The 60,948-nt window shown below is 42.5% G+C and overlaps 1 protein-coding gene across 1 annotated transcript; it reads right to left on the reverse strand.

Annotated features, from left to right (window-relative positions):
* LOC110432044 lies at nucleotides 47,866-48,363 on the reverse strand (the record flags this gene model as incomplete). The annotated part of the gene is made up of 1 exon (XM_021452013.1): nucleotides 47,866-48,363. A coding segment is annotated over one exon (498 nt), but the record flags the coding sequence as incomplete, so codon positions are not given.

Genomic DNA, 60,948 nt, shown 5'->3' on the forward strand with positions numbered 1-60,948 from the left:
AGGTTTGTATGAGAAAAGGGTAGTTTACATGTACTTATTTTTTCATCAATTAAATAGACGGTAACTTATTAAGACTAGTCTAAAGGCCTGTAGTCATAACAAAGTTATTTTTTATAAGTATATTAAATTCATATTCACATGGTCTAAAGGCCAGCGGATTTCAATAGATTCGACACACATTACTAGTCTACTTAATATCCAAATCAAGTCTATACATGCATACTACTTGTTGAGGTATAATTGAATCGGCTATTTAGTTGATACAGGATCCATGAAGCACAAACAAGATCTATTTATCCTATTATAATTAGATTTTGATCTAGTTAAACTTAACTCAATATACTTGATAGTGAGATTCGAAAATACAACCGATAACAAGTAACACTAAGCTAGGTGTATTCTAATTCCAAATGGATTATGATCTAATAAATATCTCGAATGCACAACATGTAATAATCGAGATCGACAAATTAGTTGGTGTAGGCTTGATCGATTATTTCAATAACAATCAATATTTATTAAAATTCATCAAGACAGCTTAAATTTAACAAAAGTTAAAGCTTATTCTAATCTGTCTAATTATTGTAATGAATGGATCATCAAATACGAACAATATTGATAACTTAATGAATCTACCAAATTGCCAATTTGATAGAGTTGATAACTAGCTTAAATCGATTACTTGCAAGAGATGGAAACAATATAGCCTTACAAATAAAATCTAAACCGATGAATAGCTCAAATCAAGCTTAACATGAGATCAAATGATGCAGCCGTGATAACTAGATATAAACCGTGGCAATACTTACGGACAAACCGAACGTCAAAATCAACCGATGCAGCTCAATTTGTCTATGGTCTTGCCGAGATCTACTTCTACTCCTACTCCTATGATTTGTGGCCAGAGCCGAAAAGGTTTTATATTTGATTGAATGTGTGTTTACAATAATCGGGTCTTTGGTATTTATAACTGTTGATAGTCGATAACATCAACTTTTATTAGAGCTTTAGACCCAAAGAAAAACATGAATACACACTAGTATATGGTATAAACTGACAATTTCCAAGAATTTTGCATATTCTGTATTTTCTAGGGTGAATTTCAGAAAAGCTGAAAAGAGGAATTCTAGTGCAAAATAAACACGAAACTTATCTGCCACGGCAACATCGCGAACGGGACGTGGGAAGACTCTAGAAGACACCCGAAGAGCTGGGGGGCCAGAGGCCGCTAGGTGGGGCCGACCGGCCCCACCCTAGCGCTGGCCGGCGCCCTCCTGCTAGGGTTTCAGCTCCCCTTCTGGAATGTTCCTCCACCGCCTACGAGGAGTCATCTCGGCCCTTGGTTAAGTCGGTTTGATCCTACAGCGCACGGGCATCCCACCGGACTATAAATACAGAGGCAGACCCCCTAGAGATACCAATCAACTCATTCATCAAGGCCTCAAGCCATCAAGCATCAAGCGCCTTCAAGTTCATCAAGAGCCTTCTACTTTATAGTTCTAGTTAGTTAGATTAGAAGTAAACGAGATCTAGTTCTTTATCGGGATCTAGAGCCTCTGACGTTGGTCTAGAGCGCAAGAGTTCAATAAAAGATCTAGTTCTTACTTTATAGTATTCAATTGTATATTTGGCAGACTTTGTTCTTAATAGCTTCATATGTTCTTAATTACAATAGTCATTGTCTACTTTGATTATATGTCTAGGATAGTTGGTTTGATCTTATTGAATTCATGTAATTGCTCGTATAGTGTTTACCTAATCAATCGTTGGGTAGATGGTAGACAATATGTAGACGTGATGTCTAGATATCTTGTTTATCTGCGAGTGCACCCTGATGTGCCAGGACGTGTGGTAGTCCGCATAGGTGACAGCTACGTTGGTTCCTCTGTAGTCCATCCTCTGTACGTAGGTCTAGCATGAGCGCGGTTGCGAAGGAGGTGACCCTTATGTCTTAATACCCACATTAGTTGGTGCCTCTTTACATGTAAAAATGATATAGGGTTAGCTTAACAATGATTTCTAGATATAATTGCACTAACTAGAGTTATTCATTGATGTAATTATAGAATTACCTTAGATTCAACTCCCTAGTTTATCCATTGGCTAACTATGATTATGACTAGTAGATGCTCTGATGATTATCCTTAATTATGATACTTGATGATTTGCTATCATTATTATTTACCCATATTTATCTTATGACCTCTGCCTGTTATGAGTAGATTAGACGACATTGGTAATATCATTTATTCATCCTATTTAGTTTCTTATCAATATAATAGATTATAGTTTAATACTTAGCCTTCCTAGTGGTATAAATATAAATCGACAACCTGGATACTTCCCTAGGTAAAATGCTACAAAGGTATAATTATTTGTCCGCTTGCAGAACCCATATAGTTTATAATTATATTCATATATTTTATTCTCTGCCTAGTCGCAAAAAAACATGTGAATCTATATTAAATTCCTAGCAATATAATTAGGGTGGTAACCTACTTCATGCTTAGGAATGTTAGAGTGGCTAGTTGCTAATTGACAAGTTAATTATATACCATGCATTTCTGGTGTTGTTGCTAGAGGTAGGGTTTATCTCTATTTTTAGTAATGATGGTAGTAAATATCAACACTAACCTGGAAACCTAAACATAAGTCTTAACAAAGTATGACTTCTAGAAATAAAAGGTAACTTGGACTCCAAACTTTCCTTTCTCGATGAAGTCTGATACGTTCTCTTCCTTTGCTTGTTGGAGCTCGACACGTCCCGATCGACTGTCGCCATCTAACCTTTGTCTAGCCAATCTAAAAAATCACCTATCTTTCCTTCAATAGAGCGACCCCATAAGCAGTCCCTACTCGTAACAATTTGGTGTCAACAGCATAAAACTACTGCTTCGCTCTCCACAACAGTGAGAATTGTAAGAGGCAAAGTAGTATGGCATCTCTGGGAACATCTTTTATAGTGAAAGTGCTACAAATCTCTAAGAAATATTAGAGATGAGCACTAGCATCTTCATGTGCCTTTCCACAAAACTAGCTAGCTTGAACCATGTTGATGAGTGTAGGGTTAAGCTGATATCGCTGATCAAGGTCCATAGCAGGTCTAGTCTAGATGTTGTCCATAGTTGGAGCTGAGAACTCATGGAGTGACTTGTTCTCTATGGCTTCAAAATCTGGTGTCAAGTTGCAAATTATTCTTTGGTGATCTTTTGATTCAGATGGAGCTTTAAACTAAGATGATGATGATGCTTGAAATTTCTTGAGCTTACACTGGTCCTTCTGAATAATGCTTTTTGATTATCAACGAAATTATCTAGATGATCAATCCTATTCATACATTAACCTGCATATAATATAAAAATAGACAAAAAACAGGTATAAAGCTTTATTAGTAGAGAAAATGTTCGTTTCTCGATCACATTAGTGGATGCAAGTGATGGCTCATTATCCTTTTAAATAGCTTAATCAATCTTCCCCAGCAATAGTGCCAAAAATGCTTGTTGACACCTCTAACACCACTTAAGTTAAGCTGTCATCCCTAGTGTTGATATTAGTTACGCACATGAAAGAATCTAAAGAAATAATCCGCAAGCACATGGTTATCGGTGAGCACTTCACCCGGGAGATAAGTCCATAGTATCGTATTTATTTTTTTACAACCAGAAGAAAGCGTGCAAAATACTAACATTTACCTTACCTACTACCCATGGGTTACAAGACAAGATAGTGAGATATAAGCAATATAGAGAGAACTCTTTCTTCAGTCTTCTTATAACCTATGGCAAGTGTGTAGATATTGTTCTATGGGGAGTAACTAGAGAAAAGAGACACCTCACAGAGTGCTTAACCCTAGTACCATATACCCCATGGATTACAAAGACGCGAGAGGATTGTCACTGTTGACACTTGCTAACACCACTTGAATACTAGGTTCTCATCCCCAGCATGGCACTAGAGTGTACTATGGTATTTATACGCACACAGATAATCCGCAAGCGCACGGATACCGTTGAAGCTTTTACCCGGTTAAAGGTTTTATCGTATCCACAAGGAAATGGGAGAACTGATCTACGCTCTAACTTAACCAAGATAAATAAATAGGTGTAAATAGGAAAGATGGTAGAATCGAATAAGAACAATATTAAAGGTAAGATAACAGTGAGTGATAATATGGGAATAGAGAGTAGAGCAATTCTAGTATATGGGCGATGGTAGCAGAATAGAGAGGATAACTATGGTTTCTCTACTTTAGAGGGGTATGTCTATGTCTGGGACGAACCACGTGATAAGATTACACCACAAAGGATGCTTATCCATAGGCCGATAAACCCTACCCGTCCTACTAACGAGAGGTGGACTATAGAGGACCAACGTAACTGTCACCTACGCGGCCTACCACATGATCTAGCTAGACAGGGGATATCCACAAGTAATCTAGGTCTAAGCACCACGCTTACACCTATACTACAACTCTAACCAATAGGGTCCTATATATTAGAAGTACTCAAAAGAGTTGTGAACCAGAACATACATGATTAGTAATTGCATAATGAATTAGAAGTAGATGACCAGAGTCATCCCATGAGCAAGCTTGATTAGAGCTTGATCATGATGAAGTACAACCAGAGGAAGAACCGACAGGCTGGCCTCTCCTCTAATCCTCCTTCGCTCTCCATCTCGCTACTATCTAGATCTACTCTAGTTTAGAGAAGAGAGGAGAGCTCTCATCTCTAAACCCTACCTTTTGCTCTGTCTATGAATAATGAATAATGATCAAGGGGGTGCCTCCTCTAGGGGCCAGGGGGTCTGCGTATATAGTCCCCTCAAGTGAACCTGGGCCGTCGGATCAAACCGACATTGATTGAACGGTTATTCTTGATCCTTTAGGTCAGTGGAGCATAATCCCCGAAGAGAGTCCTGATTGGACTCTGTAGCTGGGCGGGCGCCCAAGGGCGGTGGGCGGGCGCCCTGCCCTCGAGCCCGCTCGGCCTCCCGTTCGTTCCCGTGGCTTCTGGAGTCTTCTAGATGATAGAAAATTGCGCGGCACGTTAATATCTCGATGTAAACCCGACGTGTGGGCCTTCTCTCCATATTTCCTGATAACCCCCTGCAGAAATAAACAAACACCAAAACTCGTGGAATTCTGTCAGATAAAACCCTAAGTTTAGATGTTGGTTGTATTTGGATCCTTTTCTTTGTTTATTTGCTGATTATATTTGGTACTTAAGGACCATCAACAACTCTCCCAAGCTTACCTCTTGCTCGTCCCTGAGCAAGGATGGACTCAAGAGTTTCTACAGTGGTTTTATGCCTTAAAGGTACACATGCGTTTAAACAAGATCTCATCTCTAGGTTAGGGTAAATTGTTAAGATTTAAAACTTACTCATATTGCCTTTCACGATGGGGCTTGCAACCGTCACTTTGTCTTGAGCAGTTAAAAGATAGAACGGTCAAGTCAAGCACCATGTCTCTTGTTCTTTGATCAACTATAGCTCTGGAGTTTTTGCTGATTTTCAAACAAAACTCAGAGATTCCTTGTATGACACTCTCTAGTCTCTCTTTTGGGGTATTTCTGGATCCTTACCAAGGCAGTGATGATATACGCCTTCTCTCAAAGTATGTAGTATTTGTAGTATGAGACATAGTGATATTGCCTTCTCTCTCACCCTACTCTAATAAGGTTTGATATCTGGAGCTCATAGGTGGGAGACAGCTAATACATACTTACAAGACATTTATTGCATAGTCAAACCATGGATCCAGAGAAACAAGTCAATAAGTCAAATCAAGATGTGCATGTGTGGCAAATGAATGGTGTATGGTGATGATGGTGATAATGGTGAAAACATTGGTGAAAGTCTAATTCTACTTTTGCTCTTTTGAGTGGATACATACCTTTCTTGCACTTTGAAGCTTTTTGAGGAGAATGAGATGCTCTATATTTTCTTTTTCTTTTCTCTCAGGTGGGTATCTTGTACCCCTAATTCTACTGTCGGACACTTGTCCATTTTTACCTCTCGTCTCACTTTTTCTTTTTCTTCGAGGTTCCGGGCACTTGCCCCTTTTTATTTCCTCGTATTTTTTTTCCTCTTTTTTTAGAGCACTCACCCTCCTAGAATAATGTAGCAAGTGGTAGTAACCAAAATATCAAGAGCATTTATTTCACGGGAATAACAGGGATAGGATAATGTTTTTGGCTATTCTCTCCTGGCTAGGAGTAGAATATTTTTAGGTGAATCTGGAGATGGAAAGGAGTGGATGTATGTGGATGCGTACTTCCAGAGTAGAAGTAGCATGTATGAGTGAACGTGCAAGTGAATCTTGATTTTAACAGCATGACAAGCTCCTAAGGGTCTACACAGCTTGACCACACTCAATGCTCATAAATAGTAAAAAGTAAATGTATGGTTCATAGTCTAATAAGCATGTATATATGGCTGTGGTTGGATTTTAAACTCTCATCATACAGGAACTCATCATGCACCATTTTAAAGATTTTCAAAGATAAAATTCTCCAGAATTCTAGCATCTCTAGGAATAGATAAACAGCAGCTCAACCTTCCCATATCATATCCGTTAACGGCTTAGACTTTAGATCAAGTACTCTTCCCACAAGTTTATTTTTAGAGCAAATCTTAATTCATAACAGTAATGCCTAAACTTGAGAGAGATTTCAATTTTGAGAACTAGTCATGGCAGATCAACTATTCATCATTTCCATGTGAGTGCTTATCACGAGGGTTCATAGCAAACTTTATTTATTTATTTATTTAGCAAACTAAGCATAGATATATATATATATATAAGCATAAAATCTTTATTTAGGTTTTCATGATTATGCATCTTTTTATTATTTGAGTAAAGTATAAACATGAGTAGAAACACTTAGCTGGATAAATGGGGGTGCTCTCCCCCAAGCTAGATTTTGACGTAATTTCTTCTGATATAGCTAGCAGGTGGCGGAGGTGTATTTGAATGTCGGCAGCACCCTGACAGCGATTAGAATGTCCTCCGTCTGCTAGTCTTCTTTGATCCTTGAATTCTGTGGAGCTCAAATAGACAACAGAGCTTTGTAGAACTGGTTAAGTGTTAGCATAAAATCTCTTTGCCTTTATCATGTTGAGCTTCCTCTAATAAATATTACTCTCTTTTGTAGGATCATAAATTTATTTTTATATTTTCATTTCTATAGGACAAGAATATATTTATTTTATTTTTACGCCACCACAGTGAATGTACTTATGGGTTTCATGCCATGAGCATACTCACATGGGGCTTAGTATTTTTTAACATTTTTATTTTCTTTTCAAGATAGCATGATTAACTAATAAGCTATTTAAGGAAAGTAAATAATTAAAGGGAAAAGGGAATGCAGAAAGGATAAATATGGATAACTACCGATTTTACCTTTCGGCGAGGATTCAATGTTTTAAGTCTTCTGAACAAGACTTCTCACCGTGTTCATTCTTCAGGTACGTCATTTGATTCAGGTGTGGACCTTGATGTCTGCACCTCTTAATACGGTGTCACCCATATTCTTCGTTTGCCGAGTAGTTCGAAGTGCGGTGTTGGCAGTATCTTGCTCAATGTGTTTGTGCTCGTAGTGTACCTGCTCATAGAGACAAGGCAGAGATCAAGTGCATGGGCCCTGTTGGTGGAAAACACCAACAGAACCAAAAGTGTATTTGTTCTTCTCTAACCTTAAGCATGGTGAGCAAGACAAAGTTGATGAATGATAAGTTCATGAGTGTAGCATTTAAAACATTTGCCGGATCAGATCGCTTAACCTAATCGAAAGATAATCTATCTATATATATGTCTTTTTCTTTATATCTTCCCAAAGATTAAATTTGCAACATTTTAGCTCATATGACTAGGAGTGTGGGGATCAAAGATTAAGGGGCTAAACATGATGAATCAGTGGGGTTGGTTAATTTGGAGTTATAAATCATACATGTTTGTCTCTTTATTTATGTGAACGCCAGAACCAAGGAGAAGCTTATAAAAGTGATAGTCAGATATCTTAAGATGTTACCTTACTTGAAGAGTGATGGTACAGTCTCACCTTGTGGAAGCTTTCCTTTCTTAGCGGTTGTGCATCGTGTTTGTAGCACCATCCATGGATCATCTCTTATGAGCTACGTCTTCCTTGTGTAAATTGTTAAACTTCATGTGTCTCTCTCTTTGTCTCTGATGTAAGTTTATCTCAGGACTTCCCAAGTCGATATTGAAAGTTTTCATGTAGGGGTTAGTCTGACAAAATATACCAATATCTACTCAAGCAGTTTTTAGTTCAGTAACCAAACTAGACTCCATGTCTAATCAGATTAAGGAAGGCTATTTAACCTAAGCACCATGCTCAATTTAAATGCCAATGGAAGTATGTCGAGTACTTGCAAACCAACACTTGCTAGTAAATAGACAAAGGTAGCATGACAGCATTTATAGAGATCTACTCAAATGGAGATGAAGTAGTGTGATTAGTATTTAACAAATTGAGCATGTCTCAAAGGTAGGGACAACCAACATAGCAACATGGCAAAGGATGTTTTTATGTAAAGTACTCCCCCAAGCTTGAATTTTGCAAAATTCAAGTTTGGATGAATTTAATTCAGTGTTGCATGATGATTGGTTGGACATACCTTGTGCTTATCATTCATTCGATCTTCTTGCTCCAATCCTAGAAAGGTTAGTGACAAGAATACCCAAAGGAATATTTTTACAATTATCCTTATATGCTCAATACACAAGGTAATGTTGCAAATAATTAAAAGCTCATGTTATGATCTGATCAGTGCTTATTTTAGGACACTAAGCTTGTCCTTGGGAAACCATCAATTCATGTCAGTGAAGTGGTTTCCCTTCCAACGCTGACCTATATCAAGATCAACTCAACAAGATCTGCAATATTTATTATAGACATATGCATCAACAACCGCCCTTTTAAAGTTTTTATAAATAGAAAGGAAGAGGGGGTTGGAGATCTCAAATGTGGTGATGTTGGAGAGACTAATAGATTGGGAAGATGTTGCATATGAGCATGGAGTAAATGAAGTGGCTATGAAATAAATTCCATACTCATCAATGTTATCTTCGTCTCCAATCTGATGTTCGGAGTTTCTCGTGGATTGGTCTCATTTATGTCTTCTTCTATAGTTGGATGAATCAAATTTTCAAAGGGAGTCAAGAACTCACCATTTGAGATTGAGCCAAAATCAGAATCCATTAAGGCTTCTTCCTTATCCATCCATTCTACACATTCTAGCCATTTGGAACTTGTGATCAGGAAAGGGGAGCTGATAGAATCTTCTATATAGCTTAGCTCTCCTTCTATGGCATTACTTGACATGCCATCCTTATGGTCTTCATGACTCCTATAGTTTGATCGTCTTGGTGAATTGCTAGGATCATCATGAGACTTAAAAGTAGAGGGATAAGAGGGGTCTCTAAGGTCAAGGATGGATTTAGAACTTGTGAACATGGAAGGGGAGCAGATAGAGTCTTCTATATGGTTTAGCTCTCCTTCACTTGATATTTCATCCTCCACTTCTTCATAATAGGAACCAGGACATTCTCTAAGAGAAACATTATTGCAAGGATTTGAATTATCCTTGCTTGAAGGTCTCTTATGGAACCAGAAGTCTAAACCATCAGTATTTGAAAGATTTAAGGTCGGAATTCCTTCCTCCCTTGGAGAATTTTGGGATATTGATGGTTTAGGATCGATAGCTAAAGTTTCGGATTGAAGTGGTTGTGATCTAGCTATCGAAACTTCTTCTTCTTGTCTAGGAACTAGTTCTTTCTCTTTCTCAGGGATATAAAAGCTAGGAGACTTTCCGCTCATTAAATCAATCAAATTCCAAGCTTCACTAGCGGATAGGTGGTGGAAAGATCCTCCAGAGGACGCATGAAGGGTTTGCTTATTTTTCCTACTAAGGCCCTCAAAAAAGTGAATTAGAAGAACTTCTTCTGGAATAGAAAGCTTTGGGCCAGTGAGAGTAAGGTTAATAAAGCAGTCCCATGATTTGCAAAGAGATTCTTCTTCCAGTTGTCTAAAAGAAAGAATCTCGCGCCGAAGTTCCACCACTTTGGAGATTGGAAAATATTTAGAAAGAAAACTACTATATAACTCCTTCCAATCTCCATGAACACTCCCTACTTTCAGTTTGTACCAATGTCTAGCTTTTTCTGTTAAAGAGAACGGAAAGAGCTTCCATTTAAGGGTCTCATTGGACATGCCTTCTATGCGAAGGAGGTCACAGACTCGATAAAACTCTCTTAGGTGTGTGTATGGGTTTTCCTCACCTTCTCCTGAGAAATGTTGTTTTTGAACAAATTCTATGTATTCAGGGTCTATCTCAAAACTAGATGCTATGATAGGCTTTGAAGATTTTGGTGGTTCGAGATGTGTGCCCATAGGTCTATGAAATTCATAGATAGACATGTTTGAATTCATAATAGACCAGAGATCAAGGATTAGATAAGAAGAAAGAGTAGCAGAGATAAGGCCAAGGATAAAAGGAAAAATATTTTTTTTATTTTTTTAGAAAATGATTAAGCTAGTTCGTAGTCAACTCAGCAACCGTCTCCCCGGCAACAGCGCCAAAAATGCTTGTTGACACTTGCTAACACCACTTGAATACTAGGTTGTCATCCCCAGCATGGCACTAGAGTGTACTATGGTATTTATACGCACACAGATAATCCGCAAGCGCACGGATACCGTTGAAGCTTTTACCCGGTTAAAGGTTTTATCGTATCCACAGGGAAATTGGAGAACTGATCTACGCTCTAACTTAACCAAGATAAGTAAATAGGTGTAAATAGGAAAGATGGTAGAATCAAATAAGAACAATATTAAAGGTAAGATAACAGTGAGTGATAATATGGGAATAGAGAGTAGAGCAATTCTAGTATATGGGCGATGGTAGCAGAATAGAGAGGACAACTATGGTTTCTCTACTTTAGAGGGGTATGTCTATGTCTAGGACGAACCACGTGATAAGATTACACCACAAAGGATGCTTCTCCATAGGCCGATAAACCCTACCCGTCCTGCTAACGAGAGGTGGACTACAGAGGACCAACGTAACTGTCACCTACGCGGCCTACCACACGATCCAGCTAGACAGGGGATATCCACAAGTAATCTAGGTCTAAGCACCACGCTTACACCTATACTACAACTCTAACCAATAGGGTCCTATAGATTAGAAGTACTCAAAAGAGTTGGGACCCAAAACATACATGATTAGTAATTGCATAATGAATTAGAAGTAGATGACCAGAGTCATCCCATGAGCAAGCTTGATTAGAGCTTGATCATGACGAAGTACAACCGGAGGAAGAACCGACAGGCCGGCCTCTCCTCTAATCCTCCTTCGCTCTCCATCTCGCTACTATCTAGATCTACTCTAGTTTAGAGAATAGAGGAGAGCTCTCATCTCTAAACCCTAGCTTTTGCTCTGTCTATGAATAATGAATAATGATCAAGGGGGTGCCTCCTCCAGGGGCCAGGGGGTCTGCTTATATAGTCCCCTCAAGTGAACCTGGGCCGTCGGATCAAACCGACATTGATTGAACGGTTATTCTTGATCCTTTAGGTCGGTGGAGCATAATCCCCGAAGAGAGTCCTGATTGGACTCTATAGCTAGGCGGGCGCCCAAGGGCGGTGGGCGGGCGCCCTGCCCCCGAGCCCGCTCGGCCTCCCGTTCATTCCCATGGCTTCTGGAGTCTTCTAGATGATAGAAAATTGCGCAGCACGTTAATATCTCTATGTAAACCTGACGTGTGGGCCTTCTCTCCATATTTCCTGATAACCCCCTGCAGAAATAGACAAACACCAAAACTCGTGGAATTCTGTCAGATAAAACCCTAAGTTTAGATGTTGGTTGTATTTGGATCCTTTTCTTTATTTATTTGCTGATTATATTTGGTACTTAAGGACCGTCAACAGTCACTTCCCCTCCCAAAGCTACCACAAATCCGGCCAAACACGGACTATCTACGAGTATTCCTAGCCCAGCACCATGCTTATGCTATGAATAATTACTCTATTCCCTACACGAAGCGAATAAAGTAAACTCGTAAACCAAAGAACAATAAGAACAATAACTTACTAGTTTTAGAAGTCGAATTGCTGAATGATTCTAGAACCAAGCCTCGGGTTAGGAGACTTGATCCCAAAGATACGAAGAAGAAAGCACCGACAGGCTGGGTTCCTCAACTCCTATCTTCACCCTATACTCTCTCAATCTCTCTTGTTGCTATCACCCTATAGAGACAGATCCATTCAAGGTACCCCTCTCTGTCTAATTCTCTCAAGAAAATATGAATTAAGGTTTCAAAATTAGATACAAGGGGGTAGGTCAGGGTCTTATTTATAGCTCCCTTGGAATCACCACAACCCTTGGATCAAACCAACTTAAACGTGCGCTTAAGATTAATCCTCAAAGTCGGTGGAGGCAGGATCTGCGAGTTCACCCTAATTGGTGGAGAGCCTCGGGCGGCTGCACCATTTGGTAGGGGCGCCCGCCCCTGGGTAGCTTCTAAGTGGGCCCAGGTTTCAGTTGGTGGCTCGTGGAGTCTTCTAGATTGTTTCTGAGTTGACGTTCAGGTCTTCTCTCTATGTAAATCTAACAAGTGGTCCTTCTTTTGTTATTATTCCAGTAACCCTCTGCGGAAATAGACAGTCACCAAAACTATGGAATTCTATTAGTGATAACCCTATATCTACTGAGTGCTTGCAAATAGGTCCTTTTCATGTTTAGTTGACGGTTAAAATTAGGAGTTATCTACCGTCAACAAACTCCCCCACACTTATCTTTTACTCATCCTAGAGAAAAAAGGATAAATCATTTTAATCATAACCTCAAAGCAAGACTGTACTAGATTTATTCCAAGTCATACTGTGGGATTCAAAGTGTCTACCATAAAACATTGGGAAGTTGAGGATGGAACAGTACAAAATAGGGTTCTCTTTTCCTTTACCACTGTCACTTGGAGTTTTATAATATTTTTGCAAATAAAACTTAGCTTACTGTTGGTATTTCTTAGCGATGCAGCCAATTATCCGCAAGCACACGGAAGTACTGTTGTAGCACTTCACCTGGTGGTATTCAGGGTATCGAGATTTCACAGGGAACGGAGGTGTTTTGAGACTTAAACTAAGTGTACCCTAGAGTAAAGTAAGAGGGATGACTTAGGTAGTGAGGTTCTCCTAATGGTAGAAGTTTTGTGCAAGGCAACGTGCTTTTCTAATCTTACTTCGGGCACCGGAGCGTACCTAGTCTGCCAGGTAATACCGGCGTGTAGCTCTACGCCGTATCCGGACGTGGGGGAAACTAAGGACAAACAGGGTTGTCACCACCTGCTGTCGAACCATCAACCGTGGGATACAAGACAAACGAGGGTAACCTCTAACCTAGACACCACGTCTACATTATTAGCTACTACTCTAGCGTTGCGCAGGTCCTCCCGCCAGCTAGGAAGAGTCCCTCTACTAGAGTATCTACCGAGAGATAGACAACGAACCCACAAGATTATAAGAACACGATAACGATTACTCAATAACTTCTTAGAATAAAAGAAGAATACAACCTTTTCTTACCCCAATATGGTATTCCAGGTTGTAGAGGTACAGCTCGGGAAGCGGGCAGCACTTCAGCCCTTCCGCCCAGTGCAACTAGGGGAACGGACCGGGTGCTTGCTACTTCTCTTACTCTACACTCTAACTCACTTTCCTATTCTATTCCTAACTAGAGGCTAAGGATATGAGTAGAAGCTCCGCCTCTCTACTACTACTCTTGTATCTCTCTTTATTCTTGTGGACGTGAAGCTTGAATGGATTGAATGATGATGAATGAGAGGCCCTCCCCCCTCCTTATATAGGTGTGGAAGGTTGGTTTGGGAGGGGGTAAACTGCAAAATGCAGCCGGGAACCGCGCTAGGGCTTCGCATGCACCGCCTCTGCAAAAGGCGGTGGGGAGCTGGGCCAGGCCGGGGGCGGCCGCCCCCTGGCTGGCTTCGTTGGCCCAGGCCCAAAGCCCAGACGATGCTCCTCGGCCTTCTGAGTTTGAATCCAATTGCATTTCGATGCACTTCTGTATTTGAATTAAATGTGCCTTCAATTCTTTGATTTTGGCGGCTCAAATCCTAGTGTCCTACATACACATATGTTCACCAAAACTGTGGAATTTGGTTAGCATAAAAAGCCCTATTTCTAATGTTTGGTGATATTTTATAGAGTTTGTATGCATGTTGGCGGTATGAAAAGTGTATTTTAAGAAACACCAACAAACTCCCCCACACTTAGCCCTTTGCTCGTCCTCGAGTAAAGCTTATGTTTTTGGGCTAAGATGGTTCCACTTCTCCTGATAATGAACCTGCATACAAACTATTACAAGCCTCACCTGAACTTATGAGCATTCAGAGTGTCTACCAAAACATCTTGAGTAATTGAAAAATGGAACAGTTAGGATTCAAATCTTCTTACTCAACTTTGCTCAAAACTTGGGTTTTTACCTTTTTGAATAAAAATAGTCTTGCTCTTCAGATGATACTCTCAAATCACTCGAGAATGTTTCTGGTTCCTTACCAAGGTAAAAGTACCTCTTGATTTGTCCTACCTCTATAAGCTGTATTTGGAGTTTTGGGTATGGACCAAGGAGAATGCATACTTACCTTGTATGTATTGTCGAGTCAAATCTCGGATCCAAGAAGAGAAGTGTCATACCCTTAGATCAAGATGTGCAAGTGTGTGGTATATGGTATAAACAACTCCATTGGTTGATATGATCTCATCAAGTATTTCTAGACATGGCTATCTAACTCTTTTATTTTCTTGTGAGCCTTCATGTGCTCATCTTTTTTTTTGTATACTTAGGACCTTCTTGTGTCCTATATTTTTTTCAGGTGGGTATTTTTATACCCCTAATTCTACGGCGGGCACTTGCCCATTTTTTTTTATATATATATTTTTGCATAGCCCATGTCTTTATCTAAGATGCACTAGAGAGATCATTCTTTAAAACATGGAGTGTTTGTATGGTGGACATGTAAGGCATGTTTTTGCGCACTCCCAGTGTAGAAGCGACATATATATGTATCTGGAGTGTACGTGATCTTGATCTTGAGAGCATGATAAATCTCTTAACAAGGGTTAACAAGACTTGACACAACTCAAAACAAATAAGCAGCTATTTGTAGATTTTTTATCAAGAGTAATATATTTGGCCTTGGTAGGTAATTATCTATCATTGAAGAGCAGACTTTTTGCAATTTTAATTTTATCAAATAAATCCCCAAGTTCATTGCATAAGTGAGCAAGTTTCAAATCATCCTACTATATCGCAAATCTCAATTACTTAGAAGCAATGGGGTCCTTATAAAAAGTTGCTCATAAATGGTAGGCTTTTGCCGAGGAATAAAGAGTATGCATGTTTAATTTCAAAGGCAGAAAGGAAATGGAGTATTCATTTATTTTTTTATCTTTTTATTTTATTAGCATTATTTCTATCATATAAATCAAATTTAAATTGTCATAGGAGGAATAAAAATAATTCTGAAATTTTTTCTATGTAAGATTACCTTGATGGCGATTCCTCCCCCACACTTGTTTTTGTACCTGTTCTTTGATTTTTCTCAAGTAGACAAAAATAATACAAAAACAAGTGGAGACAAAATAATTCGAACAAAGGACTTCTTTATTATTCAATATAAGCCGAGACATTGATTACAAAGTAAATGAAGGAAATCTGAATAAAAAGGAAAATAAATTACTCGGCTAAGCAAAATTAAACTAGATGCGGTTTGTGTCCAGAACATGCTCTATACCCGTAGCCCGAGCCACCTTGACAAGCCGGTTGGTTAGACCGAATTGTACAGCGGCTAAGTCGTCCTTAAGCTCTATATATTTCGGGCGGGTGTTAGCTAGTTTGCCTTTAAGCTCTTCCACTACACCACGTAGTGACCGCACAGAAGTCCTAAGCGCGGCGATAGTGCGCGCGCTTTCCCGCTTCGACTCATTATCTGAATCGCTAAGAAATCCGTGTGGCTGCCCCCTGAGGATGGGATTTTCGCGCTTGTGTTCTGGGACGCGAGGGGCAGCAGAAGGCAGATTAGAGTCACTTGGCAGCCGGTTTGATCGCGCCCCTATAGCGGGGTTTGCGCGTTTGATACGCAAGGGGGCGGACGATGTGGTCGCAGCTGTCTTAGGCGCGGGCGCAGGTGCGGGTGGCGCGAGCGGCGGCTTACGCATGAGGCCCTTCCCGCATCCTCCACCGGGTTTTCTAATTCCCACCACGGTGTAGGCAGGTCGGAGCGCGCAGTGGATCCCGAAGACAAGAACCTAGAGTCTAAACTGCCCGAAGGCATTACAACATATGGATCTACAGGCGCCTTCTTCTTGTTCGCCGTCGTCGGCGGTGCATCGTCGCGCGCTGTCTTCCTCGGTGCCGCCATCTTGTGCGCCGCCACCTTTGTGCGAGCCGTGGAACGCAGGCTCATTCCTTCGCTCGTGATGCTTGATGGGGGCATGATGGCAAGAGGGTACGTCAGCATCTCTCCTTCTTCCATACCGAACGCCTCCCTCATGTTCGCCTCGGAGAATTCTCCTTCGGCGTCGAAGGATCCTCCCGACTCCACAAATAGCGCTAGCGCGTGGCTGCCCATTCCCTAAGCGCTACTCTTGATAGAGGTGGTTTGTGAAGATGTAAACTTGGAAAGCACTAATGGCTATGGCTTAGAGAGGGGTTAGGGGGTGTTTAAATAGGAAGAAGGCCCTCCCTGGCGAGATCACGAGCGGCAAATTGGAATTTGCATGCAGATAAGGATAGGGATGACGAAGAGATAGACGCTGGAAAAGATCGGGCCGCAGACGTGTCAGGCCAGGGGCGGCCGACACCTAGGGGCGGCTGACCCCTGGGCACGTCCGTTGGCCCTAAATTTTAGCGTGCGCGCTCGTCCCACTTTTCCAATTTTGAATCTGCATGCGTTTTGCTACGCTTCCTAGATATTTTTTCGAGAAACAAGGGTTTTATTGAAAGGTAAAAGCTAAAAACTAAAGATCCTTTTTAGAAATCATATTTTTATTTTTGGTAATTCAAAACTAAGCAGAATTAATTGAAATATTGTATTTATATTATTATTATTATTATTATATTTTTTTTACAATTTAAACCCAATTAATCAAATGTATTGTTTCAATTTCCTTTTCAAAATTGGGTTCCAGGAAAACTTTTAAGCGTTGACCATTTACCTTAGTGATATTACCTTCGTCATCTGCTATGGTGATTGCGCCATGCTCGGAGGTCTCGTTGATGGTGTATGGTCCTTTCCACTTACTCCAAAGTTTTCCTACACCGAAAAGTCGTACCTTGGAGTTGAAGAGTAGAACGAAGTCGCCTTTTCTAAACTCCTTGGGTTTGATTCAGTGATCGTGCCATTTCTTTGTTCTTTCCTTGTATATCTTGGCACTGTGGTAAGCTTTTTCTCGCCATTCTTCAAGCTCAGCTATCTATTTCTATCGGTTCCTACCAGCTAGCTTGAAGTCCATATTCCAGTTCTTGATCGCCCAGTAAGCTCGGTGTTGGGTATTTTAAATGCAAACAGAAAAAATCCGCAAGCGCACGGATACCGATGTAGCTTTCACCCGAGAGTATTCCAGAGTATCGATTTTCCACAGGGAACATGAGTGTACTAATTAAGATTCAAGATCGCCCAAGGATAACTATATAATTATTTTTGGTGGGAAGAGAGGAAGTTTCCTGAGAATTCTCTAGTTGATCTAAGAATCAAGAATTACTTCAAGATTATCTATATCGGGACATCAGAGCACTAACCACAGAAAGAGATGAGAAGGGGGCTAGGAAGGTCTGACTACGGTCCTACAAACACCGATCCGAACGTGGTGGAATACGTCGACCGTTAGGGCTGTCACTACCCTAAGGCTACCACAACAATCCGCAGGATTGGGTGCAATTCCAGGTAATCGCAAGACTAAACACCACGTCTAATCTATTAATTACTACTCTAGCGTTATAAAGACTAGAGCACTTGATGCAAGCGGGAATCAAATAAATAACTTGAATATAAATAAAAGTAATTAAAGAACTCAGGAATTATGAATTGAAGAACCTGGAGAACGATGAAGAACGAACCAGATGCTGCAAAAGTATAATGTTGAGGAAGATCCGACAGATCCAGCTCCTCCTCCGCTCTCCTCTTCTCTCTCCCTATTTTCTAGATTACAACTAGAACTAACTAGAACTAGAACTAGAGGAACTAGAACTAGAACTAGATGAACTAGAACTAGATCTAGATGAACTAGAGGTAGAACTAGAAGAACTAGAGGGATCCTCTCTACTTGGATGAAGAATTGAAACCCTAGCTTTGATTCTGTAGAAGAGGTATGATCTCCAGGGGCCAGGGGGGTCTGGTTTTATAGTCCCTTCAAGTGAATCTGGGCCGTCGGATCAAACCGACATTGATCGCACGGTTTTCCTTGATCCTTTAGGTCGGTGGAGCGTTGTCCGCGAAACGTGTCCTGATTGGGCACTGTAGCTGGGCGGGCGCCCAGGAGAGTTGGGCGGGCGCCCTGCCTCCGAGCCCGATTTCCTTCCCGTTCGTTCCCGTGGCTTCTGGAGTCTTCTAGATAATAGAAAATTGTGCGACACGTTAATATCTCTATGTAAACCCGACGTGTGGGCCTTTCTTCCGTATTTCCTGATAACCCCCTGCAGAAATAGACAAACACCAAAACTCATGGAATTCTGTCAAATAAAACCCTAAGTCTAGGTGTTGGTTGCATTTGGATCCTTTTCTATGATTAGTTGATGGTTAAATGTAAGCATTAAGGACCGTCAACAAGCTCCCCCAAGCTTAACCTTTGCTCGTCCCTGAGCAAAGATGAACTCAAGAGTTTCTGCAGTGGTTTCATAACTTAAAGATACACATGCGTTTAAACAAGATCTCATCTCTGGTTAGAGTAAACTGTTAAGACTTAAAACTTACTCATTTACCTTTCACCATGGGACTTGTAACCGTCACTTCTGTCTTGAATAATTAAAAGATAGAACGGTCTAGTCAAGCACCATGTCTCTTATTCTTGATCAGCTATAGCTCTGGAGTTTTTGCAGATTTTCAAATAAAACTCAGAGATTCCTTGTATGACTCTCTCTAGTCTCTCTTTTGTGGTATTTCTGGATCCTTACCAAGGCATTAATGGTGTATGCCTTCTCTCAAAGTATGTGGTATTTTTGGTATAAGGCATAGTGGCATTGCCTTCTCTCTCACCCTACTCTAATAAGGCTTTTGATATCTGGAGCTCATAGGAGGGAGACAGCTAATACATACTTACAAGACATTTATTGCATAGTCAAACCATGGATCCAGAAGAACAAGTCAATAAGTCAAATCAAGATGTGCATGTGTGGCGAATGAATGGTGATAATGGTGAAAGTCTAATTCTACTTATGCCCTTTTGAGGGGATACATACCTTTCTTGCTCTTTTGAAACTTTTTGAGGAGAATGAGATGCTCTATATTTTCTTTTTCTTTTCTCTCAGGTGGGTATCTTGTACCCCTAATTCTACTGTCGGACACTTGTCCATTTTTACCTCTTGTCTCACTTTTTCTTTTCTTTCGAGGTTCCGGGCACTTGCCCCTTTTTATTTCCTCGTATCTCTTTTTTTTCTTTTTTTTTCTTCTTTTTTTAGAGAGCACTCATCTCATGAAATAATATAGCAAGTGGTAGTAACAAGATAACTTGAGCATTTATTTCACAGGGGAAAACAGAAATGTTTTTGGCTATTCTCTCCCGGATTAGGAGTAGAATATTTTTGGGTGGTTCTGGAGATGGAAATGGATATATGTGGATGGTACTTCCGGAGTAGAAGTAGCATGTGTGAGTGAACATGCAAGTGAATCTTGATTTAACCACATGACAAGCTCCTAAGGGTCTACACAGCTTGACCACACTCAATGCTCATAAGCAGTAAAAAGTAAATGAGTGGCTCAAAGTCTAGCAAGCATGTATATATATGGCTGTGGTAGGAATTTAAACTCTCATCATACAGGAACTCATCATGTGTTATTTTAAAGATTTTCAAAGATAAAATTCTCCAGAATTCTAGCATCTCTAGGAACAGATAAACAGCAGCTCAACCTTCCCATATCATATCCGTTAACGACTTAGACTTTAGATCAAGTACTCTTCCCACAAGTTCAGGTTTAGAGCAAATCTTAATTAATACAGTCATGCCTAAACTTGAGAGAGAGATTTCAATTTTGAGAACTAGTCATGGTAGAGCAACTATTCATCATTTCCATATGAGAGCTTATCACAAGGGTTCATAGCAAATTTTATTTATTTATTTATTTAGCAAACTAAGCAAAGATATATATATAAGCACAAAATCTTTATTTGGGTTTTTATGATTATGCATCTTTTTATTATTTGAGTAAAATATAAATGTGAGTAGAAACACTTAGCTGGATAAATGGGGGTGCTTTCCCCCAAGCTGGATTTTGACGAAGTTTCTTCTGATGTAGCTAGCAGGTGGCGGAGGTGTATTTGAATGTCAGCAGCACCATGACAGCGATTAGGATGTCCTTTGTCTGCTAGTCTTCTTTGATCCTTGAATTCTGTGGAGCTCAAATAGACAACAAAGCTTTATGGAACTAGTTAAGTGTTAGCATAAATATCTAGCCTTTATCATGTTGAGCCTCCTTAATAAATGTTACTCTCTTTAGTAGGATCATAAATTTATTTTTTTATAATTTTATTTTTATAGGATAGGAATATATTTATTTCATTTTTTTTATGCCACCACAGTGAATGTACTTATGGGTTTTATGCCATGAGCATACTCACATGGGGCTTACTATTTTAAACATTTTTATTTTATTTTCAAGATGATATGAACCTGATTAACTAAGCAAACTATTTGAAATAATTGAAAGGAAAAAGATAACTACCAAGTTTACCTCTTGGCAAGGCGTTCAGTGTTTTTAAGTCCTCCGAACGGGACTCTCCGTTTCCTCAGTCGTCCTGGGATTCGCTGGATGGCGTAGTCGGTGGTTCCGGCGGCGCTTCTTCTTCATGTATAACTATCTTCTCTCTACACACCTGACTCGGTGCTACGGTCTCCTCAGGACAGTTCTGTTCAAGCTGTATGTCTTCAGACCTTACTACTTCTCCTTCGTAGTCTGCCCATCCGTCCTTTATAATTTGCCTCCTCTGGTTGCGGTTGCATTGTCTTCTTCTTGTCCTGACCTGCTTAGAATCTTCAACTATATAGTTAGGGTCAGTAAAATAGCAGCGTACCTTCTCAGAGGTGAAGTGCATGTGGATTTCTTGGGTTCCAATGTAGATGATTGCTTTAACGGTGCTGAGGAACGGTCTCCTAAGGATGATGGAGGATCATACTTGTCTTCTCCCATGTCAATAACCTTAAAATCATCTGGAGCTGAATGTATGTTGGTTGTAGGGACATGGTTCCATGTAGGAGCTGATAAGTGACTGCGACCATTATGTTGACGTCAGATCCGGTGTCGTAGAGTGTCTTCTGAAAAATAATATCCGTTGATTGTGCACTTGATGCTTGGAACACCAGGGTCATCCTTCTTGATCAAGAAAGGCGACTTGAGTTGACGTTCTTGACCTCCTTGAGCTGCAGTGACCATCTTAGCTGACTCAGTCCACAATTGCTTGTTCCTGTTCCTCCTGTTGGTCCTTTCCTTGGTTCATGTCAGGATTGCTCTGAGATTTGTGTAGTTTTGTTCTTGAAGGAAAATGTCTCCTTCGTCCCCTTGATGTAGAAACTGATCTTGGCAGCACTAGCGTGGATGACTGCTCGCGAGGTGTTCAGGAATGACCTCCCTAGAATGATGGGTGCCCTCTCATCAGTACCAGTCTCTATCACCACGAAGTCTACTGGGGCATACAAGGTACCAACTCGGACGCAGAGGTTCTTCAATATTCCTTTTGGGAAACTTAGTGTCTGATCTGCAGGCATGCCGATGGAGATCAGGATGACGGTGCGTCCTGGATTGCCTCTCTTGACCGGCAGAAGGTCAGTAATTACTTCCACAATGAGGTTACTCCAGTAGTTACGTCCTCAAGCATCTCAGGGTAGTGATTGCCTGAGTGTCCAGTATCTCCAGTGTGTTTGTGCTCGTAGATCTAGGTTTTTCACTTGGTGGAGTCTGGGAGTTGAAAAACTCCTTCATATGTTGCTCGAAGTGTACCTGCTCATAGAGACAAGGCAGAGATCAAGTGCATGGGCCCTGTTGGTGGAAAACACCAACAGAACCAAAAGTGTATTTGTTCTTCTCTAACCTCAAGCATAGTGAGCAAGACAAAGTTGATGAATAATAAAATCATGAGTGTAGTATTTAACATTTGTCAGATTAGATTGCTCAACCTTATGGAAAGATAATCTATCTATATATATGTTTTGTTTATATCTTTCAAAGATTGAGTGTGCAACATTTTAGCTAATATGATTAGGAGTGTGGAATCACAAAGGTGGAAGGACTAAACATGTTGAATCGATTGGGTTGGTTAATCTAGAGTTGTAAATCATACATGTTTGTCTCTTTTATTCATGTGAACGCCAGAACCAAGGAGAAACTTATAAAAGTGATAGTCAAGTACTTTAAGATGTTACCTTACTTGAAGAGTGATGGTACAGTATCACCTTGTGGAAGCTTTCCTCTCTCAGCGGTTGTGCATTGTGTTTGTGGCACCCTCCATGGATCATCTTTTGTGAGCTATGCCTTCCTTGTGTAAATTGTTAAACTTCATGTGTGTCTCTCTTTGTCTCCAATGTGAGTTTATCTCAGGACTTCCCAGGTCGATATTGAAAGTTTTCCTGCAGGGGTTAGTCCAACAAAATATACCAATGTCTACACAAGCAGTTTTTAGTTCAATAACCAAACTGGACTCCATGTCTAATTAGATTAAGGAAGGCTGTTTAACCTAAGCACCATGCTTAATTTAAAAACCAATAGAAGTATGTACAGTACTTCCAAACTAACACTTACTAGGATAAACAAAGGTAGCGTGATGGCTTTTATAGAGATCTACTCAAGTGGAGATGAAGTAGTGTGATTACTATTTAACAAATTGAGCATGTCTCAAAGGTAGGGACAACCAACATAGCAACATGGCAAATGATGTTTTTATATAAAGTACTCCCCCAAGCTTGAATTTTGCAAAATTCAAGTTTGGATAAATTTAATTCAATGTTGTATGATGATTGGTTGTACATACCTTGTGCTTGTCATTCATCCGATCTTCTTGCTCCAATCCTAGAAAGGTTAGTGACAAGAATACCCGAAGGAATTTTTTTACAATTATCCTTATATGCTCAAAACACAAGGTAATATTGCAAATAATTAAAAGCTCATGATCTGATCAGTGCTTGTTTTAGGACACTAAGCTTCTCCTTGGGAAACCATCAATTTATGTCGGCGAAGTGGTTTCCCCTCCAACACTGACCTATATCAAGTCAACTCAACGAGATCTGCAAAATTTATTATAGACATATGCATCGACAACCGCCCTTTTAAAGTTTTTATAAATAGAAAGGAAGAGGGGGTTGGAGATCTCAAAAGTGGTGATGTTGGAGAGACCAATGGATTGTGAAGATGTTGCATATGAGCATGGAGTAAATGAAGTGGCTATGAAATAAATTCCATGCTCATTAATGCTTAGAGTGAAATCCATGTGGTGCGGTGAAAATGGTAAGGTGAGTGTGGTAAAAAGGGAAAAGAAAAAGGATACACGGACGACTTGGTTCGAAACTAGCACAACTACCGTTCCCCGGCAACGGCGCCAGAAAGCTTGTTGCGTATTTTAAACGCAAACAGAAAAAATCCGCAAGCGCACGGATACCGATGTAGCTTTCACCCGGGAGTATTCCAGAGTATCGATTTTCCACAGGGAACGTGAGTGTACTAATTAAGATTCAAGATCGCCCAAGGATAACTATATAATTATTTTTGGTGGGAAGAGAGGAAGTTTCTTGAGAGTTCTCTAGTTGATCTAAGAATCAAGAATTACTTCAAGATTATCTATATCGGGACATCAGAGCACTAACCACAGAAAGAGATGAGAAGGGGGCTAGGAAGGTCTGACTACGGTCCTACAAACACCGATCCGAACGTGGTGGAATACGTCGACCGTTAGGGCTGTCACTACCCTAAGGCTACCACAACAATCCGCAGGATTGGGTGCAATTCCAGGTAATCGCAAGACTAAACACCACGTCTAATCTATTAATTACTACTCTAGCGTTATAAAGACTAGAGCACTTGATGCAAGCAGGAATCCAATAAATAACTTGAATGTAAATAAAAGTAATTAAAGAACTCAGGAATTATGAATTGAAGAACCTGGAGAACGATGAAGAACGAACCAGATGCTGCAAAAGTATAATGTTGAGGAAGATCCGACAGATCCGGCTCCTCCTCCGCTCTCCTCTTCTCTCTCCCTATTTTCTAGATTACAACTAGAACTAACTAGAACTAGAACTAGAGGAACTAGAACTAGAACTAGATGAACTAGAACTAGATCTAGATGAACTAGAGGTAGAACTAGAAGAACTAGAGGGATCCTCTCTACTTGGATGAAGAATTGAAACCCTAACTTTGATTCTGTAGAAGAGGTATGATCTCCAGGGGCCAGGGGGGTCTGGTTTTATAGTCCCTTCAAGTGAATCTGGGCCATCGGATCAAACCGACATTGATCGCATGGTTTTCCTTGATCCTTTAGGTCGGTGGAGCGTTGTCCGCGAAACGTGTCCTGATTGGGCACTGTAGCTGGGCGGGCGCCCAGGAGAGTTGGGCGGGCGCCCTGCCTCCGAGCCCGATTTCCTTCCCGTTCGTTCCCGTGCCTTCTGGAGTCTTCTAGATGATAGAAAATTGCGCGACACGTTAATATCTCTATGTAAACCCGACGTGTGGGCCTTTCTTCCGTATTTCCTGATAACCCCCTGCAGAAATAGACAAACACCAAAACTCATGGAATTCTGTCAGATAAAACCCTAAGTCTAGGTGTTGGTTGCATTTGGATCCTTTTCTATGATTAGTTGATGGTTAAATGTAAGCATTAAGGACCGTCAACACTCGGTGCTCGAGCTCAACCGGGAGATGGCATGCTTGCCATATACCATCTGGAATGGTGACATGCCTATGGGGGTTTTATAGGTCGTCCGATATGCCCAGAGGGCATCTGGTAACTTGCTCTTCCAACCCTTCCCCATTTCGTTGACTGTTTTCTGCACGATGTTCTTGATTTGCTTGTTTGAGGTTTCCGCTTGACCGCTTGTTTGAGGGTGGTACGGGTTAGCTATGTTGTGCTTTGCTCCAAGCTCACGCAGTAAGTTTCTGAATGTTCTGTCAATGAAGTGTGATCCTCCATCACTCACAACCATCCTGGGTGTTCCGAACCGAGGAAAGATCACTTCATGAAACATCTTCCGTGCGTGCTTTGCATCAGCAGCTCGGCATGGTAGAGCTTCTACCCACTTGGACACATAGTCCACAGCAACCAGGATATACTCGCAATCTTGGGACTTCTGGAATGGACCCATGAAGTCAATGCCCCATACATCAAATACTTCGACCGGTAGGCTGTAATGGAGGGGCATTTCATTGCGAGCAGTGATGTTGCCTTGAAACTAACACTTCCGGCATCTTCAGATGAAGTCCTTCGTGTCCTCATACATCGTCGGCCAGAAGAATCCGCACTGCCAGATTTTGGCTTGAGTGCGGAAGGCTCCATAGTGGCCTCCGTATGGCACAGAGTGGCATTGTTCGATGATTTTCTCTCCTTCGGTTGCTGGTACACACCTCCTCAAAAGCCCGTCGGAACAGACCCGATACAAGTATGGGTCGTCCCAAAGGTGTCGGCGGCTCTCAACTTGCAACTTATTCCTGCTTTCGCCTGGTGGTATGTAACCCGTGACCATGTAGTTGATGATGGTGGCGTACCACGGGTTCAGGTCAGTCACTCTTAACAGCATGTCGTCGTGCATGAAGTCATTAATGGGTAGTTCCTGCATGTTAGTGACTTGCATACGCGAAAGATGGTCTGCCACAATATTTTCTATACCCTTTTTATCTTTTATTTCTAAATCAAATTCTTGTAACAGCAAGATCCATCTTATGAGGCGAGGTTTTGCATCTCTCTTAGTGAGCAGGTATTTTAGAGCAGCATGATCAGTATAAACAATTATTTTTGCTCCCACTAAGTAAGATCTGAATTTATCAATAGCGAAAACTACGGCAAGGAGCTCTTTTTCTGTGGTAGCATAAGTTAACTCAGATCCTATCATAGTTTTGCTAGCATAAGCAATTGCATGATGCTGTTTATCTTTTGTTTGACCTAAGACTGCCCCGACAGCAAAGTCACTAGCATCACACATTATCTCAAACGGTAGCGACCAATCCGGGGGTTGGATGATTGATGCTGAGATGAGTGCCTTCTTTAAAGTATGAAATGCAGTGAGACACTCATCGGTGAACTCAAAGGGTGTTTTTTTGGCTAAAAGATTTGTAAGAGGCCTTGCAATTTGTGAAAAGTTTTTTATAAACCTTCTATAGAAACCAGCGTGGCCTAAGAAACTTCGGATCCCTTTTACGTTCACTGGAGGAGGTAGACCCTCTATTACTTCAATTTTGGCCTTGTCTACCTCGATTCCCCTCTCGGAAACTAGGTGTCCGAGAACGATGCCTTCTCTGACCATGAAATGGCACTTTTCCCAATTAAGTACCAGGTCTTTATCACGGCATCTTTGCAACACTTTGTCTAAGTTTTCTAGACAATGATCAAAAGTTTTTCCATAGACTGAAAAATCATCCATGAAAACTTCCATAATTTCCTCAATCATGTCAGAAAAGATAGACATCATGCACCTTTGAAAGGAGGCGGGTGCATTGCATAGTCCGAAGGACATGCGTCTATAAGCAAACGTTCCATATGGGCATGTGAACGTGGTTTTGCTTTGATCATCGGGGTGGATAGGGATCTGATGATAACCCGAATACCCGTCAAGAAAACAAAAGAAAGAATGTTTCGCCAGCCGCTCTAACATTTCATCAATGAAGGGTAGTGGGAAATGATCTTTCTTTGTTGCCTTGTTAAGTTTTCGATAATCGATACACATTCGCCACCCTGTCTGTGGTCGTTGGGGGATTTTATCGTTTTTAACGACCGTCATGCCTCCCTTCTTTGGAACCACTTGGACGGGACTGACCCAGTCACTGTGTGGTACGGGATAAATAATCCCGGTGTGAAAAAGTTTGAGAACTTCCTTTTTCACGACTTCACACATCGCGTTGTTCAGCCTACGTTGGGGTTCACGAGAAGGTGTAAGCTCAGGGTCCGTAGGTATGCGATGTGTGCAGAGTGTTGGGCTTATTACCTTGAGGTCTCGCAAGGAATACCCAAAGGCTGTGCTATGTTTTTCTAAGATGGCAATGAGTTTGTTCGACTCCTCATCAGATAGCTTATCACTAATAATTACAGGAGTTTCTTTGTTGCTGTTTAGAAAGGCATAACGCAGCCCAGCGGGCAAGGGTTTAAGCTCAACTAGAGGTTTTGGTGGCGTTTCATCCTCGGGGAGTTCTATGGTTTCTCCTAGCTCGTCCTCTTCTCGAATGAAGCTTTCGGCGTCTTTATCTAAGGACGATTCGGGTGTTTCAAAAGGTGAAACGGCCATCACCTCCTTGGGCAAAGGTAGGTCGGGTCGAGAGTCGGTCACTGAGTTTTTAGCTCGAGTGATTGGAATGGAAAAAGTGTCTCTTCCCAATTTTACGTTCATTGCCCCTGTAGCTGGCAGTTCATGGGTTAAAAGCTCTATAGGGTGGCCTATAAGGATGGCAAAACTTTTAATGTCAAAGACATAAAAGTCAAGACTCGTTCTGATGTTATCAAGTCGTACATGGGTTTGGTGGAGAATCCCACAACTTTTCAATTCCGTACGCGGGGCTACCATGAGACTTTTCTCTGTCAGGGCCAGTGGTTCAAACCCTAGATGGGTGAGCATAAAAGATTTTGACATTAAATTGGCCCCGACAAGTGGATTATACAATGCTTCTTGCCAGCTACGCCAAATTTTGCACTGAATGGACGAAGATGGAGTATTAATCTGAAGTGGATCAGAAGATAACTCCGTTTCTTTGGTCCATTCCTGACTCATGATAGCTGAGAGTTCATTAATTGAATGTTTTATAAAATCCTCATCTAGCTGATCATTAGCAGTGGCAACTTGCGGCTTTCTTTGACATGAGTACTTCGAGGTGTTTCCGAAATCTTTAAAAAGATCATCCTCAAAGAACGGGAGATCTGAAGGTTGAAAATCTTCCTTCGGGGGTCCCGATATGGCAGGAGATGTCTCTATAGGTGTATTGTTAGTGGAGGCTATTGAGACTTCCTCTATTTCAGGTTCGCGCTCTACGCGGAGGGGTTCTAGCGGAGGAGTGTTCTCTAGAATGAGGTCTAGTGAGGCTTCTCCTTCTGTTGTGGTCTTGTGGTTAAACGACCCTCCGGCAGCTATGTCTAATTGTAGGGCAGACTCCTTGTGTAGCCCTAGCCAGAAATGTTGTAACAACACGTGGCTAGGGATTGACAAGTCTAGGCCAGAACGGGTAAGAACTAAAAATCTATCCCAGGCTGCACCTATGGTTTCCTTCTCTTGTTGTTGGAAGCTGAGAATCTCTTGTCGTAGGGCAATGACACGAGATATAGGGAAGAACGTGAGACAGAATCTGTTCCTCAATTCTTCCCAATCTCCTTTCACCTTTCCTACGTTATGGGCGTACCATTGTTTCGCCTTCTCTTCAAGAGAAAAGGGAAAAAATTTCCACCTAAGGGTTTCTTGCGACATGCCCGAAATTGTCAGGCATGCACAGAGTTGCTCAAACTCCCTTAAATGATGATATGGATTTTCATAATCTAGGCCTGAGAAGGTTTGTTCCCGAACCATGGCTATAAAGCCAGGACGGAGCTCATAACTTGAAGCTGTGATTGGCTTTGACGATTGTGGTGGTTCTACGAGCTCGCCCTTAGGATCAGAGAGTTGGTAAAGTGTGTTTGGCTCCATAGTATTTTTTATAATTTTTATATATATTTTTTTAGATAAAAATGGGAGATGATACACGGGCAACTAGGTTCGACTCAAAACCGACCACCGTTCCCCGGCAACGGCGCTAGAAATGCTTGTTGGTATTTCTTAGCGATGCAGCCAATTATCCGCAAGCGCACGGAAGTACCGTTGTAGCACTTCACCTGGTGGTATTCAGGGTATCGAGATTTCACAGGGAACGGAGGTGTTTTGAGACTTAAACTAAGTGTATCCTAGAGTAAAGTGAGAGGGATGACTTAGGTAGTGAGGTTCTCCTAATGGTAGAAGTTTTGTGCAAGGCAACGTGCTTTTCTAATCTTACTTCGGGCACCGGAGCATACCTGGTCTGCCAGGTAATACCGGCGTGTAGCTCTACACCGTATCCGGACGTGGGGGAAACTAAGGACAAACAGGGCTGTCACTACCTGCTGCCGACCCCTCAACCGTGGGATACGAGGCAAACGAGGGTAACCTCTAACCTAGACACCACGTCTACGTTGTTAGATACTACTCTAGCGTTGCGAAGGTCCTCCCGCCAGCCAGCAAGAGTCCCTCTACTAGAGTATCTACCGAGAGATAGACAATGAACCCGCAAGATTACAAGAACACGATAACGATTACTCAATAACTTCTTAGAACAAAAGAAGAATACAACCTTTTCTTACCCCAATATGGTATTCTAGGTTGTAGAGGTACAGCTCGGGAAGCAGGCAGCACTTCGGCCCTTCCGCCCAGTGCAACTAGGGGAACGGACCGGGTGCTTGCTACTTCTCTTACTATACACTCTAACTCACTCTCCTATTCTATTCCTAACTAGAGGCTAAGGATATGAGTGGAAGCTCCGCCTCTCTACTACTACTCTTGTATCTCTCTTGATTCTTGTGGACTTGAAGCTTGAATGGATTGAATGATGAAGAATGAGAGGCCCTCTCCCCCTCCTTATATAGGTGTGGAAGGTCGATTTGGGAGGGGGTAAACTGCAAAATGCAGCCGGGAACCGCGCTAGGGCTTCGCATGCACCGCCTCTGCAAAAGGCAGTGGGGAGCTGGGCCAGGCCGGGGTTAGCCGACCCTAGGGGGCGGCCGCCCCCTGGCTGGCTCCGTTGGCCCAGGCCCAAAGCCCAGACGATGCTTGTTGACGGTCCTTAATGCTCACATTTAACCATCAACTAATCATAGAAAAGGATCCAAATGCAACCAACACCTAGACTTAGGGTTTTATCTGACAGAATTCCACAAGTTTTGGTGTTTGTCTATTTCTGCAGGGGGTTATCAGGAAATATGGAAGAAAGGCCCACACGTCGGGTTTACATAGAGATATTAACGTGCCGCGCAATTTTCTATCATCTAGAAGACTCCAGAAGCCACGGGACCGAAGCGGAAGCCGAGAGGCCTCAGGGACAGGGCGCCCGCCCTAGTCCTGAGGGCGCCCGCCCTCCCCCCTGGACCAATCAGGGTGAAGTTCGGGGATTATGCTCCACCGACCTAATACTTCAAGGAAAACCACACAATCAATGTCGGTTTGATCCGACGGCCCAGATTCACTTGAAGGGACTATAAAACCAGACCCCCTGGCCCCTGGAGATCATACCTCTTCTACAGAATCAAAGTTAGGGTTTCAATTCTTCATCCAAGTAGAGAGGATCCCTCTAGTTCTTCTAGTTCTACCTCTAGTTCATCTAGATCTAGTTCTAGTTCATCTAGTTCTAGTTCTAGTTCCTCTAGTTCTAGTTCTAGTTAGTTCTAGTTGTAATCTAGAAAATAGGGAGAGAGAAGAGGAGAGCGGAGGAGGAGCCGGATCTGTCGGATCTTCCTCAACATTATACTTTTGCAGCATCTGGTTCGTTCTTCATCGTTCTCCAGGTTCTTCAATTCATAATCCTGAGTTCTTTAATTACTTTTATTTACATTCAAGTTATTTATTGGATTCCCGCTTGCATCAAGTGCTCTAGTCTTTATAACGCTAGAGTAGTAATTAATAGATTAGAAGTGGTGTTTAGTCTTGCGAGTACCTGGAATTGCACCCAATCCCACGGATTGTTGTGGTAGCCCTAGGGTAGTGACAGCCCTAACGGTCGACGTATTCCACCACGTTCGGATCGGTGTTTTTAGGACCGTAGTCAGACCTTCCTAGCCCCCTTCTCATCTCTTTCTGTGGTTAGTGCTCTGATGTCCCGATATAGATAATCTTGAAGTAATTCTTGATTCTTAGATCAACTAGAGAACTCTCAGGAAACTTCCTCTCTTCCCACCAAAAATAATTATATAGTTATCCTTGGGCGATCTTGGATCTTAATTAGTACACTCACGTTCTCTGTGGAAAATCGATACTCTGGAATACTCCCGGGTGAAGGCTACATCGGTATCCGTGCGCTTGTGGATTTTTTCTGTTTGCGTTTAAAATACCCAACAAGCTTTCTGGCGCCGTTGCCGGGGAACGGTAGCTGTTCTAGTTTCGAACCAAGCGTCCGTGTATCCTTTTTATTTTCCTTTTTTACCACACTCACCATATCATTTTCACCATTCCACATGGATTTCACTCTAAGCATTAATGAGCATGGAATTTATTTCATAGCCACTTCATTTACTCCATGCTCATATGCAACATCTTCACATTCCATTGGTCTCTCCAACATCACCACATTCGAGATCTCCAACCCCCTCATCCTTTCTATTTATAAAAACTTTAAAAGGGCGGTTGTCGATGCATATGTCTATAATAAATTTTGCAGATTTCGTTGAGTTGATCTTGATATAGGTTGGTGTTGGAGGGGAAACCACTTCACCAACATAAATTGATGGTTTCCCAAGGACAAGCTTAGTGTCCTGAAACAAGCACTGATCAGATTGTAACATGAGCTTTTAATTATTTGCAACATTACCTTGTGTATAGAGCATATAAGGATAATTGTAAAAATATTCCTTCGGGTATTCTTGTCACTAACCTTTCTAGAATTGGAGCAAGAAGATCGGAAGAATGACAAGCACAAGGTATGTACTGATGAGGACATCAACCCTAGTGGGTTCACATCATGTACAACCAATCATCATACAACATTGAATTAAATTCATCCAAACTTGAATTTTGCAAAATTCAAGCTTGGGGAGTACTTTATATAAAAACATCATTTGTCATGTTGCTATGTTGGTTGTCCCTACCTTTGAGACATGCTCAATTTGTTAAAAAGTAATCACACTACTTCATCTCCACTTGAGTAGATCTCTATAAAAGCCATCACGCTACCTTTGTTTATCCTAGTAAGTGTTAGTTTGGAAGTACTGTACATACTTCTATTGGTTTTTAAATTAAGCATGGTGCTTAGGTTAAACAGCCTTCCTTAATCTAATTAGACATGGAGTCTAGTTTGGTTATTGAACTAAAAACTGCTTGTGTAGACATTGGTATATTTTGTTGGACTAACCCCTGCAGGAAAACTTTCAATATCGACCTGGGAAGTCCTGAGATAAACTCACATTGGAGACAAAGAGAGAGACACATGAAGTTTAACAATTTACACAAGGAAGGCATAGCTCACAAGAGATGATCCATGGAGGGTGCCACAAACACAATGCACAACCGCTAAGAGAGGAAAGCTTCCACAAGGTGATATTATACCATCACTCTTCAAGTAAGGTAACATCTTAAGGTACTTGACTATCACTTTTATAAGCTTCTCTTTGGTTCTGGCATTCACATGAATAAAAGAGACAAACATGTATGATTTACAAATCTAGATTAACCAACCCAGTCGATTCAATATGTTTAGTCATTCCACCTTTGTGATCCCACACTCCTAATCATATGAGCTAAAATGTTGCACACTCAATCTTTGGAAGATATATTTTATAAAAAAAAAACAAAACAAAACAACCTAAATATAGATAGATTATCTTTCCATAAGGTTGAGCAATCTAATCCGACAAATGTTAAATACTACACTCATGATTTTATTATCCATCAACTTTGTCTTGTTCACTATGCTTAAGGATAGAGAAGAGCAAATACACTTTTGGTTCTGTTGGTGTTTTCCACCAACAGGGCCCATGCACTTGATCTCTGTCTTGTCTCTATGAGCAGGTACACTTCGAGCAAGATATGAGGGACTTTTACAACTCCCAGACTCCACCAAGTGAAGAACCCAGATTTACGAGCCCAACACACTGGAAATACTGGACACTCAGGCAATCACTACCCTAGGATGCTTGAGGACGTAACTACGAGAGTAACCTCATTGTGGAAGTAATTACTGACCTTCTGCTGGTTAAGAGAGGCGATCCAGGACGCACCGTCATCCCGATCTCCATCGGCATGGTGGACTTCCCAGAAGCACTCTGCGACTTTGGCTCCAGCGTCAACATTATGCTCAGGGTACTCTATGAAAAATTCTTTACACATCCTTTCCTAGAAACAACCATGTGTTTGCAGCTTGCAGATCAGACACTAAGTTTCCCAAAGGGAATATTGAAGAACCTCTGTGTCCGAGTTGGTACCTTGTACGCCCCAGCAGACTTCATGGTGATAGAGACTGGTACTGATGAGAGGGCACCCATCATTCTAGGGAGGCTATTCCTGAACACCTCAGGAGCAGTCATCCACGCTAGTGCTGCCAAGATCAGTTTCTACATCAAGGGGACGAAGGAGACGTTTTCCTTCAAGAACAAGACTACACAAATCCCAGAGCAATCCCGACATGAACCAAGGAAGAGGACCAACAGGAGGAACAGAAACAAGCAAATGTGGACTGAGTCAGCTAAGATGGTCACTGCAGTTCAAGGAGGTTAAGATCGTCGAGTTAAGTCACCGTTCCTGACCAAAAAGGACGACCCAGTCATCTATCAGCTCCTATTTGGAACCATGCCCCTTAAACCGACATACATTCAGCTCCAGATGGCAGATCAGACATTCCGAAAGGTTATTGACATGGGAGAAGACGAGTACGATCCACCCATCATCCTTGTGAGACAGTTCCTCAGCACCGTTAAAGCAATCATCTACATTGGAACCGGAGAAGTCCACATACACTTCCCCTCAGAGAAGGTACGCCACTGTTTTACTGACCCTAACTATATAGTTGAAGACTCTAAGCAGGTCAGGACAAAAAGACGACGACGCAACCACAACTAGAGGAGGCAAATCATCAAGGACGGATGGGTAGACTATGAAGGAGAAGTTGTAAGGTCTGAAGACATACAGCTTGAACAGAACTGTCCTGAGGAGACCGTAGCACCGAGTCAGGTGTGTAGAGAGAAGATAGTTATACACGAAGAGGAGACGCTGTCGGAACCACCGACTACGCCATCCAGCAAATCCTAGGACGATTGAGGAAACGGAGAGTCCCGTTCGGATGACTTAAAAACACTGAACGCCTTGCCAAGAGGTAAACTTGGTAGTTATCCTTTTCCTTTCAATTATTTAAAATAGTTTGCTTAGTTAATCAGGTTCATGCTATCTTGAAAAGAAAATAAAAATGTTAAAAAAAGTAAGCCCCATGTGAGTATGCTCATGGCATAAAACCCATAAGTACATTCACTGTGGTGGCGTAAAAATAAATATATATATTCCTGTCCTATAAAAATGAATATATAAAAATAAATTTATGATCCTACTAAAGAGAGTAATATTTATTGAGGAGGCTCAACATGATAAAGGCTAGATATTTATGCTAACACTTAACTAGTTCCACAAAGCTTTGTTGTCTATTTGAGCTCCACAGAATTAAAGGATCAAAGAAGACTAGTAGACAGAGGACATCCTAATCAATGTCAGGGTGCTGCCGACATTCAAATACACCTCCGCCACCTGCTACATCAAAAGGAATTACGTCAAAATCCAGCTTGGGGGAGAGCACCTCCATTTATCCAGCTAAGTATTCTACTCACGTTTATATTTTACTCAAATAATAAAAAGATGCATAATCATAAAAACCCAAATAAAGATTTTGTGCTTATATATATATATCTTTGCTTAGTTGCTAAATAAATAAATAAATAAAGTTTGCTATGAACCCTCATGATAAGCTCTCATATGGAAATTAATGATGAATAGTTGCTCTACCATGACTAGTTCTCAAAATTGAAATCTCTCTCAAGTTTAGGCATGACTGTTATTAATTAAGATTTGCTCTAAACCTGAACTTGTGGGAAGAGTACTTGATCTAAAGTCTAAGTTGTTAACGGATATGATATGGGAAGGTTGAGCTGCTGTTTATCTGTTCCTAGAGATGCTAGAATTCTGGAGAATTTTATCTTTGAAAATCTTTAAAATGTTGCATGATGAGTTCCTCTATGATGAGAGTTTAAATTCCTACCACAGCCATATATACATGCTTGCTAGACTATGAACCACACATTTACTTTACTACTTATGAGCATTGAGTGTGGTCAAGCTGTGTAGACCCTTAGGAGCTTGTCATGTGGTTAAAATCAAGATTCACTTGCACGTTCACTCATACATGCTGCTTCTACTCCGGAAGTACGCATCCACATATATCCATCCATTTCCATCTCCAGAACCACCCAAAAATATTCTACTCCTAATCCGGGAGAGAATAGCCAAAAATATTTCTATTTTTCCCCTATGAAATAAATGCTCAAGTTATCTTGTTACTACCACTTGCTATATTATCTCATGAGATGAGTGCTCTAATAAAAAAAAAGAAAAAAAAATGATGAGAGAAAAAAAAAGAGAAAAAAAAAGTATACGAGGAAATAAAAAGGGGCAAGTGCCCGGAACCTCGAAAGAAAAAAAAAGTGAGACGAGAGGTAAAAATGGACAAGTGTCCGACAGTAGAATTAGGGGTACAAGATACCCACCTGAGAGAAAAGAAAAAGAAAATATAGAGCATCTCATTCTCCTCAAAAACTTTCAAAAGAGCAAGAAAGGTATGTATCCCCTCAAAAGAGCATAAGTAGAATTAGACTTTCACCATTGTTATCACCATCATTACCATACACCATTCATTCGCCACACATGCACATCTTGATTTGACTTATTGACTTGTTCTTCTGGATCCATGGTTTGACTATGCAATAAATGTCTTGTAAGTATGTATTAGCTGTCTCCCACCTATGAGCTCCAGATATCAAAACCTTATTAGAATAGGGTGAGAGAGAAGGCAATACCACTATGCCTTATACCACAAATACCACATACTTTGAGAGAAGGCATATACCATTACTGCCTTGGCAAGGATCCAGAAATACCACAAAAGAGAGACTAGAGAGAGTCATACAAGGAATCTCTGAGTTTTATTTAAAAATCTGCAAAAACTCCAGAGCTATAGTTAATCGAAGAACAAGAGACATGGTGCTTGACTAGACTGTTCTATCTTTTAACTACTCAAGATAGAAGTGATGGTTACAAGTCCCATGGTGAAAGGTAAATGAGTAAGTTTTAAGTCTTAACAGTTTACTCTAACCAGAGATGAGATCTTGTTTAAACGCATGTGTATCTTTAAGTTATGAAACCACTGCAGAAACTCTTGAGTCAATCTTTGCTCAGGGACGAGCAAAGGTTAAGCTTGGGGGAGCTTGTTGACGGTCCTTAATGCTCACATTTAACCATCAACTAATCATAGAAAAGGATCCAAATGCAACCAACACCTAGACTTAGGGTTTTATCTGACAAAATCCCACAAGTTTTGGTGTTTGTCTATTTCTGCAGGGGGTTATCAGGAAATATGGAAGAAAGGCCCACACGTCGGGTTTACATAGAGATATTAACGTGTCGCGCAATTTTCTATCATCTAGAAGACTCCAGAAGCCACGGGACCGAAGCGGAAGCCGAGAGGCCTCAGGGACAGGGCGCCCGCCCTAGTCCTGAGGGCGCCCGCCCTCCCCCCTGGACCAATCAGGGTGAAGTTCGGGGATTATGCTCCACCGACCTAATACTTCAAGGAAAACCACACAATCAATGTCGGTTTGATCCGACGGCCCAGATTCACTTGAAGGGACTATAAAACCAGACCCCCTGGCCCCTGGAGATCATACCTCTTCTACAGAATCAAAGTTAGGGTTTCAATTCTTCATCCAAGTAGAGAGGATCCCTCTAGTTCTTCTAGTTCTACCTCTAGTTCATCTAGATCTAGTTCTAGATCATCTAGTTCTAGTTCTAGTTCCTCTAGTTCTAGTTCTAGTTAGTTCTAGTTGTAATCTAGAAAATAGGGAGAGAGAAGAGGAGAGCGGAGGAGGAGCCGGATCTGTCGGATCTTCCTCAACATTATACTTTTGCAGCATCTGGTTCGTTCTTCATCGTTCTCCAGGTTCTTCAATTCATAATCCTGAGTTCTTTAATTACTTTTATTTACATTCAAGTTATTTATTGGATTCCCGCTTGCATCAAGTGCTCTAGTCTTTATAACGCTAGAGTAGTAATTAATAGATTAGAAGTGGTGTTTAGTCTTGCTATTACCTGGAATTGCACCCAATCCTACGGATTGTTGTGGTAGCCCTAGGGTAGTGACAGCCCTAACGGTCGACGTATTCCACCACGTTCGGATCGGTGTTTGTAGGACCGTAGTCAGACCTTCCTAGCCCCCTTCTCATCTCTTTCTGTGGTTAGTGCTCTGATGTCCCGATATAGATAATCTTGAAGTAATTCTTGATTCTTAGATCAACTAGAGAACTCTCAGGAAACTTCCTCTCTTCCCACCAAAAATAATTATATAGTTATCCTTGGGCGATCTTGGATCTTAATTAGTACACTCACGTTCTCTGTGGAAAATCGATACTCTGGAATACTCCCGGGTGAAGGCTACATCGGTATCCGTGCTCTTGCGGATTTTTTCTGTTTGCGTTTAAAATACCCAACAATGCTCCTCGGCCTTCTGAGTTTGAATCCAATTGTATTTCGATGCACTTCTGTATTTGAATTAAATGTGCCTTCAATTCTTTGATTTTGGCGGCTCAAACCCTAGTGTCCTGCATACACATGTGTTCACCAAAACTATGGAATTTGGTTAGCATGAAAAGCCCTATTTCTAATGTTTGGTGATATTTTATAGAGTTTGTATGCATGTTGGCGGTATGAAAAGTGTATTTTAAGAAACGCCAACACTTACCCTTCTCCTTCTTGTAGCACACTCAAATCACTTATTATAGGTGGTATTTGTGGAACTCACCGAAGCATATATGCATCATGTGTATCCTACTCTATACAAGCTTATATGGAGTTAAAGGTAATTCAAGGAAATAGCATACTTACCTTGCATATTTTGCTAAGTGAAAACTTAGATCCATGGAGGGGAATAGCATACTCTTAGATCAAGAAGTGCATGTGTGTGGAATATATAGTGGCTAATCCTAATTCTACATTGCTCTTTTGACAATGTCTTTCTCTCAAGCACTGATGGTCCTTGTACAAGATGGTATGGGCTATCTTTTATTCTTCTTTCTTTCTAGGACACTTGTACTTTTTCTCTTTATCTTTTTTTTCAACACTTTATTTTGCATAGCCACATACCTCCCTTCTATAACCAAGAAATATTAAGAAAGACTTTTTTAAAGAATTTAGAACAATTATTCCTACTAAGACTCTTTTTATGTTTTTCTCCCAGTGGAGTAAAACATTTTTAGTGGATGGAAAGACATGTTTGTGCGCATTCCCAGTGTAGGAATGGCTGATATATGTGGGTGTACGTGATCTTGATCTTAGGAGCATGATAATCCTCTCGACATAGGTCAATAAGGTTTGACAAAACTCAGTACAAAGCAAGTAGCTTATGAGCTAGTTCATATCTATGGCTCTAGTAAGATATTAATCCTTGCTACAGAGGAGAAGTATAGCTGATAATTTTAAGATTTCTTAGAAGTAAAATTCTCCAAATGACTAGACATCAAAAATCAAGTTCTCATATTCATACTATCTCTCTTCCCACAACAACATAAGTAATATGGGGTCCCTATATTAAAGTTCCCAACAAAAACAAGAATTTCTAGGAATTATCATGGTGTGGGTCTATCTTGTGGTCATGAATAAAACATCTTTTAAATATTTATGCATAGGATGATTTAACTAGATATATTTTATTCCCAATCAAAACAGCAGCAATACTAACACTTTATAACATAGAGAAATCATACCTGCCCGTGGTTTGAAGCAGAGACCAAGGGGCTCCACCCCTTGGGCAGGCGCCCAAGGAGAATGGGGCGCCCGCCCCTGGCCAGTGGCCCTTTGAGGTCGGCTTTGTCGAGCGTGGTCTTCGTGTCATGTCTTCTCCAATATTGTTATCATTTTGCGAGAATTCATTCGTTTCTATCGTCGAGTGCCTCCCCCACACTAGATTCCTGTTATCCTTCATTCACAACATGGTGGAGACAAAAGGGAGACAAAAGAGAGACATGACACATAATAATCATTAAATTCATCTTCATGCAGGGCTTATTATTACAATAGCAAACTTGTAAATTAGACATACTTTAATAAAACTCATACTCGCCCTATTGGATGCTAAGATAAATCAACCATACTTCTTAGGGTGCTCTAAAGCCTTCACCCTCTCTTCTAGCGTTGACATTCTCATGTCGCCGTAAGCGATGCATCTACTTTGGACACGTCGACAGGCTTCTAGAGAGGCTATTATTATGCGCTGCTCAGCTAGCTCCTTCTCCAAATCTTCCATCGTCCTACGGCGCTTCCGTGGAGTCTCAGCTGCGGCCATGGCGGTCTTCAGAGCTTCCTTTGGGGGATGAATTTGACCTTTGTCGAATGAGCATGAACCCCCTCAAAGTAGGTATGATCTATGGTGGTGTATTTGGTGCAGACGACCTCACCCTTTTTGTTGGTCTTTACTCCTAACAGCTTCTCACTGTGCTTCGGTGGCAGGATGATAGTTCCTACCAGTAAAGAGATGATGGGGCCCTTCGACGGAGCTCCTTCCAAGAGGAGAGGCTTGGTGTGAATGGGCTGAGCAAAATAAGAGCGTCCATAGCAGCGTGGTTATATGGTGGAATGATGGCTAGCGGGACAGGCTCATCTATGGGAATGATAGCTTTGCACTCAGGCTCTTCTCTAGGGATAGTGTTGAGATCAATCTCAAAGGAGATTATTCTCCTCTCTGAATTTCTGTTAGCCATTGTTGAGTAGAGAGGTGTTGCTAGCTTCCAAGCAAGAGGAGAAAAGCATATGATGGGATGAGATTAGACCATAGGAATGGGTTGCTTATATAGGGGTCTAGAAAAGTATTTTTGGAAGGCATCCTAATGAAAGATGGGAAGTAAATTGAAAGATTTACATTTTATAAACAAGGAAGGTCTCGGGATGTAAATGGAGAAAGGCGGCGGCGAATGGCCTCGGGGGAGGGGCAGGCGCCCCTAGGGTTTTGGGCGACCGCCCGCACTTTAAGCCCCCTTTGCCTCAACTTTTTCATATGCTTTATTAATTATATTTTATTTGGAAAAGTTGATTTTCCCCAATAATTCAAAAAAAGGGTCAAGCCTAAATATTCTAATTGAGAAAGAAAGTATTTACGTCTACTTCCTCTAATTGATTGTTAGGCTCTAAAAATAATTTAAGTCTTTGACCATTTACTTTGAATAATGTACTTTCGTTGTTGCGAAGTGTGATGGCTCCATGCGACGATGAGCTCACCACCTCGAACGGTCCTTCCCATTTGCTTCGAAGTTTTCCATGACCAAAGAGCTTCACCCTATAATTAAAAAGTAATACCTTATCGCCTGGGGTGAACTCCTTCTTGATGCTTTTGTCGTGCCATCTTTTTACTCTCTCTTTATAAACCTTGGCATTACGATATATTTTTCTCTCCATTCTTCTAGCTTAGAGAGTTGCATCTTCCTCTTGTCTCCAGCTGCTTCTAAGTCCATATTCCATCTCTTAATAGCCCAATGAGATTTGAATTCTAGCTCCACTAGTAACTGACAAGTTTTTCCATAGACAAGTTGATAGGTGACATCCTGATGGGCATCTTGTATGATGTCCGGTATGTCCGCAGTGCATCATGAAGCTTATCCTTCCAAGCTGTCCCCATCTCATTTACTGTCTTGTGTAGAATATTCTTAATTTTCTTACTTGATGTCTCTACCTGACCACTTGTCTGAGGATGGTAAAGAGTAGCGACGTTGTGACGTATCCCATTCTTCATCAAGTATTGCTCCAAGGGCTTCTCGATGAAGTGAGAACCTCCGTCCCTTATCACTATCTTTGGAACTCCAAATCCTAGAAATATTATTTCTTCGAACATCTTCTTTAAATGCATATTGTCATCATTCCTGCATGGCATGGCTTCAACCCACTTGGAGACAAAATCCACTACCACTAGCATATACTCATACTTCGTTGACGGTGGAAATGGCCCCATGTAATCAATTCCCCAAACAATAAATAGCACTATCTGGAGATTGCTGATGAGTGGCATGGCATCCCTTGAATTGATATTACCATGTCTTTGGCATGGGCCACATCTCTAAATAAATTCCCTTGTGTCTTCAAACATTGTTGGCTAGAAGAATCCACACTGGCATATCTTGGCATGTGTTAGGAACACCCCATAATGCCCACCATATAGTGATGAATGACATCTTTCAATGATTTTGAATTCTTCTTCAGTTGGCACACACCTTCTGAGTAAGCCATCAGAGCATACTCGGAAGAGGTATGGTTCATCCCATATGTGAGAACGGCTCTCCTGGATTAGCTTTCTTTTGTTGCCTCCTAGTGGTACATAACTTGTAACCATAAAATTAACAATATTTGCATACTAGGGGGTCAGATTTGTTGATTCCATAGATCATGTCATCCCGGAGTGAGTCATCGATGGGTAGTTCCTATGGATTCTCAAATTGCATTATAGACAAATGATCAGCAACAAAATTTTCTACTCCTTTTTTATCTTTTATTTCTAAGTCAAATTCTTGGAGTAATAAAATCCATCTTATCATACAGGGTTTAGCATCTCTCTTAGTGAGCAAATATTTTAAAGCAACATGATCAGAATAAATAATTACTTTAGTTACCACTAAGTAAGATCTAAACTTATCAACAGCTAGGAGCTCTTTTTCAGTAGTAGCATAATTAAGTTGAGGTCCTGTCAGAGTTTTGATAGCATAAGCTATTGCATGATGCTTTTTATCTTTAGTTTGTCCTAATACTGCCCCCACAACATAATCACTAGCATCACACATAATTTCAAAAGGTAAAGACCAATCAGGGGGTTGATTGATTGGTGCTGAGATGAGTGCTTTCTTAAGAATTTCAAAAGCTTGTAAATATGCATCATTAAATTCAAAAGGAACATCCTTAGCCAATAAGTTAGTAAGAGGTCTAGCAATAAATGAAAAATCTTTTATAAACCTACAATAAAAACCAACATGGCCAAGGAAACTTCTAATTCCTTTTACATTAATAGGCGGAGGTAAACGTTCAATTACTTCTATTTTAGCTTTATCTACCTCAATCCCTTCTTTAAGACACTAAGTGTCCTAGCACTATTCCTTCTCTAACCATAAAATGACATTTTCCCTATTAAGGACTAAGTGCTTTTCTTCACACCTTTGCAAAACCTTATCTAAGTTTTCTAGACACATCAAAGGTTTTTCCATAAACAGAAAAATCATCCATAAAAACTTCCATAATCTTTTCAATCATATTAGAAAATATAGACATCATACACCTTTGAAAAGAAGCAGGTGCATTACATAACCCAAAAGACATTCTACAATAAGCATAGGTTCCATAGGGACATGTAAAGGTGGTTTTGCTTTGATCATCAAGATGGATAGGGATTTGGTGATACCCTGAATATCCATCTAAGAAACAAAAGAAGGAATGGTTTGCTAACCGCTCTAGCATTTCATCAATGAAAGGCAATGGAAAGTGATATTTCTTAGTTGCCTTGTTAAACTTTCTATAGTCTATGCATATCTGCCATCTTGTGACGGTGCGTTGAGAGATTAACTCATTCCTCTCATTATGGACAATAGTCATACCTCCCTTTTTAGGTACAACCTGAACAGGGCTTACCCACTCACTATGTGGCATGGCATAAATGATGCCTGCTTGCAATAGTTTCAAAACTTCCTTCTTTACAACCTCTCTCATTGCATTGTTGAGTCTACATTGAGGTTCTCTAGATGGTGCAACATTAGGATCTATAGGAATGCAATGGGTGCAAATAGGGATGAAAATGGTATGGATATTTTCCGGCCGTATTCAAGACCGAATTTGTTTAGAGGGGTTCAGATCTGTCCGTATCCAAGTCCGAATAGTCAACATCCGATACCGAATCCGTATCCGAATACTTAAATTGTATATTTATGATGTCGACGTCCAATCGTATCTTATCCGACATGATTGACATTATCCGTATTCGAATTCGAATCCAACTTCTGGCATGAGCAGGGAATTATGAAAACAAATATGATATCAATGATATCCGTCAGTATCAGATCGGTTTTCATCCCTAGGTGCAAAGGGCAGAACTAATTCCCTTGATGTCCAGGAGTGAGTAGCCAAAGGTTGAATGGTGCTTTTCTAGGACTGCCATTAGACAAAGAGTCTGCTCCTGAGTGAGTTTATCACTCATAATGACAGGAGAGTCTAGATCGTCAACTAGAAAACCGTATCTAAGACCGGTTGGTAAAGGTTCAAGCTCAATAGGAGGTTTAGGTGGTATTGCAAACTTATCTAAAGTTTCTTCCTCGGAAGGGTGAGCTTCATCTTTTATGAAGAATCTAGCTTCATCTTCTTATCCTGATTTGGCTAAAAATTCTAAGGATGTAGCTCTAAATTCCTCCAATGGGTCCTCTTGTGGATAAGGTATGGTCCTAGAGTTTAAAGAGTCTGAAATGGACAGTGGGAATTGAAGTTTCTTGCCTAAGCGAATTTTTAGCTTCCCGGATTATCCTTCATATAGAAGTCGTCTAAAAGGTTGTCCTATCAACAGGTCAAAGTCCCATGTGTCAAAGATATAAAAGCTTAAGTGCGCTGGGGTTCCTTCTACATGAATGAGCAAGCCGGATGTGTAGGATTCCTACAATGGGGATAATATGTCCCGAGAGACTTCTCATGAATTTTATTGTTGGGATTAATATCATGTCTTGTATTAAATGTTTTGCAAGAGACATAGATGTTGATATTTGGTAACGCAATCAGAATTAATCCACAAGCGCACGGATATCGGTGAGCACTTCACCCGGGATGTTATCCAGAGTATCATATTTTTTATTTTTACTACTAGGAGAAAGCGTGCATCTGACTAACCCGGCCTATTACTACTAACCTTTAGGCTACAAACTATGTGATTCGATGTGAGTGATGTATAGAGAAGACTACAACTGCACTCTCGTTCTAACTTGGTAAGGATGATCTACTGTTCTATTGGGGAGGCTCACGGAATCTAGACACCAGAGAGGATGTTCGACCCGCACCTATAAACCCTATCGATCCTGCTAACGGGATATGGGCTACAAAGGTAACTCGGAAATGTCACGTTCAACGCTACTACCACGGTCTAGCTAGTCAGGGGATATCTATGAGTATCCTAGCCCAAACACCACGTTTACGCTAGAGATGATTACTCTAAACTCCACGCGAAGAGATCAAAGTAAACTCATAAACCAAAGAATAATAAAACAAATAACTTACTAGAATTTAGAAGTCAAAATATTGAAGAATCCTAGGAGCAAGCCTCGGGTTAGGAGACTTGATCCCGCAGGTACAACCTCGGAGTAGACACCGACAGGCCGGGCTTCCTCCGATCTACATCTCCACTCTATCTCTCTCAATCTAGTAGAACTAGTCTACTCTCACATTGGATGCTACGCCCTATAAGGTGGGAACCCGAAGGAACATCTCTCTCTGAATCCTCTCTGGAAAATATGCTAATGAATAATTGGATTCTCTCCTCCAGGGGCCAGGGGCCCTTGCTTATATAGTCTTTTCAAATGAATCTGGGCCGTCAGATCAAACCGACATTGATTGAATGGTTCTCCTTGATCCTTTAGGTCGGTGGAGCATAACCCACGAGAAACGTACTGATTGGCCAGCAGAGGAGGGCGGGCGCCCAAGTGGGGAGGGCGGGCGCCTTTCCCTCGGGCCCGACCGGCCTCCCGTTCGTTCCCGTGGCTTCTGGAGTCTTCTAGATGTTGAATAATTGCGCGGTACGTTAATATCTCTATGTAAACCCGATATGTGTGCCTTTCTTCCATATTTCCTAATAACCCCCTGCAGAAATAGATAAAATACAAAACTTGTGGAATTCTGTCAAATCAAACCCTAATTCTAGGTGTTGTTTGTATATTGGTCCTTTTCGTTATTTATTTCATAATTAAAATTGATACTTAAGAACCGTCAACAAACACCCCCATACTTAGGCTTTTACTTGTCCTCGAGAAAAGGATGGTTAAGAAAAATATGTGGGGTTAAAATATTATAAAGCATTCTCTTCATACCTACAGGGTGTTGTAAAAATCCACTGTGTACCGTAGTCAGGGAAATATATGATAAAGAGTAGAGATCCTTTCTTCTTCTCTATTCTGCCACTTGGAGTTTTTGTATATCTTTGAAAAAGAAATTAGCATACCTTTATCCTCATAGGTTCTCTCAGATCACTCATTTATCTTTTGTATATCTCACTAAGGTTATTTTAATTTGCAGAAATTCTCAAACATACTTACCTTGCATTTATTGCCTGATCAAAACTTGTCAACTCTTACTGGTATATTGCTTATTAGAGGGACCATGGGTATCATTTTCTTATTTCTCTTTTTTTTCAGGTGGATACCGAGGTACCCCTAATTCTACTGCCGGACACTTGTCCATTTTTTCTGCGAGGTTGTCGAGCACTTGCTCCTTTTTATTTCCTCGAAATATTCATATTTTTGCATAGCCCATGCCTCTAATGCAATAATACTTTGGAAGAGTGAATCTTTCTGAATAAACATCTTGATCTTAGGAGTATGATAAATCTCTCAACAAGGGTCTAATCTTGTTTTGAGCAAACTCAATACAGAGCAGATAGCTTTTATAATTATCATAATTAATATTTTTAGGTTTATCAGGCATATAAAACACTGAGGATGGTAGCTAGAATTTTTTGAAGATTTTGAAATAAATTCTCCAAGCAACATTGATATCAAGAATAAGGTACTCATACTCTATCATCTCATATTCCACACTGACTTAAGCAGCACAGGGTTTTTGAAATGATTTTTCAATAATTGCAAGTTTTCAGGAAATATCACAGAGTGAGATTAATTATGATTAGAAATATTTTAATCTTGTTAACTTATAATGTCGGAGACAATATTCTGCACAAACCAAGATATATGTGTATGTGTAAGGTGTGCAGAGTATGTACCTGAATCGTGGAGTGGTGTAGTCGAAGTACGTTTGGCATGTCGAGGGATCTCCCCCATACTTGTTTTCTACTTTCTTGCATAAAAATAAAGTAGAGACACACAAGACATAATAATAATAACAATCTTTATGAATCTTGAGGCATTTATTACAGATGACTAGTAATGAACTGAAGCTAATAATAGATCTAGACCGAATTTAAAGATAAATAACTAAGATGCACTACCTCAAGATCTAATCTAGATAACTTAGCGACGCTCTAACTCCCTGATCTTCTTATTGGCACTAGCAAGATCATGCCTAAGACTTAGTATAATGGTGTTTTGGTTAGAGAGTTTCCTAGTGATAGAGTTAACCGAGGACTGGAGCTCTATGATGACCTTGTCTAGCCTACGAACGACCTCATCAATATCTGCTATAGTCTTGCGGCGCTTAGGAGGTGTCTCAAGAGCGTTGAGAGCGTGCTTCGGGGCTGCCTTTGGAGGGATGAAATGGACTTTGTCTGCTCTAATTCCCTCGAAGTAACGCCTCTCCTCCTTCGTAGTGTAGCGAATGCTGCTTATCTCGCCGATCCGGTTGGTCTTGACTCCAACAACCTGCTCATTGGGCCTAGGTGGCAGGATCCTCGTGCCAGCTGGCACCTGGACGGTGGCCTCCTTCTTGGCTAATGGTCCCTTGAGAAGTAGGGGCTGCGGTGGTGCGGTGAGAACTGGTTGAGCATGGTAGGATTGGGTGGAGCTGTGCTGGCGTGATGGCATGGCTGCTAGCTGTCGCTCTGTGTTGGCCGGGACCAGAGCGTAGGCGTCGGGGTCTTCCTTGGGCTTCTTGTTGAGGTCAAAAGGGACGACTTCCCAATCGTCGTGGAACTCTTCGGCCATTGGAGCACCGAGGGACTAAGCAAGCTCCAATAGAAGAAGGAGAGAAGGCTTGAATAAATTGGTGTTGAAAACTGACGTCAGGGGTCTGTTTATATAGGGGTCAAAAAGTGCCTCTAGGGTTTGCTCGGGCTACTCCCGCCGCCATGCGTACGAAACCTTCCATCTGTATGATTATTTAGTTTACCATAAATGGGTTTATCGCGACGGAGGAAACCGGGACTGATAGGAGACAAGGGCTGGGCGCCCGCCCTCTTCATCAGGGCGCCTACCCTGTGCCTAGCCCCGTTGTCGGCCCGCTTCCTCGAGCATGCTTCTAGATGCAGACTTTATTTCAAAAATATATACGTGGCCCAAAACGTCAGATTAAAAAGGTCGGGCTCTAATTCTCCATGGAAAGGTAGAAATAGATCATGTCTATTTCTTCTAATTCTTTATTGGGCTCTAAAAATAATTTAAGACGTTGACCATTTACCTTGAAAAACGTACCTTCATCATTTTGAAGTGTGATAGCTCCATGGGATGATGAATTGATTACCTTGAATGGTCCTTCCCATTTACTACGGAGTTTTCCATGCCCGAAAAGCTTCACCCTGGAATTAAAAAGTAACACCTTATCTCCGGGTGCGAACTCCTTCTTCTTGATCCTCTTGTCATGCCACCTTTTGACTCTTTCTTTGTAGATCTTCGAGTTGTGATATGCTTTCTCTCGCCATTCTTCTAATTCTGATAGTTGCATTCTTCTTTGATCTCTAGTGACATCTAGGTCCATATTCCATCTCCTTATGGCCCAGTGTGCTTTGAATTCTAGTTTAACAGGTAGGTGGCAAGTCTTCCCGTACACCAATTGGTATGGGGAAATTCCAATTGGGGTCTTGTATGCTGTCCGGTATGCCCAGAGTGCATCGGGTAACTTGTCTTTCCATGCTGTTCCCATCTCATTGACTGTTTTCTGAAGAATATTCTTGATTTGCTTGTTGGAAGTCTCTGCTTGGCCACTTGTCTGAGGATGGTAGGGGCTAGCGACGCGGTGACGAATTCCATGTTTTGATAGATAGTGCTTGAAGCGTTTGTCGATGAAGTGTGCTCCTCCATCGCTTATCACTACTCTGAGGACTCCAAATCTTGGAAATATAACTTCCTCAAACATCCTCTTTGAACTGATGTTGTCAGCGTGTTTGCAAGGTAGTGCCTCTACCCACTTGGAGACGTAGTCAACTGCCACCAAGATGAACTCACACTTCTTTGATGGGGAAATGGACCCATGTAGTCTATTCCCCAGACATCAAAGAGCTCAATCTGAAGGTTGGTGGTGAGTGGCATGGCATCTCTTGTGTTTATGTTTCCGTGCCTTTGACATGGCCCACATCTTCTGATATATTGCTTCGTGTCTTCATACATTGTAGGCCAGTAGAATCCACACTGCCAGATCTTTGAATGTGTACGGAATGCTCCATAATGACCTCCATAAGGTGATGAATGACACCTGTCGATGATCTTCCATCCTTCCTCGGTGGTCACACATCTCCTGAGTAAGCCATCAGAGCATACTCGGAAGAGGTATGGCTCATCCCATATATGTGAACGACTTTCTTGAATAAGCTTCTTCTTGTTCGCTCCTGGTGGTACATACCCTGAAACCATAAAATTAACAATATCTGCATACCAGGGGTCAGACCTGTTAATCCCCTAGAGCATGTCGTCCCGGAGTGAATCATTGATGGGGGTTTCCTGTGGATTCTTAAAATATATTCTAGACAAGTGATCAGCAACAAAATTTTCTACTCCCTTTTTATCTTTTATTTCCAAGTCAAATTCTTGAAGTAATAAGATCCATCTAATCAGGCGAGGTTTGGCATCCATCTTTTTCAGTGAGTAGATATTTTAGTGCAGCATGATCAGTGTAAACAATTATTTTGGCTCCAACTAAATAAGATCTAAATTTATCAATTCCAAAAACAACAGCCAGAAGCTCTTTTTCAGTGGTTGCATAATTAAGTTGAGCTCCTGTCAAAGTTTTACTGGCATAAGCAATTGCATGATGCTTCTTATTTTTAGTTTATCCCAAAACTACCCCCACAGCATAATCACTAGCATCACACATAATTTCAAAAGGCAACGACCAATCAGAGGGTTGAATGATTGTGCAGAGATGAGTGCATTCTTTAATAAATTGAAAGATGTTAGGCATGCATCATCAAATTCGAAAGGAGCATCCTTGGCTAGCAAAAGAGTAAGTGGTCTAGCAATAAATGAAAAATCTTTTATGAATCTGCGATAACAACTAGCATGGCCAAGAAAGCTTCGAATTCCTTTTATATTCATAGGTGGAGGTAGTTGTTCAATTACTTCAATTTTAGCTTTGTCTACCTCAATACCTCTTTCACACACTAGGTGTCCTAGCACTATTCCTTCCCTCACCATGAAATGACATTTTTCCCAATTAAGGACTAAGTGCTTTTCTTCACATCTTTGCAAAACCTTGTCTATGTTTTCAAGACAACTATCAAAAGTTTTTCCATATACAGAGAAATCATCCATGAAAACTTCCATAATATCTTCAATCGTATCAGAAAATATAGACAACATGCATCTTTGAAAAGAAGCTGGTGCATTACATAACCCAAAAGACATTCTACGGTAAGCATAAGTTCCATATGGGCATGTAAAAGTGGTTTTCCTTTGATCATCGGGATGGATCAGGATCTGGTAATACCCTGAATATCCATCTAAGAAACACAAGAACGAATGGTTCGCTAATCGCTCTAGCATCTCATCTATGAAAGGTAAAGGAAAATGATCCTTTTTCGTGGCTTTGTTCAGTTTTCTGTAGTCTATGAACATCCGCCACCCTGTGATGGTGTGTTGCGGAATTAGCTCGTTCTTTTAATTCGTAACGACAGTCATGCCTCCCTTTTTAGGCACAACTTGAACTGGGCTCACCCACTCACTGTGCGGCACAGGATATATAATCCCTACATGCAGCAACTTTATAACTTCCTTTTTAACTACCTCTCTCATCGCGTTGTTTAGTCTACGTTGGGGCTCTCGAGAAGGTGAAACACAAGGATCTGTCGAAATACGATGGGTACAAATCATAGGACTGATTCCTGTAAGATCTTGGAGTGAGTAGCCAAAAACTGAGTGATGTTTCTCAAGAATGGTCATTAATCGCAGAGTTTGCTCCTGAGTGAGTTTATCACTAATGATCACAGGAAACTCTGGATTATTGTTTAGGAAAGCATAGATAAGACCGGGTGGTAAAGTTTTAAGCTCTATGGGAGGTCTAGGTGTTTCTGCAAACTCATCTAAGGGTTCAGGTTCACAAGGTTCAGCTTCTTCTTCTATGAAGAAAGGAGCTTCTTCTTCTAAGTCTGGTTTATCTAAAAGCTCTAGAGATGCAGCCTTAACGTCCTGCATATGATTGGGCAAAAGGTATGACTCGGTCTTATTATTTAAGGAGTGAGAAATTGTTATTGGAAATTTAAAAGCTTTTCCAAAACAATTGTGTAGCTTTCCAGTATGACCTTCATAAAGGAGTCTTCTAAAAGGTTGTCCTATCAACAGGTCGAAGTCCCATGTATCAAAGATATAGAAGTTCAAATGAACCATGGAGCCTTCTACCGTAAGAGGTAGGACATTAATAATTCCAAGACTGGGGACTAATTGTCCTGAAGATTCCTTTATGACCTTTGTTGTGGGGGTTAAGACTAAATTTTTAAATAATTTAATAGCAAAAGATTCAGACATGATGTTGATCCCCACAACAGGATTATAGAGAGCATCAGTTTGATCAGAATCATAAGCACAGCGTATAGTTATAGGAGGTGTGTCTAAACGGATCACATCAGAGGAAAGTTCTGACTCCTCCAACCATTCGCTACTCATGACTGCGATAAGCTCTCTCAATTGATGTTCAGTTGGCAAACAAATGCTAAAATGGCCATTTTGGGGTCTGTCAATAGAATGGTAGTTTGAAATGTTTCCAAAATTAGCAAAAAGATCAGATTCTATATCTAGCGTGAAATCAGGTGGTGGAATTTCTTCCTTTTGTGGCTCAGAACTTGGATGGCTAAAGTAGATGGAGAATTTGGCAGAGTGTCTACTTCGGCTTCGTGGGTTTCATCATGAAGGGTATTATCCATCTCAGCTTCTAGGATTCTATCTAGGATAACTCTAGCGTCATCAGTAGGGATGCGAAAGAAAGAACCACTAGACATTGTATGTAGAATTTGTTTATGATCTTTCTGAAGACCTTAAAAAAAGTGAAATAAAAGAACAAGGTCTTCTAGATTAAGGTTTGGACCAAATTCTAAAAGATCAGAAAAACGTTTCCAGGATTTTCCCAAAGTTTCATTATCTTTTTCTTTAAAAGATAGGACTTCGAGTCTAAGGTCGCCGATACAGTTGAGGGAATAAAAATCTAGACAAAAGTTGGCTCGTAAGACTCCCCATTCACCTCGTTGTTGACTTACCTTCTGACTATACCATTGTCTAGCTTCTCCCCTTAAAGAAAAAGGAAAAAGATTCCAACGTAAACTCTTATCAGAAATGCCTTTAATGCAAAGACAATCACATGTTTGCTCAAAATCTCTAATATGAAGGTAAGGGTTTTCGTCTTCCTTTCCTAAAAAGATAGGTTTTGAATCATGGCAATCAACCTGGAACTTAACCTATACTGGGATGTTTGGATAGGCTGTGATGACTCCCATGGTAAAAGGTCAGTTTCTGAAGGTGTTGCAAATTGATAGATCGATTTAGAATCTTGGTTTTCCATAAAGTAAGAGTAAAGAAAATAAAGAATATAAAAAGATAAGAAAAGATAAAAGTATAAATACAAGCTAGTAGTAAGACTCAAGGTTATCTCAGCAAACCGTCTTTCTCCCCGGCAACGGTGCGAGAAATGCTTGTTGATATTTGGTAACGCGATCAGAATTAATCCGCAAGCGCTCGGATATCGGTGAGCACTTCACCCGGGATGTTATGCAGAGTATCATATTTATATTTTTACCACTAGGAGAAAGCGTGCATCTGACTAACCCGGTCTATTACTACTAACCTTTAGGCTACAAACTATGTGATTCGATGTGAGTGATGTATAGAGAAGACTACAACTGCACTCTCGTTCTAACCTTGGTAAGGATGATCTATTGTTCTATTAGGGAGGCTCACAGAATCTAGACACCACAAAGGATGTTCGACCCGCACCTATAAACCCTATCGATCTTGCTAACGGGATATGGGCTACAAAGGTAACTCGGAAATGTCTCGTTCATCGCTACTACCACGGTCCAGCTAGTCAGGGGATATCTATGAGTATCCTAGCCCAAACACCATGTTTACGCTAGAGATGATTACTCTAAACTCTACGCGAAGAGATCAAAGTAAACTCATAAACCAAAGAACAATAAAACAAATAACTTACTAGAATTTAGAAGTCGAAATACTGAAGAATCCTAGGAGCAAGCCTCGGGTTAGGAGACTTGATCCTGCATGTACAACCTCAGAGTAGACACCGACAGGCCGGGCTTCCTCTCATCTACACCTCCACTCTATCTCTCTCAATCTAGTAGAACTAGTCTACTCTCACATTGGATGCTACGCCCTATGAGGTGGGAACCCTAAGGAACCTCTCTCTCTGAATCCTCTCTAGAAAATATGCTAATGAATAATTGGATTCTCTCCTCCAGGGGCCAGGGGGCCTTGCTTATATAGTCTTTTCAAATGAATCTGGACCGTCAGATCAAACCGACATTGATTGAACGGTTCTCCTTGATCCTTTAGGTCGGTGGAGCATAATCCGCGAGTCTTGTGCTGATTGGCTAACAGAGGAGGGCGGGCGCCCAAGGGGAGAGGGCGGGCGCCCTACCCCCGGGCCCGACCAGCCTCCCGTTCGTTCCTGTGGCTTCTGGAGTCTTCTAGATGTTGAATAATTGCGCGGTACGTTAATATCTCTATGTAAACCCGACATGTGGGCCTTTCTTCCATATTTCCTGATAACCCCCTGCAAAAATAGATAAACAACAAAACTCGTGGAATTCTGTCACATCAAACCCTAATTCTAGGTGTTGTTTGTATATTGGTCCTTTTCGTTGTTTATTTCATAATTAAAATTGATACTTAAGAACCGTCAAGAATAGACATGATATTTATCCCTACAACTGGATTATAGACATTTATTTGATACATATGGATTATGCAATGAATTGGAATAGAAGATGGATCTAAACGAATTATTTCAGTGGAAAGCTCTGATTCTTCTAACCATTCATTACTTGTAATATATACTAATTCTCTTGAGGTTCTTCCAGGGGGAATGTTCTCAGGGGGATTAAAAGACTCTCTAGTGTTTCTATGTGGCCTCTTCGTAGAGTGATAATTCAAAACGTTTCCAAATTCAGTAAAAGAGATCAGGTTCTATGTCTAGCATAAAATCTGGAAACAGAATTTCTTCTTTTTCTTGCTCAAGACATGTGTTAGCTGAAGTAGATGGTGTTTCTAGGAAAGAGTTAGTTCCAACTAATTGGGGTTGAGGCTCTACTTCTAGAGGTAATCTAATTCAATGGATAGGATTTGATCTAGGATTAATCTTGCTTTCTCAGAAGAGACATGCAAGAAAGATCCTCCTAAAGTAGTGTCGAGCAACTTTCTACTTTCTATACTCAGATCTTTATAAAAATGTTGTAGAAGAATAGGGTCTGGTAGACTATGATCCGGGCCGAATGCTAAAAGTGTAGTAAATCGATTCCAGGCTGAAGCCAAAGATTCTTTGGATTCTTGCTTTATAGTGAGAACCTTGACTCTAAGGTCGATGATTTGGGAGATGGAATAAACCCAGTCGCCGTAGTTGGTGCAGTGAGAACCAGGTACAAAGTGTCCCTGACCTTCCTCGCCATCCTCTGCACTAGGAGTGGTTGCAGCTTTTGTGACTGAGATGGCTAGCATCCCCGCCGTTCTAGGGTAAGGTAACAGCCACCTTCATCTGACGTCGTCGTCGAATGATCAACGTGACACCGACTGTGTCACCACACATGCACACCTCGAAGTTGGATAGCTGGTGAGAAGAGAGAACAGAGGAAAACCCAGCTGGCTGCTGCAATAGGTTCCAACTAGTTCCTATTGTCAAGGGCATCAAGCCCTACGGTAGTTGGACCTCGGCTACGTAGTTCGTAGCCACGATCCGTCTTCTCCGGCGAGGTTTTGCCCCTCAGCCGCAGGCTTATGTTTTAGAAGAGAAAGGAGATTGTAGATAATAATTCTTGCTTGCTTATATCAATAGAGTCTACAGATATTTATGTCCCTTTAACTATGCCTCCTTATGCTAAATAGCCTATTTGGGACTAATATAAATTGCAAATTAAAAGGATAACTAAACTTATAAAAATAACTGGGCCAACAATCAAGGCCCGCCCCTAGCCACCTAATTCGGCCTGGCTGCTGGGCGCGCCTTCTCCTGCTGTTGCAGCGCGCTCAGCGGTCCGCCGGATGTCTCAGGCCCGCTGCTGACGTGTGTATGTGCGGCCCCACATGACATCTCTCCCCCCTCAAGATCCAGCTCGTCCTCGAGCTGGAAGGCGGGATACTTCTCGCGAAAATCAGCCAAGTCTTCCCATGTCGCTGAAGAAGACGGTTCACCCTACCAGTGAACCAGGACGTGGCGAACTCCCCTGGCGAGACGAACCTACTCCACCCATGCAGGTACTGGAATAACGGCGTCGTGATGGATGTCGGGCAGAGGCGGTGGAGCTGTTGGAGGCGTGCCCACGAACTTCTTCAGGGTGCTGACATGGAACACGTCGTGGATGCGTGCCTGGGCAGGAAGCGCAAGGCAGGCAGCGACGTCGTTGATGATCTCCACGACCCGATAAGGACCCAGGAAGCGGGCTTTCAGCTTGCCCGTTGTAGCCTGGGGTAGCGAGGCCGGCGCACGCTGTCGGAGACACAGGAGCACCCAATCGTCCACCTGGTAGACAACCTGTCGATGGTGCTTGTCGTACTGCAGTTTCTGCACCGCTTGTGCCTGCTCCAGACGGTAAAGAACATCAGCGAGGAAAGCCTCGCGTTCCTCCATGTCGCAAGCCACTGCAGCCACTCGCGTCTCACCAGGCTCATAAGAGCGGATGGTGGGCGGGTCGCGGCCATACACCACATGAAACGGAGTCTCCCGAAGTGACGTCTGGTAGGCTGTGTTGTAGACGTACTCAGCCCAGGGAAGCCACCGGAGCCACTGCCAGGGACAGTCGCCGGTGAAGCAGCGCAGGTACATGACCATGACGCGGTTGGCTGCCTCCGTCTGTCCATCTAACTGGGGGTGGAACGCGGACGTCATGTGCAGCTTGGTCCCCATGAGCCGCATCAACTCACGCCAGAACGCCGACGTGAACACCGGGTCGCGGTCCGACACCATGGACTACGAAACACCATGCAGGCGTACTATGTCGGTGAAGAAAGCCTGTGCCAACGTCTCCGCCGTGTATGGGTGAGCGAGGGCGATGAAGTGGCAGTACTTGCTGAAGCGGTCGATGATAGTGAGGATCACCGACTTCCCCTGGACACGGGGCAGGGCTTCCACAAAATCGAGGCCAATATCAGCCCAGACGACGGTGGGGACTGGTAGCGGAAGTAGAAGTCCTGCCGGAAGTAGGTGTTCGGACTTGTAGTGCTGGCAGGAGACGCACGCCCGCACAAAGTCCTGCACAATCCGTCTCATCTGGGGAAAATGGAAATCCCGACGGAGGTGGTGTAGAGTACGCTGGACCCCTTCGTGACCATCATCATGGACCACAGCTATTGACGGTCCTTAAGTATCAAATTTAATTATCAAATAAACAAAGAAAAGGATCCAAATGAAATCAACATCTAGACTTAGGGTTTTATCTGACAGAATTCCACGAGTTTTGGTGTTTGTCTATTTCTGCAGGGGGTTATCAGGAAATACGGAAGAAAGGCCCACACGTCGGGATTACATAGAGATATTAACGTACCGCGCAATTATCTTACATCTAGAAGACTCCAGAAGCCACGGGAACGAAGTGGAGGCAGAACGGGGCCTGGCCGAGGGCGCCCGCCCTAGGGACCAGGGCGCCCGCCCACCTCAGGAGTCCAATCAGGACTATCTTTTGGGATCAAGCTCCACCGACCTAAAGGATCAAGGATAACCGTTCAATCAATGTCGGTTTGATCCGACGGCCCATATTCACTTGGAAGGACTATAAAACCAGACCCCCTGGCCCCTGGAGGAGAAGAGCCTCTCAACCATAATTCATTATTCATCAAGGGAGAAGAAGCCTCTGATCAAGTCTAGAGCCACCACATCAATTAGACATCTAGATTAGCATAGCTACATAGGATTAGAACTAGAAGGAGTCAATCTTCGATTGGTTTCCGGATCTGTCAAGAGGATTCTTGGTAATTCTCTTTTGTTCTTCTAATTGTTCATCTTTGTTCTTCAATATTATGAATATGACTTTGTTCCAATATATTGCTTATGACTTTGCTCTACTTGTTTATATTCAAGATTATATTGTTCTTAGTTTATCATGGTTATATACTTGGCTTAGTTAGATTTGAATTATATAGATGTTTAGGATCGTATAGCGATTATCCATCGGATCCATGGATAAATGATTGATATTGTGTAGGCGTGGTGCTTATACCATATTTATCTGCGATTGTACCCAATATGCCAGATCGTGGGGAAGTTTGTGATAGTGACAGCTTCATTGATTCTTATATAGTCCCCCTCTCGTGTATTGGGCTGGCAGAGCAACATTATTATAGGGGAGTGATTACGATGTTTCTCATATTCCTTGCTAATATCACTATGCATGGGCGTAGTCCTGTCTCGCAATGATTGCTAAGTATACTTGCACTAACTATGATATGCTAGACTGTATAGTTAAGAATAACTTAGGGAATATTCTTGTAGTTCATTCTAATACCATGCTAATGACTTGCTAGAATATCCAATTGAGGTGCTTATCATATTTATATGTGGCTAAGTTATTATCTTTGTCACTATTCATTACTTCATATATCTTTTATGTGACACTTATCCCTGTATGAAAGAGTTAGATAAATGTTCTCAATTATACATGCAATGATAGATACTCAATCTCATATTCCATTCTATAATCAACATTGATGGTTACTAATCCCTTCCCACTGGTAAAAATACAAAAAACGATACCTGGAATACTTTCCGGTTAAAATGCTACATTGGTATTAATATGTGCGCTTGCAGATCCCATTCATTATTTATTTAGATGAGCAATTGCATATTTCAATACCGCGTCTCTCATGTCATGCTTGGGATGACAACTTGGCTTAAGTGGTATGAGGGATAGGTTTGGCATTTTTGGCACCGTTATCAGAATTAGAAAACTGTCTACTTTTGGTAGTGATGTTAAGAATACCCAACAGCAGCCACAATCTCCTGTACCCGGGGCGAAGACAGAGGAATGTACAGGCGACCATCGTAGAGTACCATGCCTTCCGCCACCGTCCAAGGAGCTGCATGTGAGCCAGCACGGATGTCGTCGTGGATGGTTACTAGTGCTCGGTCAGTGGCCTGAGCATGTCGTAGATGCGCGATGAAGTCAAAGCGTGGAGCGGAGATCGCCTGGAGGTCACCCACGCTGTCCTCCTCGGTGTCGCGATGGGACAAAGTGTCGGCCACCGTATTAGAAGCCCCTGACTTGTATTCGACGGTGAAGTCAAAGCCGAGGAGCTTGCCAACCCAATGATGCTGAGGGATTGTGGCGAGACATTGGTCGAGGAGATACTTGTGGCCATAGTGGTCCGTCTTGACGATGAACCGGCGCCCCCAGAGGTACGGTCGCCAGTGCCGTACAGCGAGCACCAGGCCGATGAGCTCTCGCTCATATGCCACGAGTGAGCGATGGCGGGGGGCCACTGGCCTACTGAAGAAGGCGATCGGGTGTCCCTCCTGGATGAGGATGGCCCTAAACCCGTACGTCGATGCGTCGCACTCCACGATGAAGGGCTTGGAGAAGTCCGGCAAGGTCAGCACTGGGGCTGACGTCACAGCCCTTGAGGGCACTGAAAGCAGCCTCCGCCTCGGCGCCCCATGCGAACCCCTCCTTTTTCAGAAGCGCCGTGAGAGGGGCTGCAATGGCGCCGTAGTTGTGGACCAATTTCCTATAGTAGCCCACCAAGCCAAGGAAGCCACACATTGCTCATGCCGACCCGGGCTACGGCCAGTCGTGGATAGCCTGGACCTTGGCGGGATCCATGGCAACGCCAACGGTGTAGATGACGTGGCCGAGGTAGGCGACAGAGGAGACACCGAACGAGCACTTGGACCTCTTCACAAAGAGGCGGTGTCGGCGCAGGATGTCCAGGACGATGCGGAGGTGGCGGAGGTGGTCCGCCCAAGTGGTGCTATAGATCAGGATATCATCAAAAAACAAGTACGAACCGACGGAGGTAAGCGCACAGCACGTTGTTCATCAGAGCTCGAAACATTGCCGGGGCGTTGCACAGCCCGAACGGCATCACCAGGAACTCGTAGAGGCCATCGTGAGTGCGGAACGCTGTCTTGTGGACGTCCTCCGGGCGCATCCGCACCTGATGGTATCCCGACCGCAAGTCGAGTATGGTGAAGAAGCGGGCGCCATGGAGCTCGTCCAGGAGCTCATCGACGACGGGGATGGGAAACGCATCCTTGATGGTGAGGGTGTTGAGGTCGCGGTAGTCGACGCAGAACCGCCATGAGCCGTCGGCCATCTTGACGAGGAGCACGGGCGAAGAGAAGGCCGAGTCACTGCGGCGAACAATGCCCTGCTGGATCATGGCTGTGCACTGGCGTTCCAGCTCGTCTTTTTGTGCCGCCGGGTACCGGTATGAACGCACCACAACGGGCGCCGAGCCGGGCTTGAGGGTGATGGCGTGGTCGCGGGCATGGGGTGGAGGCATGCCACTGGGCTCGGTGAAGATGTCGTCGTATGCTGCCAGCAGCCCGTCAAGGAGGGACGCGCTGGAAGCCGTGGCCTCACGCAGACTGGGTCCGCCCGTGGACAGCACTCCTGCCCAGCAGAATGCGCGGCCCTGGTAGGTGAAGGACAGGGACCGTGCCGTGAAGTCCCACACGATCGGTCCGAGGGTCGCCATCCACTGTGTTCCCAACACGATGTTGTAACCTGCAAGTGGCATGACAAAAAGGTCGATGGCAAAGGTGGTGTTGTCGATGGTGAACGGAGCATGCCGAATGACGCCTGGGCATGGAATCTTCTCGCCATTCGCGACCATGGCCGTCATGCGCGCCCGAGGCTGGACGCGAAGGCCGGTGCGTCGCGCAACCTCCTCGGCGATGAAGTTATGAGTGGAGCCGCTGTCCAGGAGGGCGACAAATGTCGCTGTACCGACCGACACCCGGACCTGCATAGTGTCAGCAAGCGGCACACCTACGACCGCGTGGAGAGAGAAGACGGGTGCCTCTGTGTCGCCTTCCTCTGCCCCGGCATCGGCCCCATCGTCGGTCGCTGTCAAGAAGAAACAGTCACTTGCAAACGCGGTTGTGACCGCGGCCATACCTCTCATCACAATTGTAGCAAAGACCAAGGCGCCGACGTTCCTCCATCTCTGCCTGGGAGAGTCGTTTGACGGTGCGGCCTTTGATCCTGACCTGCGCCTGGGGGGCAGGCCGGGCGCCCACTGGTGCTGGCAGCGCGAGGCGCGGTGGGGGGGCTGGAAGGGCCGGAACGAGCCCTCGGTTGGCGGACCTTGCTGGCTGAGGGTGCTGGGGTGTGTGCTGCTCCCGCAGCTCGAACTGCCGGGCAAGGCTCATGGCGGCCGCCAAAGTCCCCGGGTTCTGAATGCGCACGTCGATGCTGAGCAGCGGCAGCAGGCCCCCGGTGAAGAGCTGCACCCGCTGCGATTCGTCGAGGCGACCAGCCCTGGGGAGCAACTCCTGGAACCGGTCCTGATACTCAGCAACTGTAGAGGTGCGGCGACACTCCGCAAGTTCAGCCAGGGGTGCTGATCGGAGTGGCGGCCCGTAACGGAGATTGAGGAGCTCCGTGAACCGGCACCATGACGGGGTACCCTCGTCCGTCTGGAGCTGGATGTACCACATCTGGGCACCCTCTTCTAGGTTGTAGGAAGCCATCCAGACTTTCTCCTCTTCCATGATCCGCTGCTGGTGGAAGTAGGACTCACAACGGTTGATGAAGATCAGCGGATCACTCTTGCCGTCGTAGCATGGAAAGTCCATCTTCTGGAACTTCGGCGGTCGGTCCTGGTGATGCTCGCCGAACTGTGGCTTGTGGCCCGACGTGGAGGAGAGGGCAGTGATTGCTTGTGCCTGAGCCTCCATGGTCTTGGCGTTGGCTTCTGCAGTCGCCTGCAGGGCAGCAACAGCCTTGGCCACATTAGCCACGGTGGTCTTCAGGTCCTCGGCGTCTCCCATCGGCGATGTGCAGGATGCAGCGGAGGATGGCGTCGGGGAAGCGGGCACAACGAGGGGTGGCGCGGTGGCTGGTGGAGGAGTCTGGGCGACAGCTGGTGGTGGGGAGGTGGACTGGGCAGATGAGGATCGCCAAGATCGCGATACCAGGTTGTCAAAGGCATCAAGCCCTACGGTAGCTGGACCTCGGCTACGTAGTTCGTA

The sequence above is a fragment of the Sorghum bicolor genome, chromosome 1 (assembly GCF_000003195.3).
Source record: "Sorghum bicolor cultivar BTx623 chromosome 1, Sorghum_bicolor_NCBIv3, whole genome shotgun sequence".
NCBI lineage: Eukaryota > Viridiplantae > Streptophyta > Magnoliopsida > Poales > Poaceae > Sorghum > Sorghum bicolor.